At 40.4% G+C, this 72089-nt stretch overlaps 1 protein-coding gene across 4 annotated transcripts; it reads left to right on the forward strand.

Moving 5' to 3' along the window:
* The first annotated feature begins 1747 nt into the window (after window positions 1-1747).
* MAP3K7 (mitogen-activated protein kinase kinase kinase 7) lies at window positions 1748-49394 on the forward strand. 4 transcript variants are annotated; one of them, XM_075414357.1, is made up of 18 exons: window positions 1748-1985; window positions 12672-12782; window positions 14400-14465; window positions 15358-15403; window positions 16066-16204; window positions 17291-17415; window positions 20842-20970; window positions 23193-23323; window positions 23730-23811; window positions 24997-25148; window positions 25791-25950; window positions 28556-28636; window positions 34979-35043; window positions 40636-40744; window positions 42606-42692; window positions 43525-43586; window positions 44144-44259; window positions 46286-49394. In XM_075414357.1, the coding sequence occupies exons 1-18, from the start codon at window positions 1896-1898 to the stop codon at window positions 46464-46466; spliced, it is 1932 nt and encodes a 643-aa protein (XP_075270472.1). In that variant the 5' UTR covers window positions 1748-1895; the 3' UTR covers window positions 46467-49394. The 4 variants fall into 4 exon arrangements, with proteins under 4 accessions (XP_075270472.1, XP_075270470.1, XP_075270471.1 ...); XM_075414355.1 differs by lacking the exon at window positions 42606-42692 and having other exon boundaries at window positions 1750-1985; XM_075414356.1 differs by lacking the exons at window positions 28556-28636; window positions 42606-42692 and having other exon boundaries at window positions 1750-1985.
* The last annotated feature ends 22695 nt before the right edge of the window (window positions 49395-72089 follow it).

Raw genomic sequence — 72089 nt, forward strand, 5'->3', positions numbered from 1 at the left:
AGCAGCTATAGCCACTCATCCCCGCATCAGTCTCACACCATGGGCCACCCTGAAGACTCAGCCTGGGACATCTACCCCCAAAACACTGATGCCTTGCTCCCGCCAAAAGCCGACGCCAGCACCGGCTGTCGGAAGAGCGGGCTGAGATTCCCAGTAGCTGGGGACTGCAGAGGGAGCAGTTCAGGCACATGCTCACTCCCAGGCCCTACTCCTTTATTGCTGTGTTCCCATCATTCACAGAGAATCACACACAGAACCGTAGAGGTTGGAAGGGACCTCTGTGGGTCATCTAGTCCAGCACCACCACGACCACCACCCCCCCCCATCCGAAGCAGGGTCACCTACAGCAGGCTGCACAGGACTTTGTCCAGGTGGGTCTTGAATATCTCCAGAGAAGGAGACTCCACAACCTTCCTGGGCAGCCTGTTCCAGGGCTCCGTCACCCTCAGAGGGAAGAAGTTCTTCCTCATGTTCAGACGGAACCTCCTGTGCTTCAGTTTGTGCCCGTTGCCCCTTGTCCTGTCACGGGGCACCACTGAAAAAAGTCTGGCCCCACCCTCCTGACACCCACCCTTCAGATATTTATAAGCATTTATTAGGTCCCCTCGCAGCCTTCTCTTCTTCAGGCTGAACAAGCCCAGCTCCCTCAGCCTCTCCTCACAGGAGAGATGCTCCCATACCCTCCTCATCCTCCTAGCCCTCCGCTGGACTCTCTCCAGTAGCTCCTCATCTTAATCGAACTGAGGACCCCAGAACTGGACAGAGTACTCCAGATGGGGCCTCAGTAGGGCAGAGTAGAGGGGAAGAACTTAATTCTCTTAATTACTCGCAGCCACTCTCCGACACACACTCTCACCCCGCAGAAGCAGCCGCCGAAGGGCGCAGGCCGCCCAACGCCGCGCTCCTGCCTCCGGAGCAAACGCGTCCCCCGCCCGCCCGCCTCCTCCCCGGGGGAAATACAAACATATGCACGTATGGATTCGAAAAAGGCGCGCCCAGCGCTCCAGGCCCTCCGCCCGCGCCGGGGCCCTGCGCCCCCGCCGGCCTCCCGCCGAGCACAGGCACTGTGCGGCCCGGCAGCCGCCTGCACCCGGGCGTGGGGGCCCGCCGGCCTCTGCCCCTCCAGCCCCGACTGACACCCGCCGCCGACACGGCGACGACCCTCCCACCCCACGCACTGCTCCCGCTGCCATCCGCTCCCCCGCTCCCCCCGCCCGCCGCCGGCAGGAAGAGGAAGCGTGGCCGGCCCCGCGGCGGCGGCTCCCCCTGGCGGTGGGCGGGCGGTGGGCGGGGCGCGAAGGGGGCGGGGCCGCCGCCGCCTGGCCGTGGCCGCGCTCCCGGCGCGTTTCCCCTTCCCGCCCCCTCCCTGGCCGCTCCCGCCCCGTCTGCCTGGTCGGGGCAGCAGGAAGCGGCTCTGATGTCAGCGGCGGCGGCCGCGGCGCGGCTCTGAGCGGCTTCCCCACCCCCGCCGCAGCCCCCTCGCCCCGCCGGGGCTGGCGGAGCTTCGGCCCCGCGGGCGCCCCTTTCGCTCCGCCGGGGACGCGCGGCCGAGGCGGCTGCCGGGCTCCGCAGAGGCCGCGGCCTAAGGCAGCCGGCGCGGCGCTCCGCCGGGGTGCGGGAGGGCGCGGGATGCGGAGCGGCGCCGCCGCCGCCGCCGGGGCCTCCGCCCGCCGCCACTGAGGCCCGCGGCCGCCGCGGATGCGGCCTCGCCCCGCGCGGGGGCCCAGGCGGCGCCTCGGCCCGGCCGTCCCCAACCCGCGCCCGCCAGGAGGGCAGGACCCGCCGCCGCGGCCCGCCTAGCCCCGGCCCAGGCCCTCGGCTGCCCGGCGCCGAGCCCTCCGCCCGCGGCCTGCCCTGGCCTCTCCCCCCCACCCCCGCCAGGCGAAGGAGGAGGGATGTCCGCTGCCGCCTCCGCTGAAATGATTGAAACCCCCCCGGTCCTCAACTTCGAAGAAATCGACTACAAAGAGATCGAGGTGGAAGAGGTGAGCGAGGGCCCCGTCGCCGCCCGGCCTCCCCGCAGACACCGCTCCCCGCTCCCCTGGCGCGGCCGCCCGGCCCGGCCCGGCCCCCGCCGCGGCGCCGGCCCCCGCGGGCCCCCGGGGCTGCCCGCCCGCCCCGGCGCCGGCGGGAAGGGAAGGGAAGGGCCGCGGGGCTGCCGGGGCCCCCCGCACACCCCCCGGCGTGGTTCCCTCCTCCTCGGGATGCCGCGGGGCTTGGCACCCCGGAACAGGGGCGGTGCGGCGGGGAGCGGCGGTGCCGGGTTGCTGCTGCCAGCCCCGGTGCTGGGCGCTGCGCCGTCAGGTTTTGTCTTGAGGGGGACGCGTTTAACTCGGGACTTCAAAATTAAAGTTTCGCCGCCTGTTTTCCCACCCACTTCAGCATGGGTGGCAAAGAGAGTTGTCAAACGCCGTCACAGGAGGGAATGGTTGATTCTGATGTTTCTTTTGGATCTCTATTTTCTGTATGCCCTCCCCCCCCCCTTTCTCCTTCTGCCACCCAAGTGAGCCGTTGTATATGTAATCATCACACCAGTGTCAATTATTTGGTAAGTTTACAGCTCTGTTAGCTGTAAGGAGGTACGGATCTTTTTTTTTTTTTTTTTCTTAACATAGGCCAGTGATGTTGCACTCATGGATCTGTAACATTTCACTTGTGACCTGTGTGTGTTACCCAGGAAGTGACATTCAGTTATCCTATAACATATTTGGAAGCAAGTATTTCTTCTTCTGTAGAAAGTTTCATAGTAAAATTATTCACTTAAATTCTTTGAGGCTGGGATGGGATGGATGACATACAGAATTCCATACCTACCTTTCATCTGTCTGGATTTCCTGTGGAAGTAGGATGGGTGCGATCCAGGAGAGCTTACAAGCTTTGCTGAAGGGCTCAGTAGTATGTATGTACCACCATGTTGTTTAACTCTCAGAATCACACAAAATACTGCTGCTGTTGGATTTTTTTTCTTCATCCTCTGCTAACGTCTGTACGGGAGTGAAGTTGCTTCATGCAGATCCACAGATCTGTACTGAATTTGTTGAGGCCACCTTGGACCTAACAGACACCTAAGGCTGCTGAAACAATCTTTGTGCTTTTATTCATAGATTAGCATCTTTCTCTTTCAGTAATAATTACCCTCGTTTTCTTAAAAAGTTTATGTGGAAGTGAATTTAGTTTTCTGTAGTAGCTTTTGTAGATACGACAACCAGCGTCTCACATTTTTGAAGTGGTTTGCACGATACTGGTTTGCTCATAATTCTTATGCTGGGCTTGTGTGGCCTGGCAGAGTTCACAGAACATAAAATCTGCAGTATTCGTGGAACACCACGGCACTTCCTGCTGTATTTAGATAATGTTGTAGTAACTTTGGCTTTCGCCGTAGCAGACACTGGAATTCTCAGAAGATACTATCTTCCAAAAGATTGCCTTTTCCCTCTTCTGTGAATATGTCAATCGTGAAGATATTTGACTCTGTAAGTCTAATCGTTCCTCTTCCCTTTATGCATTTAACTTCCAAAGTGAGAAAATTTTATGGTGTTTGGGAATGGAAAGTATTTTTGCATTTGATAATACGCCGAGGTTTTTGCAACGCTTACTAATGGACAGGGATCAAATCACATGCTTTGGGAGAAATGGCTTTTCTCACCCAGAGAAGAAAATAAGGTTGACAGGCATTTATCCGTCATAAAAAGGTGTCCTGTGATGGCTCGTAGAAGCGAGTAGCACACTTAGTGTGTTACACATAGCACTTTGAATGAATAAAACACTATACAAATCTTTAATCCTCTTGACACCCTTGGGAAGACTGTTAGCAAGGATTATATTGCTATTTTACGTGTAGGAAATTTGGAGGTGCATAGTGTGTAATTGGTGTAACTAGAATTTTATCATTCTAAGGTTTAGTTTTCGGAGCTTGTCTGTGTCCTACATACCTGCCTAGCTCCCGCTGAGACAGGACTATATGGATGAAACTGTATGCAGAGACAATGCCTAAGCAGTAATTTGTGCTTTATTTAATGTGATTGTTGTATTATCTCAAAGTAGTATCCCTGTTGGAGATGACAAAACTCGTGATATAAGCAGGGGAGCACTGATAGTGTTCCCTCCATGAGAAAAATCTGATGACAGCTGGTGTAGCATTTTGAGTTCCGCTCAGTGTACCTGTCCTACCAGAAATTCTTGTAGGCAATGGGGATACCATAGTGCTGAACACAGTCTAAACGTCGTTGCGCAGAGGAAGAAAGAAGATCTACTTTTACAGTAAAACAGGTGAATTAGAGACCATACTTAGACCTTGCTTTTCTCATGATGCAATTTGAGCGCAAATAGTCAACTTTGCAGTCATAACAAAACATACATTGTTACTGAGGATCTTCTGTGCTCTCACTTCAGGCTCGGAAGTTTCCAAGGATTTTGAAATGGCTGTAAGGACTCAAAATGGTCAGATTTTAATATGCTTGGCAAACTTCAGATGTTTCAAAATGGAGTGTCAACAGATCTACACTGGGAACTCAGATGAATGCTTGTATAATCATAGCTTTGCTGTTGTATTATCAAGGCTGTCTTGTCAGCAGATAGCAGTCCCACTCTGCCACTGGTTTATTAATAGATATTGAAGTTCTGGAATACTTGCAGGCCCTGAGTCCTTGCTAATAAATGTGGGATCTGTAAGTGTGGTTTCGTTTAAGTTTGGCTGAACTCTACTGGATAATATCAAGAATATACCATATTTTGTTTCAGCTACCATGCACATGACTAACTGTACTGTAGTGTTACTTCCCACCAGTCAAACTTGTCTCCAACTTCAAGCTGCCTTCTCATTATTTCAAGTGCTTAGATTGTAGTAAAATATAGAGATAACTATTATGGATGAGCTGGAGTCAAATCAAAATTCACGTGACACAGCGGGAGCATCTTCAAAACTAGAAGGGGGAAAAACAACATAAAGCTTTGGTTCAAGAGAAATATTCCATACTTCACCATGCAAATTTTTGACTGTGAGAATATAGTCTCTGAAGTTTTCAGGTGTTAGATAGACAAATCATTAGAAACTGAATAAATAAAACTACAGAATTTATCTGAAAACTTAATACAGCTGAAATCAAGTTAACAATAAAAAGCCTAGTAGCCCTATTTTAAAATATGATCTTTAAATCTAGCCTAAATACTGCCGTCTCTTCTTCCCAGAGGAGCTTTCACATCTAAGCAATGAACAGACTTTGGTTTTGAATTGTTCTGGCAACCTGCTCCCTGCCACTCTTCCCTGAAAATCCCACAGCCCTTTCTCCGTCATGTAACTCGATAACAGTCCCATACATGACCAAAACGCAGACCTCTTCATCACATGATGCTGCGTATGCCTTGGATCACACAGCCATGGATCACACAGCCAAAAGATGCATGTCTGGTCCTGTATGCTGTGGCCCGGCCCAGTCGCTTTCTGATGTCGCCAGGTTGAAAACCATTGCCGTATTTGCATAGCTGCAGGTTACTTCTGAACAGTCTGAAAGTGTAAATTATGTGAAAACTGTTGTTGAAGACTGTGCTAGTATACTGTAATATACACTGAAGTTTATTTTCAACAATCTATTTGGGCAACAGTAGGTAGTTCTAAGGGGATTTAGGGTAATGTTTTCTTTAAGATGAACAGATAAGCTTTCGTTTTTTAAACAGTTGAATAATTTCATTAACTGTCTGAGAAGTGTGCTGAGAACTGCACATGTTCCTTGCAATTATGGAGCAGAGCAGCTCAGAGACAAGAGAATGAGGAATACAGCGAGACAGCTGGTTTTTGCTCCCCTGTGTAGTAGTTAACTTTTAAATAGTTAATGAGATGCGGTGACTGATTATGGAGTTGTCACTACCTCCATTGTTTTTACCTCTTTGGGGATTGTGTCCACTTGTAGAATACCAATCTGAAAAACTGGAAGAAGTTTGGACAAGAACCACAAGTGTGATTTGGGAGCTGAACAGTATTCTTGGATATCTGACATGAGTACCAAAGGCTTGGTTCTCAAGAGCCAAGGATGGTAGTTAGGAATCCGTTTGAAGTCAGTTGCATCTGCAATTTCTCAGCCTTTTCAGAAAGTAAGCATTCAAAGTGCAAAGATGGGCATCCAGAAGCAAAGGCAAAAAATTAGTACATGGTGAAAACATACACCAGAATTTTCTGCAGTTTTACTCTAAATAGGTTTCTGATTTAAATCACTATTGAAATTTTGTTTAGTTATACCAGTAGAAGATTCTCTTCATTCATCTATATAAGATAATAGCTGAAGTGTCAGCTGGAGTGTGAATTTATAGCAGAAGTTACACAAAACCAACTTTTAATGCAAGACTTTACACTTATTTCTACACGTGCAGATTTATTCAATGAATCGGTTTGCATCCTGTAAAATAAACTTATATTTTATTCTCATAAAGAATGTGAGGGAAAGAAACCTCACAGACTCTTCTATTCCAGTGGTGAAAGCAAGCTGTGTGTTTATGAGATAATAATAAAGTTCCATGTCTAATGCAGCAGCTATGGTTGTGACTGACAGTGTAACTGCTATCAGAAATGGGGGGGGGGGGGGCCGAGGAAGGCCCTTTCCTAAGGAAAAAAAACTGAAACAACAGAACCAGCTTCATGTGTCCCTTATTTATCCCACCCAATGGATTGTAGTGGTATTTTGCTGATTGCAGAATGAAAAGCAAATAATCAAAGACCAGCAATTTTAGGCTGTGCCAACCCAGCAAGCCCTGCTCGTGTTGGAGTCCTTTGCCCGGAGTGCCTCATTGCCCAGCATTTGGTGTCTAAAACTAGAATCTCATCTCTGGGCTGCTGTAACAGAATAACTTGATTCATACTAGAACATCAGACAAGTGTTTTGTTAATGTTTTTAAATTACTGGTAATTAAGTTCTTGAGACAGATGTGTAAAAGGCTATAAGTATGTAAAAAGCTGGGATGAAAGTGTGACCTGGTAAACTGTTACCTTTGCTTGAGATGGGTGCATTTCCTAGAACGACTGAGCTATCGAAACGCAAAGAGGATTTGTTGCGTGCTGAGAGCAAAGGCAGAATTTCTGGCAACACCCGTAATTTTAGGACTGTATGTGATGATACTTTGAGTCTCTGTAAACATGTTCTGAAGAAGTTGAAAAGAGAATGATTTCTTAAAACAGAACTGAATTCAGATAGCCGAGTCACTAAATAATAACTGTACAGTGTTGTGCAGCTCTAACACATGATGTCCTAAATATGGACCAAGTGTATTAGTTTGTGGCAAGCAGAAGTTATGTATATTTGTTAAGACTATAAATTGATTTTTAATAACGGATTTTTTCATTAAGAAATATGTTTTCCTATGGTGTTTTGCGTAACTTTAAAGTTGAAACTTGGAAACTAAATCTAAATTAAATTACTTAGCTTAAAATTAGTGGGATTACTTATGGGTGGGTTTTTTTTCAGGGGGAGGGAGCAGCTTTGGAGTTCGTTTTTTTTATTGCTGTATGAATCCCAGAAAGGGAAAGCAACATTTAGAATTGGGTTGAGCACTAGTACAAATAAACTTAACCAGTCAAAGGACATAGCTGTAAGAATTGGCAGATCTGAACTCCTTCCTAAAAGTGCTGCCAGGGTATTGGCCACAGTCATGTGTGGCATGGGGCCGATTTGCTTCAACCTGCTTAATAAAGCATAGCACACACAGAGGAACCAAAGTTGGAATTTGAGCCTGGTTGAATGAATGATAGAAAATGTAGGCATATATTTTTAGGGGCTGTAAACTGTTGTTCATGGCTTCTTTTGGCAGTTTTTTTTTTTTTTTTTTTTTTTTCATCTGTATGCTTTCTATGTGTCATGCTGGCAGATGCGTGAAAAACTGAAAATACTAGTGTGCTTTGTTGGTACTGCTGGAATTCTGGTAGGTAGAAAGAATGGAAGCAACTAAATTTAAAAATGTGTTTCTGTTTTTACAAAGCATTGTACAACATTTCCCTACCACCACCCTGTCTTGCATTGTGTCTGAAGCTTGAGAGATCCCAAAGTTCAGTTTGCATGAACCTTTCATTTGCAAATACAATGGTAACCAAAGGGACATAGATATTAAAGATAATTAGAGACTGCTGTCTGTTTGGAAGCACGGGTTTTGTTGGGTTTGTGTTGGGTTCTTTTGACTCCTTGTCTTGCTTCCCAAAATCGTAAACAAACGTGTCATGTAGGTACTGCAAATTATGAAGACAGTTCTCAAGAGAATACTACATCTGTTAACCAGGCAGCTATTTTATTTTATTGCAGTCTTGTATATCCAGCAAGGGTTTTTAACAAAGAAAAGCACTAGATATCCAGCATGTGGAGCTAACTAAAATGGAAACTTAGTGGATAGAGATGAAAACTTTGTATCTTTATACTTTTGAGTGAGTAGAAGACCTGTGCAGTTAATGCAAAGTTGAAATTCTGAATTCACAGAGATAAATTTTTGTTGTTTTATTGGGGGGGGAGGGGACCGGAATTATTGGTCACATCACTTTGGACAAAATACATCCCCGAGGGCTCAGCATATCTGCAATATCTGTTACCTGCATGATCTCTGGTCTACATACTTACAGTCAGTATAGTCTACATACTTAAAAGTCAGTATCATGTATCTTTGTTTATGTACAGCATTTGATACTATTTGTACACAGAGGCAGAGATAATGTTTGTTCCAGGGATCTCGTATGGTTCATATTCTTTAAATAAAACTCCAAATCCATTATCTGGAAAACATGCAAACAGCACTCTCTTTCCCCGTGTCACTTTGTCCCACAGTAAAACATTAACTTTTTACTTGTATGAATTTTATAGGGAGAGGAATAAATTTGCATATGCTTTCAATCTTTAAAGCTCTTCAAGCATTTCTGCTAGTTTATAAAATGTGTCTGTGCCATGTACTAATGGAGTGGTTCTTGACAAACTTAATTCTATTCTGTGGAAAAGCAGAAGCACTGATGTTCTGTTTCTAAATGTGTCATATGCCCTATATTTTCCTTTTTTCTCCTAGAAGATATTTAGAGGGATAAAATCTTTTACCAAAAGAATGTGTTTATTTTTAGATCGTTTTCCAGACATACGCAGTGCTACAGATCAACTTCTGTTTATTGATTTGTTGTGTCAATAATTCCATTAACTGTGCTTCATATAATTCAGAATATGCACTACTGCCCAAACACATGGTGTGGCACCAGTAGCAGGGGACAAGAAGGAATGAGCATGAAGAAACTAAAGTTCAGGCAGCACCTCCCTCCTGTGCTATTAAGTTACTTAGTTCCAGCACACGGTGGTGAGGGAAACTACGTGGTGTTTAAACTGTTCTGACAAGTTCTAAGACTTGCTCGTTTAAAGAATAAGGTCAGTGAAAACTTAAAAGGAAGAAAACAAAACGTAAGTCGAATCCACCACAAGCTCCATTGTGTTGTATAAAGGATGTTTCTATGATGAGTAAGATACTTTTTCCAGATTAAGTAGGAAAGACATACTGGGCTTTCACATACGGTAAACTTCAAATTTATATCAGATCCGTCATTGCTTCTGACGGTTGCTGCTTTCGTATGCTGTCCAAGAGGCTGAGCTGCTTTAATGGAGGATTGACTCTTCTCTGTTTTCCCTGTATCCTAGGTAAATATTCAGTGCATTCGTGTCCTCTTCTCAAGTTCAACCCTCTGCCTATGCAGGCACCAAGTCACTGATAAATTGTTATGAAACCTTGACTGCATAATCATTTATCAAACTCTTTTCACCAACCATAAAATTTATGTATCTGATGGTCTCTTACAGCTTTCTGTTGCATAAGTAAGATTTAGATTACCTGGTAAGCTCTGCCTGTTGGTGTCAGACACTGATTTTTTTTTTTTATTTTTTTTTTTTTCTTCCCCCTCCCTTCCCAGTCATCAGCAGGACTTCATAAAGTACATCTGATTTTTTGGACTTTATTCCACTTTTCAACTAGAACCCAAGTATTATGACATTCATGGCACAATGTAAAGCATCACATTGAGTGGTACACTAGTTTATCTTAGTTTCTTCATTGAATAGAAATGTTATTTAAAAATACAGCAAAAACTGGAAAATAATGGTTTCTGTAGTATGTGAACTGGAAATACATGTACCAGTTCTTGGTGTTAAACTTGCACATAGTCATGTATTTATCTTCAGGGGAACAGTATGCAATGGTATTGGCTTGTGGGCTGAATTTGACTGTATGAAGTCAAATGGAAGAGATGATTGGGCTTTCTTTTTTTGTTGTACATGTAATTTTATTTTTATACAAGTCTAAAAATACATTTAATATATAAAAATATATGTAGTATATATTAGTCATAATAATAAAATTGTATCTGTAATACATATAATATGTTTGTATGTGTGGACATACACAAGTATTTTCAGCAAGGAAAGATATGACTAGCCAAAAAAAGTAAGCCTGATGATCACAAATTGTTGTAAATGATTCAGGCTAAGTTAAAAAAAAAAAAAAGTCAAATTGCTTCATTAAATTTTTTTCAGGTGTATCTGAGACCAATCTTTTAACTGGTGTATATGCATTGTTTTTAAATAACAATTTTTTTTTCTGTGTGACTGGATTAAATGTAACAGAGCCATAGTCAAAAACCATGAAAGAGTGTGAGAAAAGGTACAGTGGGAAAAGGAGCCTTCTAAAAGGAGTCTCACTCAGCCTTCCTCCATAAAGCCAATTATATTCACCTAGGAGAAATTATTATATACACACCTCCTCTTCTGTAAGCGGGGGAAGAGTTCTTCCCAGTTACTTGACCAGTTAGGGTTCCTCCGCATCGTAGGGGAACAGCAGACCTTGAATTGCTGCTGCCAGTGCAGTTCATCCTGCCCGAGTGGCTCTGTGGCATCGTTCTCTTGTTGACTTTCTGTCCTTCGCAGTTCTGAGGCGTGAGCAGGCGGCTGCTATCTGAGTTGCATGTGCTTGCACAGTAGATGATTTCCATGTGCTCAGTAAATCAGCTCCCCTGTGAAATGCACACTTACGGGAGACACACAGACTGATGAGATTTTTCTTAAATTGTAGGTCCGGTCATGTGCTGTGCGCGGTGGGTACAGGGGTTGTAATGGACAACTCTTTTATGCCAGTAAAAGAAGGTGGGGGGCCTGCCAACCCCAAGAAATTGGGCAGTTGTATTCAAAGCATGATCTGAGAGAGAAGAGGAAATACCAAGAGAGTCTGTTTTGGACTTTTAGGTCTTCAGGTGACTCACCCTTTCCAATTACTTTATGTACTATTCTCCTAGGCTGCTTGACTATCATTCACATGGGCTGGTGTCTCCAATTTCCGTTGTGCACTGCAAGAAAATAGTTGGCGTGTGTGGTATCAAGACAAGAGTCAAGGCCCTATACTGTAGCTGGGGGAGGAGGTTGCAATCAAGAAGTCCCTTTTTGCATGGGGTGGAATGGGTCATGTTCTGTGCGTCTGTTGTGGATATCTTGTGGTAAACTCGGTTTATGAACCACTGCTGTGGATGGTGAGAAGCCAGGAGACCCTGGAAGACTAAGTGCATGCTGTAATGTGAAAGAGAAAAATACTTTTTTTGTGTGTGTTAAGGAAACCAGAAGAGGTAAATGCCATTGATGGCTGTTCCTGGGTAGCCATCTCTCATATCCATACGTAACCTTACAAAATATTGAGCATACTTCCCTTTTTCTCATCTTTCTTAATGCAAAAACTTGATCTTTTTTGATTTATATTTTTCAACTCTTCAAATTGGGCCCTTGATTGCAAACTTCCCTATATTCAGCATGAAAGTTTAGCAGTTCTTGAGCTGTGCACTTGAAGCCTTATCTACCCCGTTCTCAAGGCAAATCCTAATCTAAGCCAAGCATGGTTTACATACATGATAGTCAGTTTGTTTTGACGTGGAGCCGTGACAAGTAGTCTGGTGCTTGTACATTCCTGGCTACCAAGTTGCTTTCTCTGGATCAGTACTCTTAACTTATACTCCAGATTATTACTATATCGGGGGGCACCTCAAAAAAGGTTAAATTATTAAATGTTATTTCCTCAAAGGATGAACATTCAGGCAGCAGGCAGTTTGCATGGTTTCAGCATTGGGAATGTGTGATTATTCACTGATTTCCTACAAAGCATACTTTTCTTTTAAGAAACTGTCCTGTTAAGGAGTGAATTCACTAATGAACCTATATGAATCAGTGTACTGATAGAATATTATGTTTTAACATTTTGTGGGTCCTTTAATTATGTTGCATCTCTATATTTTAATTTTGAATATTCCTTCCTACCCCACCCGCCCCAAGAATCTGTTCCTTTTTTTATTGGATAAAGTCATAAATAACTATGACTTTCTAGTGAAGAGCTTTGTAGTTTTGGGAAGTGTGGTTTTCTCATTTGAGATAATTAAGATCATATTTTTATGAAATACTGTTACTGCATGTTAGTAATAAAATTATTTGTATGTATTTTCCAGTTCTTCTGTAAATGATCTCTGTAGGGAGCTTAGCTGAGCACTAGTTATGCCTTGACGGCATAATATTAAATTGCTGCTGCAAAACTCGATCATGTCTTCAGTTTTCGAAGTTAAATTTCTTTTCTGTTTGTGACGTCCTGCACAGCAAATGAAACCATTTCAAGTTTTAACTCAAGTGTTTCACGTTATCTTTTTCTAGGTTGTTGGAAGAGGAGCCTTTGGTGTGGTCTGCAAGGCAAAATGGCGAGCTAAAGATGTAGCCATTAAACAAATAGAAAGTGAATCTGAACGAAAAGCCTTCATTGTAGAGGTACAGTAAGTTTGCAGGAAAACTTGAGTTTGGTCAAGCTTGTTTTCTTAAATTCATGGGTGCATTTAGTGTACTAAAAGCTATGTCTGTATTACATGGTAAATGCAGCCTGTGGTACCCAGTACAGGCCTGGACCCCCTGTCATGCAGAACAGGACATCAGTCAGAGTACATTGCAGCTCCTTCAGTTCACTTCCATAAAACTGGAAGGCAAGGGGGGAGAGAGGAGGTCACACAGGTCACAGAAGCACCAGCTCCGAGGGTGGAGTCAGGGTGCAGCTGAAATACCCCGCAGAATCCCAGAGCTGATTAGCGTTTCCAGGGGCTACAGTGCAAGTGCTTCAAACAATCAGTTCCATACTTGTAACTGTTTCATATTTTTTTCAGCAGTTCTAATTATTTTGTTAGTTTTTTCTTAGGTATAAGTTTATTAATACATGCAACACATTTAAGGGCAATAGCTCTTTGCATTCAATGTCTACTTCTTCAGAAAAATCTTGAGTAGTTCAGATATACTGATAAACTTCCCAAGATACATAATGCTTTCTAGAATCAAAAGTTAACCATGTAATTTAAATTAGAGGTATTGTGACATGCTGCTTAGTATTTAGTCAGTAATCATCTAGGATGTTCAAGATATACAAAAATATGTTAAAAATAAATCTCTCAATTTTGGAACTAAACGTAACACATGGAAGGGGGTTAAAGGTAGCATATTTGTAATAGGCCTCTCTGTGTAAGTATTTATATGTTGTTTATTACCATGGAAAGTTTTTGATGTTATTAATCTGAGTCTAATTTAATACTGAGTAGATCTGATCAGTCTCTTAGCATTTTTGTGTTCAAAAGAGATCCGAGAAGATAATTCCAGAAATACTTCAGTAATTATTGGGATTCAGGAAACCCTACACAGTGCAAGCATCAATTGTAATACTCTGTTCTGTTTTTTTAAAACTTCTGAAGTGGACGGAAAAAGTAACATTAACTCTGTAGACAAACAGCATAAGCTTCCCCAGAAGTCTGTGTAAAGGGAAAAAAAAATGCCTTTTTCCTTCTCTTCTACTACCTACTGGTGAAGAAAAAGTTGGTGTAAAATAGTCTGATCATCAGTTAATACAAGCAGCAATAGGTTCTTGGAACTATGTCATATTAATATCAAACTGGCTGGCTTATTTTGTAGGGTTGTGGGTTGTTTGTTTGGTTGGGATTTTTTTAGAACCATGATTTTCTATATTGTGAACAAAGCCAATCTGATTCAGATTGTTTATGTAGTCAGACAACGGGTATTCCAAAATTGGAGGCTCCAGGAAGGGCACCGAACCTGTAGAGGTCCTAGTTGCACAGTGCTTATTGTGATTTTACTACACTGTGAAAAAAATACTTTCTTTAATTTCTTTAAAATTTCTTTTAAGTACAGTTCCAGTTAGACACAAATCTAATCACATAAATTAAAATGCAAACAGGAACATCAGTCTTGTAATTTCGAAAATCACCATCTATGGTTATGCAAGCATGTAAAACTGTAATTGCTGTTGTGGTGTATGAATTACAGATATGAAAACAAAGCATTAGCCTTTTTTTCCCCATGGTTTGAGTTAAGGTGTGGTTTGTTTTGCAGCTTCGACAACTGTCACGAGTAAACCATCCCAATATTGTCAAGTTATATGGAGCCTGTCTAAACCCAGTAAGTTATAGCTTTGTCAGTATGTCAGAAGGTGACTAGCTTAACATATGCAAGCATCAATTTACAAAATGTGTATTTTATATACATTTTGTATGTTTTAGCCATAATAAGGAAATATTCAGATATGTAGGTTGGTTGATATTTTCAAATTTTTATCTTTTTCTTTCCCCTGTTACGAGAAATAAATTCTTTCAAGAAAACCCCAAAGCTGTTTCTAAACACCGGTTATACTTCAGTTTGTGAGAATGGCATCTGGTGTATTAGATATGTAGTGCCATTCATATCTACAGTTCTGTTAATTGCAAGTCAGCAGTACGTAAAGAAAATACATTAGCAACACATGATTCATAGATTGTAAATCAGTTCCTATTATCATATATGCCGTTTTCAAGATTTGCTTTCTTTCTGCCACAGCTGCAAACAGTCCCACAAAGCAGAAAAGCAAGTATTGTGAGAGGACAGATGTATCCTTAGCTAATTCGAGTATGGGCTATTTAATTGGTTAAAAAAATGCTGCGTCCTATTTTTTCTAGTGAAATTCTTTTTACTAGTGAAATTCTTTTGACGTGGTATTTCATTTTTTTCGTAAGCCACTAAAAAAAAGTAAAGGCAAATGAATTGCATTTTGAAGACAGCATGTGCTTTTCAGGAGTCAGGGCAGGGGGTGGGGGGAAGTCGTTCTTTTCTAACTTACAATCAGAACTAAGTATAAAACTGATTTCTGTTTCACGTAAATATGTACCATTCAAACTGACCCTTTATTGTCCATTAGCTTAGGTATGGAGACTTTGCAGTTCCTCTCAAAGAACTTTGATTTCAGTTTACAGAAGATGTTTTCCCCACCCACGTTTAAAACATCCTTATTTTTTGTCCCCTCCCCACTCCCCCAAAGGTGTGTCTTGTTATGGAATATGCTGAAGGAGGTTCTCTGTACAATGGTGAGTATCACTTCAACATAATGTCTTCCTGGAGCTGAAGTGCTAGTGTTAGGGAAACATGATCTAAAATACAAAGTTTTTTCGTACATATGTCTCCATCCTTGGAGATACTCAGGAGCCACCTGGACAGAGTTCTGAGCTACCGTCTCTTGATGGCCTGTTTGACACTGCTTGGTGGACCTCCAGAGGTCCCTTCTAACCCCAACCATTCTGTGGTTCTTTTAAATTCTTAAAAGAATTTTAAGGAGAAAGGAGTGTGCTTTTAAAAAACACTTTCAATCCACTGGTTTGTTTCTTCATATTAGTTTGCTATGTTTTATAGAAGTCATTCAAGGTTTTCCAGTGGAACATCTAAAAAGATTCTTCCTAAACTTGTGAATTCCCTGAGTATTTAACAAAGGCTTTACCAGGGATAGCTGAGAACAAGCGACACCTTATTGAATTTTAACATTAAAAATTACGAAAAGCATACTAAAAAATGAAAAATATTTTGACATTTCCATTATTTTGACAGTCTGCAGAAGGATACTTTCAGTTGCAGTGATGAGGCATTAATAATTGCTTAGATTCCACAGAGTTTTCTGACTGGTATGTTGTTAACTCCGTTGTATCTGTTGTAATATGCAATAAAGTTCTTTTTAGTTTGTGCCTTTGTTTTGCAGTGCTGCATGGTGCTGAACCTCTGCCTCATTATACTGCTGCACATGCCATGAGTTGGTGTTTACAGTGTTCCCAAGGAGTGGCCTATCTCCACAGTATGAAACCAAAGGCTCTAATTCACAGAGACCTGAAACCACCAAAGTAGGTTTATGGCTCATGTTTCATATTTTCTTACAACTGGAATTTGAGATCATTTATAATAATCTCATTGCGTTTGGAAGAAATACTAACTTTATTGAAGGTACCGTGTTCTAAATGAAAGCTGCGCATTTGAAACTTCAGTCACAGAATGATGGTACATGGTACAGGAGATAAACTGTACTCACTTTCTGTTAAACTGGAAAAAAGTCCTGCTCCTGCTCTGCATCGTGGAAGAGGATTTTGGTAGGGACTGGGCTTCTAATCAGAGGCATTTAAATGCCCCAGTTTTACAATGGATTGTGGTGTTCAAGAAGAGAACGTTAGGTGGGGGGGGTTGTTGGTTGCATGGTTTTAATGTCATATTTAATCTGATATATTAGAGCTCTCTGCCCCCTCCTCTACCCTCTTCTGCCTGTTCCATTACCCCTGTCAGAATCTCCCATCACTTTCCACTGAAACAAAAGTGAATAGTTCTCCTTGGTCAGCTTGTTGATCTGACTCATTTTACAGCTTCAGATCTGGCTCCACAGATTAGGTGGAAACAGATTTGGGGATCAGCAGGATCACTCCCTCTTTTGGTGGTAGCCTGCAGTTATTACCAGATAAAATTGCAACCTGAAGCCATACTTTAAATCTTGAATTCTTTCTTATATCCCCAGTTTTGATTGAGAGCTGTTAACAAGTAACTTCAAGTGCTTTCATTTAAATAAATAGCTGCATTGACTGACATTAATGGGAGTCTTGATCTTTCTTCTTTTGGTAAAATTGCTACAGCACTTGTTGTTTTCCAGCCTCTGGCATCTCAAGTACAAATTTTGTCGATATATGCTTAGTGGTTTACTATGGCTAAAGATATTTATTGAAAATCTAGCATGTAGAAGTATTAATAAATCACAATATATATTTGATTATTTTAAAATACTTCACATGTTCAGATAAGGCACAAGTGACCTTACTTATTTCTCAAATTCTAAAGCTAAAGCACTGAGAAGCAAAGCCTTAGATATTCAACTATATTAGAATGATAGATGGTTTATTACCAGACTATTTCATCCTACTATTTTGTGTTTTTTTTTCCTTTCACAGTTTGCTCTTGGTAGCTGGGGGGACAGTTCTAAAAATCTGCGATTTTGGTACAGCCTGTGATATTCAAACACACATGACCAACAATAAGGGAAGTGCTGCTTGGATGGCACCTGAAGTTTTTGAAGGTAACAATAATTTACAGTGTCAATATTATATGTTCTTCCTAGGGTTGCAACTGTGATTTTGGTGTAGGAAAGAAGAGCATCATGTAATCTTACTTTGTTTCAATCAGTGCATTAAAGTTTGAGGTAACAGCTGAAAGAGGATTGGCAGAATTCTAACATTTATTTAAAAATCTGTATGATTGTATAATGCCAAATAGTTATGCAGAGTTTCAAAGAGCAGCACTGAACTGACTCTGTCATGTTAGTATTAGACAGTTAATTACATGACCATGTGGAACCTGTATTTGTGTCATTGCTGAGATTCACATGAGAAGTAGCTTTAGACAGCTCCTGTTTCTTATTTTATAAGTAAAAAACAGCCAGAGCACTGTTTCATCAGGACTGTGCTGTTTCCGAGATTCTCAAGTGATTTCAAACTCTTCTGACTTTTAAATACACTGTCATTACTCTCATTCCCTGTTCTGATCAGCTTTTATCTTTAGAATTTCCCTGTTAGTGTCTCTGAATTGAGCATAATTGCCCTCATTTTCGGTCCCCCACTTTGTTGTAACTCCATCTTTGTCTGCTTTTTGTGTAATCTAGAGATTTTATGTACGTCCTCTTTCCTACATACCAAGGAATTTGTTATTAACAGTTATTATAGTGAAGTAGGAAAACAAGCTATTTCTTGAAACGTAGCTGGGGAAGACTGATGACGCTTGATAATCAGATAGGTATAATTGCTGCATGATTATCAGAGAAATAATCCAGTCAATATTAGGACAAATTAAACACGTTTTAGCCAGTCAGTACCTTAAATTATCATTGCGATTAGCAGAGTGGTCTGGAGAAATCCTCTTCCTGTTTTAGCAAGTAGGTGTCATGGTTTTGATATATTTGGCAAGTGCAGTGGTTTCCAAGATTCTGGATCCAAGTGGCCTCTTCTTTTTTACTGTCCTTATTCCAGAGAGGAGCAGCAAATTATGTATATCCATATATGTTTTCAGGAGGTTTTTTCGTCTGAACACCACTTTTGGAGCTTTTGTTTTGAAGGTGCCTTTTTTTTCTGCGCATATAGCTTAGAGGACCCGCCCAACTTCATTCTGGTGCCTAAAAATTTTCCATTATGTCACTTTATATTGAGACACCTACTCTATTTCTTTAAGTCTAGCTAGGACTGCTTTTTTTCCTTAACATTTGTTTACTATTATATTAAACTGTATAAATTAGAGATAATTTTTTCTTTTGGAAATAATCAGTCAGACAATCAATGTTAAAGCTAGAGTTTTTTGAGTGAAAAATCTTAATCAAAACCAGATTTTGAAATAAGTATATTGTAGTAGGGATTTACAGTGCGTATCCTAATTCCTCTGGTGTATGAATTCAGCAAGGCAGAACAAAGAAATCTATTATGCCAAATTTATTGTTGGACAACAGCAAAAGTCTTCAGTTTACAGTTGGTTTTATGTACTTTTGTCTGAAAGCATTTACTGATAATGACACAAATCTTTATACAAAGTATCAAGGAAAGAGAGGAATCTAGTAACTTCTATGATGTAACATATCAAATTACTCTTGAAACAGTCATTAAACTACTAAAATTACCATGTCAAATGTCAAAATTGTTAAAACTTTGTTTGCTTATGTTACTGCATCAGAATTCAACAATGGAATAAATGCTAATACTGACTAACGTTTTTAGATTAGAACAATAAAGGCACAAGAAGTACCTGTTGTAGATTGCTGAGTGCTCGTTGTAGTAATTGCCTTAATATTAAGATTCGCCCCCCCCCATTTTAAACATGAGAGCACCTAAAGCCTTGTACAGAACAAACAATCTAAATGAATATCATTTAGGTCAAGATAAAGTGAAAGAGAGCAAGTGTTCCAATGTCGGAACTCCCTTTGGAAGAAACTTTTTAAATTACTTTGGGATAGTTGGATAAATCAGGGAATGATTGTGTCTGTTATCCTACTTTGGTCTGTCACATATGAAACAATACGGAATACTCTTTCACTTCTTTTGGTCTCTGAGTTTTCAGAATTAGTCCAAGACTTCTTAGTTACAAAATAGAATTTCCTTGCTCAAAGAGTAGAAATAACACTGCTGCCCTGTCATAGGCTGTGTGTCACAGAAGTACTGTGGCTGCGTGGATGAGACCATTTTGCTTCCCTTACCAATCTGTCGTTGTTAAGATACCTTTTTTCCCAGCACCTTTGAAAATAAGCTGACTGATAAAGTTGACTTTGTTATGCCCCTTCAGTAACTTTTGAACTCATTAGCCACATTCAGCTACTTTGATACAAGTGGAGAGAGTTTTGGAGATGCTAAGTTCTCAAAGAGTTTTGTAAAATCAGGAGCTGGGAGAAGTCCACATCAGTGCCTTCGCTTAGAGAGGACGTGTGGTTTGTGCTGCAGCCTGTCTGTCTGGTCTGCAAGAGCTGGCCTGTGAACATGCTGCTTTCATTGCACGGTTTGTCGGAGGTGTGGGGCAGAGGAAGATGGATCGTAGGTAGCGGAGCCGGTTGCAACTGGATGTTACACGATGGGTATCCACATGAAGCTAGGCTTCTTGAATTCCACTGCTTATGAAATGATTTGTCTCAATGATGCTTTGTGATTATGCATAATTAACAAAAACATCTCTTGGCCACCCGATGCCAATTTTGATCCTTGTTTGAGGACATATGAGCAAATCTCCATAATTTATATTCACGCATTTATTATCATGCCATTAGCCGTTCACATTTCTTTTTAGTGTTTGCATGAGTTATGGTTACAGAGCAAACATTCTTTCTTTGCAGTCTCTCAACATTTTTATTCATAATTCTATATCACCTACATGTCTTCTGCATCTTTAACATGAGTCTTAGAAATATTGAACTTATGGTCAAAGAACTTTAGGTAATGACATGATAAAAAGAACAAAAATAATAAACAGCGATGAAATAAGATTGTGAGGAGTTGAGGAATCTGCGGATTTGTTCAGGTGGTAACTTGGTAGTTCTGCTAAAGACCTGTAATTAATAAAGAGCAGTGGATATGACAGATGTTACTGGCTGGCATGTTGTGACTAATGGAAGAAGTGAGTTGAAGAAGAATATTTAGAGGAAACAAGCACAGTCAGTTAAATCCTGGATGCAAGAGATCTTTGAAACTTTAATAAATTGTGTTTCATATAAGAAAACTGACGCATTTTATCATTTCAGGATGACTCCAAGTGAAAAGGATTCATTTCCAGAGAGAGGCATTCTTAACGATCCTACTGTCAAATGATTTCAGACTTAAGTTAGCGTGAATCAGCCAGCTTTAGAAAACTGGTTTTTTCTCAGCAAAACAAATGTGAAGTGAAAGGAAGCATACAGAGCTATTTATCAGCTGAAAACTACTTCTTTTTGATGTGCTATATAGAAAAGAGACAAATTCTATTGATGGCTTTCTTCCAGGTAGCAATTACAGTGAAAAATGTGATGTTTTCAGTTGGGGTATTATTCTCTGGGAGGTAATCACCCGTAGGAAACCTTTTGATGAGATTGGTGGTCCAGCTTTCCGCATAATGTGGGCAGTTCATAATGGTGAGTTGAAAATACTTCCCTGCATTTGAACTTGTGTAGTTGACCTGTAAATTTGCTGAACACTCTTAACTGTGCAGCTTTAAATTACTAGGTTTTCTGTTTTATAATTCACTAAATATGCATTTTTGTCATAAAGACTTCATAGTTAAGACACTCTTACTTTTGTGTCAATGTGGTTTTTGTCTTATTTGGCTGCTATGGTGCTTGCATTTCCTACTACAGGTAACTTAACGTATGAGCAAACAAGGGAAAAGACACGCTCTTTTGGTACGACATTCTGTTTTAAGTCATCTGAATCATGTGCTACAAAAACCCCATAACCCCTCTGTATTCGTGAATGATGATTTTATTAACCAAATCACTTCTTTTTTCTTTTTTTTCTTTTTTATGTCTTGTCTTTTTTTCTTTTCCCGTCTTTTTTTCTTTTCCTGTCTTTTTTTCTTTTCCCGTCTTTTTTCTTTTCCCTTCTTTTGCCTTCCTTTTTTTTTATTTCTTCTTCTTTGTTAGTTGGGCATCTACAGTAGGTCTATAGTGTGAGTTTAAGTAACTTGATCTGTCTTCGGAAATGCTGGAAACTGTCAAACTCCTGTAGGACCATTAGGCATTGAAAATGTTACTTTGTTTTTCATCTGGGGTTGTTTTTTTGTTGTTGTTCAGCTTTTCGAGTTGGTTGACCTATCTGGGTACCTGCAGACATGGAGCAGGACTCTGCTGTGCTAGGTACCATACAGAACAGATTTTCAGGACCTTAGAATATAAACAGGAGGCAATGGTTGGATTCAAATGGACAAAAGAAAGCAGCGGTACAGCACTGGTCTGAATAGTAGACTGTAGTATTTTCATACTAGTGGTGCAACTTTTTTAACAGTGTGTTTTTAGATACCATGAAAAGCAGAGTTTTAAGAAGAAAAAAAGTAATGGTAGTGAGGTAGTTCAGTGAGTGTCTGCAAAGAGTTTCTGCCATTTGTGAAATACAACTTGAAAGAAAGCATGAACTTGCTTGGAAGGTGTAATTAACCAACAAGCAATGAGGGCCAGTACTCTGCCTGAGTGTCACTGCTTCAGTACCAAATGGTAGAAGGTTAAGGTGAGCACAGACATCCTATTCAATGAAGAAGGGAAAGGTGCAGACAGTGATAGGGTGGATGAGCATTAGAGTCACAGTAATGCACAAAGATAGGTGTTTGCAAAGGGCTTTTTTAAATGAAGAAAGAGATTCTTCATTTCAGTTTTTCAAGGACACGAGTCATTGAGATTAGGAGTGATGAGTGCCTTGCATAGAAGCATTAATTGTAAAAGTAAGCATAAATGTAATAGTCATAAATCAGAAAGCCTCGGTAAGGTGCAGAAGTATCCTTTACGGGAAAACAAATTTCCTTTGTGTTCCCTACTTTTCCTTTAAAAACTGCGCTCTCTTTTTTTCTTTTTCTCTTTTTTTGCTCCTCTTTTTTTTTTTCTCTTTTTTTTTGGGGAAGCAAGTGTTGGTGTGCTTCATCTCACTTCAGACCATCATGGCACTCACTTCATGTTTTATTTGTTATGGGTAATGCATTTTTAAATACTTGCTGCTTTCTATGCAAAATGTCAGTACATCTCATGTATAAAACACAGCTGGATGTCCATTAATTGTACTCATTGTTGAAACAGTAAACAGAATAGAAACTTGAACCAAAAACCAGATGAATAGTTACACAACAGTAGAAGTAAAATACATAATTAAAAAATGTGTATAGGCCATGAAAAAGTCACCTGAAATTGGTACTTCCAGGGCTTAATAATTTTTCAGGAAGCTTTTAAGAGCAAAATCAACCCTCAAAAATACTTTTTTCCTTTTTTTCCTTGTGAGTACAGCATTAGGAACCAAAGACTGTTAGTACTTCATAGTTTGGTCTAGAGCTGTATTCTTCAGAAAGTGGTAGCATATTCATTAGTCATTGTAGTATGTTGTATTTGGTCAATCAGTGAATTTATTCAAACCAGTACTGAGGGAAATGTTTCATTTTCTTTCCACTTGTTTCTATGTAATTGTAACTTGTATGTAGACCAAAGGAACTTTTTTTTGGTCAGTTTTTTGTTTGTAAGAGAGTAGAGGCCAGTTCTTTCAGACTACAATTAACTATACATTTCCCTGTATGTACTTAGCAAAATACTGGAGAGAGATCATAGTCTGAGTCTCATAGTCTGTTTAACAAATTAAGGGGTTTTTCTGATTTCAATTACAGGTACTCGGCCACCACTGATCAAAAACTTACCTAAACCAATTGAAAGTTTAATGACCCGTTGTTGGTCCAAGGATCCCTCGCAACGACCATCCATGGAGGAAATTGTTAAAATAATGACACACTTGATGCGGGTATAAAAACTTATTTTAGTACCTTAATCACTTCTTAATCTATTAAGTTGGAAAATTGAATTAGTAAAGGTATGCCTTTTATCACACTCTGAAGTCGGTCTTGCATGTTTTCTCTTGCCTTCTCTCTCTTTTTGACAAAAATTATCGAATTATTACAGTAGAGAAGGGAAATCATTCCTCTCCTTATGAGAGAGGTATACTAACTTATAACAGATTTGGGGAAATCAATAAAAGTATTCCTAGATGTATTTTAATGTATTACTAAGAACGCATTTATCTTCTAAATAAATTATTATAAACATAATATCTATTTTATATTTATGAATTATTTTATTAGGTGCTATTTAAATAATTTTAAAACAATTGTTAATTACTTTTTTATCAAATCATTGCTGTTTTTTCACAGTACTTTCCAGGAGCCGACGAACCTCTGCAGTATCCTTGCCAGTATTCAGATGAAGGCCAAAGCAACTCTGCCACTAGTACAGGTATACGAGTATAAGTAAGACAAAAGAACAGCAACATGAAATGATGCAGATGGTTTATAAAGCATACTCTCATATTGCTTTTTTACTCAAATTGGGAAAGGTAACCTTTCCAAAATCTTAAGGATTGGCAGGAATCTATTTTTTTGTGAAGACCTTGTACCACATCGCATTTAGCGTTCTCAGCCAATTGGTTTTGCTGAAGTGTACCTTTAATGGAGAACAAACTTATAATAAAAGCTGTCTGCAAATGTCCAGGTTTAAGATCTCTTGCTTTTTTCCCCGTGAAGGTTGCTAGCAATTGACGCTCTTTCACTCATATGTAATGTTTAGGAGTTGGCATTTTTAAATTTTTGACTTCTTGAAAGTTGCACCTGCTTCTAGTTAAGATCTACACAATTTAAACCTGCAGTTGTTTTTTGTTAAGGTGTAGTAAATAACAGTAATTTAAATTGAGTGCAAGGAAATCACTAGAAAGGTGAGTGGAACAAAATGTGGGCGAGGCTTTGAGATAGTCTTACCCTCAGAGAAATACTTTGAACAATAGAAAATAAAGATCATTCAATCTTCTCATTTTTTAGAGTACAGTTTTCCCACTTCAGTTGTTTTTACTCGTGGGTGTCTTCAGCTTCCACTGCTTGGTTGGTTTGTTTTCTGTCCACAAACAAATTGCTGTTATTTTGGATAAAGTTTCCTTCGCTACTTTGCATCTTAGTGACCTGTATATTACAAAATCTTTTCGGATGTAGCATTGTACTGACATTACTAGCTGTTCTCCACCCCTCAGCACATGATTTTAAGATACGATTTATCACTTTAAACTGTGAATAGATATTGTCTGTTATTTTTCAGGTGTTTGCTCTCCTCTGTGGTTAATGATGGACTTTGTCATTAATTGTGAATGAGTTTGCTGGTTGTATTGTTAATATAACACCTACCCCAACAGTTTCAGACCAAGCTAAAGATTCACTTCAGAATATCATTAGTACTTAGTAATGTATTCTATTTTTTTCACTCCTTTTACTTTCTACATTAATAGATCTGTCTTGCAGCTTGCTTTTCATTAAAAGTTTTCAAAAGTGTTGCTTTAAAGCAAAGTTAGGGTTCTGAGAATGCTCAAGTGAAGCGATGCACTTTAGTATTTTTAACGGAAATCCTCGAATGTTTTTACTTGTTATTGGTTTCTAGGTTCATTCATGGACATCACTTCTACAAACACAAGTAACAAGAGTGATGCTAACATGGAACCAAGTGACTTCCAAGGAGCTTCTACCAATGACACTATTAAACGTTTAGAGTCAAAATTGGCGCAGCAAATGAAAAATACAGCCAAGCAGCCGGTAAGACAACACGTGTGATTTTGAACCATAATAATGAAGTGAGCAAAGATGGACATAAGTGTTGTAACTGCTACGGAACATTAGTGTCTTCTTTCAAAAGCAGTACAAAATTGGAGCCAGTTAGAGGTAAAGAACATGAAACGGGATGGAAAAATACTGAATGATTCCAAAAAGGTAAACTGGAAGGCTCTAATAAGATCTCCAATGAAATAAAAAAAATAGTTCATTTTATTTAAAGGGATTCATTAGGTTAAAAAAAAATTATTTTAAAATCGCTGCCTTAATTTAGAACCAAAATATTGGTAGGACATGAAAGGATTAAACGTTCATGTGAATTTTGAAAACACTATGTTTTACTTCAAGTAGGATGAAAAAATACAAAGACTCTCTTGTGACAATATTGGCCTAATTCTACTCTGTTTTTGTCTGCATAAAGTTCAGTTCTTTTGAAAGTTGCAGATATTTGGTTCTTATATGCCAATAATAGCTAAATTATTACCATGTATTAAATTATAAATTTTAAATCTTGTCACTTTTAAAATGCACATTATAGAAATATATTTTTAACCTACATACTGTGCATATCATGGAAGGGCTTCTGCAGAATTTTTTTTCTTTTTAAAAATGTCATTGTTGAAACAGGGTGATCCTGGCCGTTTGAGTTTACCCCCATCTCGTGGGAGCAGTGTGGAGAGCTTATCAGATGTTCGCGCGCGACCACAATCAGCCCTTGTTTCAGGAGAAGCCAAAAGGATGAGTGCTGACATGTCTGAAATAGAAGCAAGAATAGCTTCCATCACAGGTAAAATTTAAGGATGTTTTGGGGCTAGACTGAGAAATTGAATGGAAGGAAAGGAGGAAGGAAGATGTAGAACATGCATAGTCTTAATGAAGGTTAATACCATTAGCTGCATGAAAACACTTTGACTTTTTCATGCGGTCTTTATTGCCCTTTATTAATTGTGGGGGGAAATGCCTTCATTCGGGACTGTACACTCAACAAAGTTGAGTACTTTAATTAGGTACTTTTACAATTGTGGAAAAGATTACTTTTGTTGAATTAGACTTTGACCTTTGTAAAAAATCATTGAGACTTCTAAATATCAGTCCTATTCCAAATGCACAACTTTCTCCTTTGCATCTGAAATAATGTTATTCCATATCTGCTAGCATAATTATTTCTAAAATAAGATTTCCTTCAAGGTTATTCCTATAATATTTTGAAATTAAGAGGTGGGTTTAAAGTTCAGCATGTTCCCAAGTAAGTTTTGAAATCCACTTTGACAGATTTCAGAAAGAGAAACATAGATTTTATTCATCAGATTAACAATTAATCAGGTATCTTTCATTTAAAAGGAAAAAAAAAGCTACAGGTGTTTTGCCAGGTTTGCTTCAGGTAGCTATAAACTGTTGTGTCTAAACATTGAATCCTTGACTGAATTGGAGTTTATGTGTAAGTATAAAATACATAATTTTATGGTGAAAGCAATCTTGATTTTTTCCAGAAGAGAGAATTAATATAAGTGTGTATACTTGGTGAACACTTTCTTGTCTCTTTTCTTGATCAAAGATACTGTTTGTTAGTCTGTGCAAACTTCAGGTTTTAAGTTTCATATGCGAAACTTTTTTTTGTTATTGTATATAACCACAGATTTAAATAATCAAACAAAATTACTTTGGTTAGTCCAGGGTTATTTAGCTGTTCTAGTACTTTTGTACCAATTGGAAAATTAAGGTAATCGAGTAGCTGTAATTAATATGGAAATATGTGTCATATTCTGCCTTTGTTGTCCACCATGACTATTTAATTTTTATTCTTCATTGTATTATGATTATTCCAGGATCTTGTTTTACTAAATACTGAAGTTACTCATGAAATAATATTCATCTTGCCCTGAACACTTTTTACTTTTATGTGCTTATTTTAAAGCCTTCTTCCAAGATTTGTCTTTTGTATTGTCAGTCTTTGACTGGATGATTGTGCAGCACATCTCACCCCAAATATCTCTAAAGGTTTCCTAACACAGAAGGCAGCTGTGTACTTACTTGATAATAATAACATGCTGGTTTTATTTTAAAGTATGTCAGGACTCACTTTGGTCACTGACACTCTAAAGTAAAGACAATGTAAGTTTTTGACATTAGTGGAGATAACCTTCGGCCCTCCTTTGTGTGAGTTTTTAATTTTCCTGGTTTGTCTTCCTTAAGCACATTGTTCTGAATAGTAATTATTTTTTCAGGATACTCTTAAGATTTTGTTGATGTTATGACTGTAGGGTTTCTTTTTCTTAAAACAACATATATATTGAACATACTAGTCTTTGGTTTGGGTTTGTTTTTTTTTTTTTTTTTTTTTTTAAGAAACCACTTCAGGCAGTAGTGGACTACTAGAAATGAGGTCAAACCCATCTGACCATAACTTTCAAAAAGAGCTGAAACAGCACTGTATTGTTTGGTTTTTTTTTTTAATCTTGTTAACTGTGTGACAGAAATAATATGCTGTGAACCTGAAAAAAATTGTGTGCTGGGTGAGAACGGAGCTGTTGTTAAGAGTAAATCAGGTCAAGAATTATTTAATCTTGTTCCATCTATTACTAGATCAAATGTAAGAGTAAATCACATAATGAACAACACCTTTACGTATTGAGATGGATATACTGTAATGTTCTGCCTTTGGGATATATATTCAGACTTTTCTCTAAGTGGGAACTATTTATCTTCAACTACACAAGTAGTAAAATAAAAATTGAAAATGTATGATTAGATTTTATTCCAAAGTATATGTTTCTTGAACATCATTCAAAAATGAAAATGTTGGTAGTGATAGCCAGTTTGCAAAACAAAAAATCTTCACTAATAGGACAAAAGAATGGAAGGCAGGAATGATTGTCAAATGTAGTAAGCATAAGCATTTTTTCAGACAGATGAGATTTCCTTTAAAAGGAGGTGTTTTAAAGAAACAGAAGTACCCAACTGTTAATCTTGTTTATAAAATAGCTTGTACCCATCACTAAAGAGAAAATGTAATATACATTCAGGCAATCAAGAATTTGTTCTGAATATACAGGTGATCTGAAATAATTTAATTTGTTCTCTCTTTGGATAATTACATTTGGTTTTCCCTTCCTTGTTGCCATGCTGCTTTCTGTGTTTGACTTTTGTGTTGCTAACTATAACTAATTACACGGTGTTGTAATGACAGCTAATTCCGCATTTTTTGCTTTTTAACAGTTGCTTTACTATGTGTAAGCATGAGTGGAAGGCAATGCAGTTTATTCTGCATGACACATTTTTGCATGAATTATAGTTTAACCAAGTTTATGAAAAATGCAATATTAGGAATTTAATAATTTTGCTATTGCCATTTTAGTGTTTTGCATGTGTATTGTATATGTGTATTTTTTCAGCCTATTCCAAGCCTAAACGAGGCCATCGTAAAACTGCTTCATTTGGCAACATTCTGGATGTCCCTGAGATCATCATACCAGGTATCGCAGACCAGGTGATCGGGTCAATTGATTAAGATGCCAGAATAATGATCAGACTGCTAAAAATACTTCTTGCTCCAGTTGCTCTAGAACAGAACTAGAAATTATCCCAATATTTTTTTCATCATGTCTCTATAAAGAGGAGTATGGTATTTTAGTACAAACTTACTTCTCTCAGAAAAGGATCCAATCTTTTAGTTCGAATTTACTTTTACTGATAAAAGATTCTTTCTTTTATGATCTTGATGTTAAGAGTCTCCTTATAGAGGAAAACTGTATATGCAGTCTTCTATTACAATTTTGGTGAAATTTGGTGAAAATGGACTTACTTTGAAAAATTCCTGTCTAGGTGATTATCGTGCCCTGATCTTTGTTGTGTTTGAGCACCCATTTTTAATCAAATATTAGTAGAACAAAAAAGCTTAGATACATTACATATAGAATTTCAAATCCACCTGATACTTGTGATCAAAAAAAATTTAAGCTTAATCTGTGTAATTCTTACATTTGCCTGTACTTTTCTAGACGTAAAATGTGTGTGCATGAGGTATTTCTGTTGTGTTTCAGTTAACGCAAACTAAAATTTTTAGGAGAGGCTTCTGACAGGAAGAAAATCAGTATAATCAGGCACCATAGCTGGTAATTTCGGTTGGGACATTAGTGAATAATTCTCATCTATCCCAAGTCTGTATTTAGTTAGCACCACATCATTTTCCTTTCCCATTCCTTTTTTTGCAATCAAAGTGGATTTCTTTCTTTCATACTTCTCAAAGCCTAAAAATAAGTATAATCATTCGCAGACCATGATGGGCATACCATTAGCGATGTGCAAGTTGCTTCAAAATGATTTGTCAGAGGCAGGGGATCCACGTAGTAGTATCCGTTGCTGATGTAGAGATCCATTAAAAACTGTTCACCCCCTACTCTGAATTTGTGTCATCTGAGGAAACTTCCTTATAAATCTTGACATTGTTTGGTATTTTAAAGTTGAATGCCAAAGGTAATTTTGTACAAAAGTTTCTTTCAAATAAGTTTATTAAAGTTTACATATAATAATACAGAATGTCAAAAAGTAGATTCCAAAGAACAACAGCACTACCCATGAAAAGAAAACCTATTTGGCATTGAAGCGAACAAATCAGCAAGCAAGTTTACTAGTGTAGCTTTCCACTCTAATTTTCAAATGGTCGTGGCCTCGCATGACACAAATGAAATGCTGAGAGAGCAAGGAAAGAGAAAGTGATCTGTCAAATTCTGCAGTGCCAACATGTGTGAGAGCCTGGTAAATAAACTGTAGAAGGTATCCGAGTGCCTCTTGTCTGTGCACACTGTCTGCATGTAACAACACTGAGGCTTCCAGGAAACCTTGAAACTTCTAGAGAATAATTAAAAAGTCAATGAAATGAAATGCCACGTCATTGTCACAAAACAGATTGTACTAGTCTATTGGTTTTACTTATTGAGGCAGGGGAAGTCAGGTAGATGTTCTTCTCATGGACTAATTAATTGAACTTGACAGGATGGGAATTCCAAGGTGAATTTCAGATAGATGTGAGAGAAACAGCGACCTGTAGAAATGAAAGAAGGTATAGGATTGGAGCAAGCACATTAATGAATTTTCTCAAAATGTACTTTTAAGGTATTTGTCTTAAGTGATAACAAAATTCACTGTTAATGCTTTATCAGAAGCAACAGTGCATAAAGAGGAGGATTACAGTATTACATAAGGTGAATTTTGTTGTGACTAGGGAAAAAAAAAATAGAAATAGGGTAAAATCCAGGGTCATGCACTGTGGGTCGTACGCTAGCAACAGTTTCTTTTAATAAGATGACATGGGACCATAGCAGATTCATGCAGAGTAATCCCAGCCACTAACACAATGCAGTTGTGAAAAACTGTGAAATCTTAGGGTTCATTTCCAGGAAAGATAAGGAAGCACTAACACTATTTACAGGCCCTTGGTGATGTTTAATCAGGAATTCAACATACTGTTCTGGGCTGCCATATAAAAGAAACACATGTGCACTCTGAAATAACAGCAAGAAGAGCTACTAGGATGGTATGGAGAGTATAAAGAAGAATCTGAAAGCATGGCTTTTTTTAGTCCACAAAATGAAAGCTGAGAAATGAGTACTGTTTTCTGTAGATGAATCTGCAGCTAAAGACTAAGGAGAGAGAACTGCTTAAGCTCAAAGACTGTATTAGCACTATGGAAAATAAGATTTAAATTGTCTGCAAAGAAGTCTTGGCTGTATATTAAAAGTTTTCTGGTTGTTAGAACAGCTTTCCCGTAAGAATCCCAAGGCCAGAAGAAAAGTTAATTGACAGGAATGTGATCATCTGCCCAGAAAATAGAAATAATTTATCTGTATACTTAAAGCAGTTATTGAAAAGTACCTTCTCAGTTATTCTTTTAAAGACAATATAATGTGGCCTATTTCTCACCTGTTTCCTAGGAAGAAAGGAATACTCTCTCAGCACAAGGCTTTCAGTCCTGGCCTCTTAACGCACTTTTCCCCTTCCAGTTATATTTCGAAGACCCCCAAACTGACACCTCTGTCTTGATCCCACCCCATTAGCACTTCTGCCACATACCCCGCTCCTCCGAACTTCTGTGGGCACACCGGTCGGTCAGTGGGGCGAGCAGCCCGTCTCCATCACAGGAGCAACGTGAATGCCGACCCACTCCGTGCTGCTGCCCAAAGTTCTGCTGAGCACATGGTGAAGCAGCTGCTTCCCAGAGAGGGGAGGCACCGTGCGGCATGTTACCATGAGTCAGCTGCTTTGGGGCAGGGCTATTTTAGAAGTATGAGTACTACGTCTGCTGTCATTGGGGTTTTTCGTGATGTGTTGCTTCAGCTGCTTTTCATCCATTAACTGATTGTGCTACAGAGGTCATAAAATACAAATTTTTGTCAGCTGAAGGCCAAATGTTGGCGGAAGCAGAAGTTTTTTGTATATATTTGCTCTTCTTTCTAAATAAGTTTAAATAAGGGCAAATAGAACTTTCTTTCATTTAGGATGGTGTTTTGTGTTACTAGCTTACACATCTTAAAAGCTGAAAAATGGATCAACTAATTCCTTTTTTGTGTAACAATTTAGAAAGTGAGTTTTCATTGGTGGTATCCTCCAACCAGATAGCCACTAGAGGTATCAGTATTTTTCTCAATGTATAATACATATGGTATACATAATAAATACATAATAAATACATATGAAAAATAAAAACCCTATTAAGTACAAAAGGATTAAGAGCTGTGTGTTTATGCTTAGATTTTTTGTTTCTTTAGTTTGTAGTATGATCAAGAAAAATAATCAGAACACCTTTTCAGTACAAACCAGCGAAGCAGCATCTAGCAAATATACCTTGAAGTACAGCCTTTTCTTCCGTGGCGGCGTTCGACATCTCGTGCATATAGCATGCATGCATTTGGCTTTGTAATTTTGTCATCTCAAACTGCCGCAGTGTTGATTTTTAGCATTGATACAGTGTAAGTGATTACTCAGGATAGATGCATTTTGTTGAGTGTCTTTAGAAAGTGGATAGGAATTATAGATGCTTTAGGTCTGTAATTTTTCCATCTACTTTTAAAACGAATATATGCCAGAAATCCCACCCTGTCTCCCCAGATCACTTCATTCTTCTGCAATTCAGATCAATGTTTTAACTTCATCAGAATGTCTGGTACTGTTACGTTCACTGATCATCCTGCACTGTGAGAGAGGTTTGGGTCTTGCAGGTGTGTAAGGAACAGAGAGTACTGGGTGCAAAGAAGAAAACGTAAAGGAGACACAAGTATCTGCTAAAGGGCAGGGAGAAGCGTTCATAGCTGGTCTCGATGATTGGGGGGGGGCGATCAAAAGCATTAATAAGTTGTAGAATTATTTTTGTTGTTGTTGGACTGTGTGGGATAGCACACAATAGAAGTTTCCTCTTCCTTTTGAATTTCATTTTAAAAAATAAACAACAGTATGTGAAATGGGGGTTTTTTTGAGGCCAGAAAGTATTTTGGTGATGTTTGATTTTTAACCTTACAATCCTGTAAACCACTGAAATCCTGACATAGTGCATCAAGCTACTGTATATTAACTTCTGTGCATTTACAAATCTCATAGTTTTTATAATGAGGAAAAAATAGATTTAAGTGAACATAGAGGTAAGAACAAGATCAAAACTGTGAGGGGAAAACATAGAGAAGTAGCAGTAATCATTTTAAATAAAGATTATATGTTGTATATATTATTTTTCGATTGAAATTTGTCTTGAATCTGGAGCAATAAGTATTTGTTGATTTGTAGTCTGTTTCTGCTTTGTCTAAGCTATTTGCCAGATGTCTGCAGTAGTTACACTAATTAAAATGGCATTGCCTAATAGAGCTTGCTCTTCCCTCATGCTACTAACTTTAAGATATTTCATTTAAAGGTGTTCATTTATTGCAACACGGTAGTTTTGGCCCCTCTCTCTCCCCCCAAGGCATTTTCTTTTTTCTTGCACCCCACCCTGATTATTTTAATGTTTTGGCAGCCATGTTCTAATATTTCAGCAACACATGTGCCGGGTTCTTTAAATTCACAAATGTTGCTAATCTGAAATGAGAATTTCAGGTATTTCTGCAAGCCTATTTCAGCTGAGCTAATTTTGTAACAGTGTTGTTCAATGAAACGTGCACATAGTTTTGTATCAGTTGTGGGTGGATCACCCATATCTTGAATATTGAAATGAGCTGTGGTAGCCAGATGAAGTATCCACAGCACAGAATTCTATTAAATGTATAATCTTGTTTGTTATTGATTAGGTAGTGACAAAGTTAACTCTAAATTAATAAGTTCAAAAATTTTGACATAGATTTGTCATTCACACTATTTCTGATATTGAAATATGAAACATAATGTAGCCATTGTTGCTTAGGTGAGTATATACTTTGCCTGAATTTCAGAGGCAAAATATGCAAGACCACAGAAAAGCTGCAATTCAAATTAATTTGTAGTCAGAGCAAAAAATATTTTCCCAATGCAGATTCCTTCTTGATTTTCTTATATGCTTGTTTATTGTAGTACTTTCTGTAAGTTTTAGACTGTAAAATATTGTGACAAACAGGTGAAGTGACGCTGAGAATTTTGTATTGCTGTTTTGTGTTAATGTGTTCCTGCATGTAAGAGTAACTCTATTTCGGAATTTAAAGTACGATGCTGTTATATGTGTTGATTAATATTAAATATTCTTACCTTTTTGTGGTAACTGTTGCAAATCAAAACACCTGTCAAGATAGGCTGTAGAGTCATATGGAAATGATGCTGAATAAGAAGGTCCAAAAGGTTAAAAACACGGGCTTGGAGCGAGCCGGGTTGGCTGTTGCGCGTGCAGGGCAGCTGGGTGAGGGGCTGCCAGGGCTGGGGGACCGGCTTCGGGTGCTCCCCTTGGGATGGGCTTCGGCTGCTCCCCTCCAGTGGGAGGGTTACGTAATGCAGAGTGAGGAGCAAGAATTTTGAGCATTGTCAGCTGTTACTCGGGCCGTTTTGGTGTTTCCTTTTGGACAGCTGACCTGCTCTCAAGAGACAATATAAACAACCACCATAATAAAAATCAAAGTAGCCGGGGAGATTCCGTTGCATAATCTCCTTTTATTTTTAAGGAGACTTCGTTTCCTGGAAATGCCTTTGGTTGCATGTCAGTGTTAAAATCTGAACTGTTTTATGTAGCTGTCACTAGTGGATAATTGCTAACAGGTGGAAGGAGAAGAGGAAAAGATTACAGCATTGTGCTCAGTAGGTTGATGGTGAGATGTGATTTAGCTGAACAGTCCCCTTTTCACACTTCTCAGAGCATGAGAATAGGGCATAGTTTCCTTAATCTGAAGGAGACAAAGACCAGAAGGAAGCGCTTTTGCGTCGTAATTTTTGCGAGGGGAGCGGCACGCGGGCAGAAGTCCTTGCTGTGTTCCTTGAGCATGCCAAAGAGCAACAGGTTAAAGCTGGCAGCCTGTTATCTTCGTGGTCTAGCTTTTAGAAATCCCCATAACGTAACGCACTTGAAATAGATGTCGTCATCAGCTCCTGCCCCGGGTACTAAGCCTGACCAAACACATGTGACAGAAGATGGTGGAGTAGGGCGCAGCAGCTATTCGCGTGGTAGGAGTGGTTATTGTATTAGGGTATACTTTTTGTTGACAGGGCAGCACGTTTTGAGTTAAAATTCTGCAGCTGTCTCTCTCTCCCCCTCTCTCGCTTTCTCTCTGTGGATTTGTACAAATTCCAAGCTCCTCTGCAACAGTCGCACCCTTCTTATTTTGCTCTGAACAGATTTCACTGGTTTGTTTTTGTTTTGTTTTTTTCCCTGGCAGGAAACGGACAGCAGAGGCGCAGATCCATTCAAGATCTTAGTGTTGCTGGAACAGAGTCCACTCAGGTAACGTCTTTCTGATCCCTGCTTTATCTTTCAGTAAAGTCAACACCAAATCTGTACAGGGAAACTGCTCTGGAAATTTTCGCCTTTGATGGTTTCGTAGAAATGATGTGGAAGCTTTACAGACTGTAGTGTCATTTGTATTGCATTTAAATGAGATTCCATGAGGGTAGTCTATGAATGAGCTCTAGATGAGAAGTGTTTTCTGTATAGCTCATGCAGAATTTATCATTTTTATGTACACGTAGGTTTTGTGCACCACTTAATTTGGCTGAGGGCAGATGTTATACAGGGAAAGCCTTTTTTCACCTGTCTATACATAGAACACAATTGTAATTACTATTTATGATTGTCTGAAGCAATTATACATACATTAGACTCACTTTTTGCATAAAAATAAAAAGCATGTGCACCAGTATTATAAATGTATTTATTACTAGTCTCCGAACCCTAAATAATAACTTACAGTTGTATCTCTCCATTTCTTGTGAAAGGTTTACAGGAGGGTGCTGTCACAAAGTTTTGTTTAAAAAGAAAAAGGCTATCTCAAAAAGATATTTTGTTATAACATAGCTTGTTTTCTGGTATCGTAAGTGCCATGGCAAGAGACACAGTGGTATGCTACATAAAATTGAAATTAACCTACGAAAAAATTAAAGTAAGAACATGTTGAATGAGAAAAGTGCAGCTCATGCTTCATTCAGATGTGTTAATTTTGTGGTTTTAGTTGCTTCATTGTCTGTTTCACTAATTCACAGAGGCTATTTGGTTGTTAGTGTGAACTGGCAATTTTGATACCACTGCTGTTATTTGGATGTGGGAAACTGGAGCTTAGCATATTCATCAGGTTAATCAGGTTTCCATATTAAACAGTAATCTAAAATAGGTGGTAATTTTTGGGGTGTGTAGTTATAAGGGAGATCAACATTTGATCCTTCTTTAATTCCATGGAGTGTGACAGCCACAGAAACCTCATCAGTCCCCCAGGTATTATTAGTAAAAGAATTTACTTTGTACATCTATCAGAAAATAACAAATGAATCTTAAATACATTTTAATATCTTCAAAGAAGACAGGTTTTTTAGATAGAAATGAGTCTGCAAAATTTAGTAAAGAAACAGATTAACCTATTCAGTTAATTGTAGAACTGAAATTATGCAAGAATTGGGGGGGGGAAATTAAGTGACAATACATCAGTTATAACAAATTGCACTGATTGGTGTACAAATAGATTTGCTTATTGCTTTTTTATTTAAATTCTTATGTTCATTTTAATGAATTGTTAGTATTTTAAAATGCAGAATTTCAGCATTTACTTCATATCTTAATAGCTATTATAATAATCTTTCTTTGAAAGCTGTTCTGCTGCTTGTATGGCTGTTCTTGCTAAATTGGCCTTGTGACCAGGAGGATACTGAAAAGTATTTATGAGGGTGTATAGAAGTACCAGATTCACATTTTACTTTCTTGCTTCTGATAGTGTACATATTGGAAATCTAAGTGGAAGGATTACAATTATCTGCTATCTTGCAGTTTTTGGAAATAGTATGATAAAATCTAGAAAACGTAATATTTTATCAGGTGTGAAAAATTTACTTTAGAATAAATTTTTGCACTGTCCATTTAAACAAATGAATGAATCTTCATCCCCTTTTTGGTGTGAGAAGAGGTAGAGAAGTCTGCTGAAACTAATGCTAACTTTTGGCATACAGATGTTTGTATATTTTTCAAAGCAATAAATTGGAAAACAATGAAGAAAACAAGCACAATGTAATTATGGCAAAAGATTCAAAATTACTCATCATGGGTTTCTATAGCTTTGGACCTCACTGCCTTGAATTTTTATTAAAAATGTTGAACTGCTGTCCATGTAAGCAATCTAGTACCCAAAGCAGAAAAAACAGCTGTGACTAGCATAGCTCTGGTCAGTTTATCGTATCTCCCCATATGCATTGTACCGTATATAGGTTATCCTTTCTAGTGTGAAAATCCCCTTCTCCCTCCCTTTGTTGCAAACATCCTTCTTCCCCGCATTCCATCCTCCTTTACACCCACCCTGCGGCGCAGCCTGCTTCACCAAACTACCACGGCACTGCGTGACTCCACTCCCGCACCCAGCCCTTGTAAGCCCCTATCTCACTCAAAATTGAAGGATGGCCACAGTACCGCTTTGCTTTTTTTTTAACTATTTGACTGACACAGTAAAGCTGATAGGAAATCATTTTATTAAACGTGTTTTTCCTGAAAATTGTGGCTGTGTCAATAGAAAATGACTCTGTTATAACTATTTTTTTAATCGGTAAGGTTTTTCCAAGTCAGAATAGAATTTTTGTTAAGGTGGAGGAAAACGCTGGACTTCATAAATATACCAAAGTTTGGGGTGCTTACCTGAAATGGTAGACCAAGACTCTTGTCTGCTTGCTTTACTGCTGGTCTGTTTTAATCTGACCTTCTTGTGTGTTTTATGATTGTATGTATATTTTATTTCTGTGTACTGTTAGAAGATTTTTTTTGTGTGGTTTGTATGGGTGATGATTCTTATTTTGATGTTGTTGAGACACTGAAGGCATTTTCCAGTACTGCATTTACTGATGTTATGACAGCAGACAGTAATAGTGTTTTGCAGATGATTTTGGTACTCAACTGACCCTTTTACATCAACAGTTTAGATAGATAGGAAAATATGCCAAGCCAAAGGTTTCCTCTCATTGGATCAGCTGTTGGAGTGGTTCATTGTTGATAACACGTTAAAGTCTAATTTTTCACAGATTCCTCTAGTGCTTGGTGACCTTAGGCTGGACCTTACTCCAAGTGACATGAGCAGCACTGGTGCCCCCCTCTTCTGTACAGTCAAATGCTAAATTTCCTTTGTTTCCATCCATATACTATGGTGCTCTATTCATTTTTCCACATAGATTTTTTTTTGCACTGAATTGTTTCTTCTGCCTTTCCGTTTGCCCGTACATGCATTTGAAAACATTGTATTGTGCCATCTGTCCAGCACTACTGCTCCTGCCCAAACACCTTTGTAGCACAGAAACAGATGTGCAGACTCTGAACTGCAGCCATAGTTTTGGGGGGCATGAAGGAACACAGCAAACCTGCTATTTACACTGGGTGGAGTGTTTACAGAATTTGGTATTTTATACAGATACTGAGAAACATATTTGGCATAATCACTCAAGAACTGCAGGTTGTGATCAGATGCCTGGTAAGGTATCCATGTCCTTGCCTGCGCTTCTTTTATTGGGTTGGTTGGTTTGGTACATCGTCTTTCACAGTGCTATCGTAATATCAAAACTACCTCTTTTAAGCCTTTTTTTTTTTTTTAATAAAGAACTGTTGCTGGGACTTCATAACTCTTACTTTGAAGTGGAAAAAAAATTAATATGCTAAAGAAACCACGTACTGTATTGAACAGTTGAGATGCAAGGTCAGAATGTATATGCCCACATGCATGCAACCTAAGTGTGATAATTTGGGGGGATCTGATAGTATACAGATGAATCATTCTGTCCGTGAGATTGTGAAATTCGTCACAGATACGCTTTTTTTTTGCGCCTCCCCTTTCACAGCGAGATAAAATCCACAGATGAGGAGATGAGGAGACAGGGCTAGTAACAATGATTTCTTTAAATTGGGTTGCCTATTTAAATAAAACTTGAGGGGGTTATTCTTCAGAGCACGCCAGCTTTTAAAGACTCCAAGTCCTGGAGAAATGGAAGCTAAGAAGCAAACAATGCCATGTGGGTTTGGTCACCTGGCAAAGACGATGTGAGAGTGACCTGATAACAAGTCGGTTGAGCATACTGAGATACCTGGAGGAAGCAAGGATGATAAGATACCTGTGAAAGGGTAGCAGAAACTGATAGCTAAAGAACAGTCACCAGCTTACCTGTAAGAGGGGCTGGTGTCCAGGAGGCCTATAGGATCTCACTCAACACACGCTCAAATGCTGTAACCTAATGGGTGTTCAGTTTTGGGAACCTCCCGTGGACTTTCCAATGCTTTTTAGATATGCTTCATTTCTATCTCTAGTAATTTTGTCTAAATAGTGTTATCAAAGAAATGTTTTTTTTTCTGTTGATGGATCAAAACAATCTGGTACAGCAAGCGATCTAGTACAGCATTGAGAAGTTACTGTAACTAGAGTACTTCTCAGGTGCCCTTTGCTCTCAGTCGTAGATCCTCAACAAATCCCTTTGCTTAAAGGACTTACTGTTAAAAGTGCTTGCTCTGTCTTCTGACCTTTCACATCAGCAGAGTGTGTTTATCATTGATATCTGAGGACACTGACAGTAAGCAGTAAGCTCAGCAACTGAAACCTTGCTTGATGTCAACAAGGACTCCAACACAAAGGCTTTTTCAAAATGTGTGATGCCGTCATCCTGATAATATCCATCAGCTTATTTCTACAGTAGTTTATTGCCCTTTTTCTGGCTACTAACATAAACCACTAAATGGTTAATGAGAATTACAGGAGAAATGTAATGCAGTGGAAATAATAAATATTTAGGTGTGTAGAAACTTGTTACTCTTTGGATTGTTACTTGAATGAAATTCTGGCTTTTAAAAATTAAATTAATGTAGTATATTTGGAAATTAGAGTCATAAAGAAATACAGTTTTCAGATAATATATTTGAGTGCCCCTTTTGAGAAAGGGTCATTTAATTAATCATTTAATGATAAATACACCGTATTGAAAATAGTTATATGTTAATAGTGTCTTTTCTTTTTACTTCATTTTTTCCTGCAAAACCCAATGGGCTTTATAGTCTTAAGTCCTTTACTGTGTTAATTTTATGTCAGTGAGGGGGTATATGAAATACAATAATATATATTGTAAATAATAATTCTGAAAAAGAACCTCAGTAAAATAATGAAGTGTATATTACATTTTGGCACTTCGGTAAACAAAAGGATTGGAGGACTCAAGCTGTGTATAAAGGAACTTACTACAGAATTTTGTTTTAGTTCTTAATTTGCTTTGTCAGAGAGGATATACTCATTTACTAATTGCTTTCCTTTAATTGGTTGATCCTTTTTGATTAAACACTTTTTTCATGTTTTCTGGAGATGAATCACATAACCTCTGAGTTAACATAAGAACCCGAAGAAAACTGTAAATTAATACACTATATATTCAGTAATAGTTGAATGTAGTTCCATTTATTGATTAGACATCAGAAAAAAACTTTATATCTTCCTTACATTATGGAACTGCTAGATTTCAGTGAATGGTAATGTGAAAATTACTAGACGTGGTGTCACGCTTTTATGTAAAGATCTTGAACACATTGTTTAGCACTGCTTTTTATTATGCTGAACAGCCAAATTGTATCAATTTCTTTTTATATTGTGAAGATGGAGTAAAAATGGGGATAAATTCATCCCTGCAATGCATGTGAAGTTTATGAAACTATCTGGAGGGCTTTCAGGGTAAAAGCTTGGAGAGGAGGGTATTTGGGAGATTTAGAACTTCAAGTTTCTTCACATTTATTTTGCTTTATAATAATTTTTTTTAAATGAACCCTTCAAAAAATCTCCTGTTTACTTTTCTCATCATTTTATTTAGTTTTCTGTTATTATTTCAGGAGAGTAGAAACAGCAGTAGATCATCTAGTCCTAGTGTGAGAATGATCACTACCTCGGGACCAACCTCTGAAAAGCCAGCTCGTAATCCATGGACGCCTGATGATGCAGGTAATCTATTGCTCATTACTTAACTTTTTGCCTGTAAAGAATAGAAGATACTTACTTGATTATGGTGTGGGGTATGTGCCTAGACGTTAACAAAATTAAGCAGTGAAATTCACAGTCCACCTTAGTTCTGCTTAAATTAAATCATTGCATTACTGCTTTGTTTTGCCCACCAGCTTCAAGAACTTTTTTTGTGTAGATTATATTGTTACATAAACTTGTAAGTATTTTGCTTGTAATAAAGTACTGTACATATGCAGTGATAGTACTATTTAATACAGATCTTTTAGCACCAGTTTTTGACTGTAGTATGGTTTTGGGGAATGAGGGGAATAGACATCTTAAAACAAATGCAATGTCTTGTGCATTTGTATTATGAATGCACAGTTAAAGCTTTCATTACTCTGACTTCTGGAATGAAATGCTCTGTAGGTGAATATCAGCTGGAATACATTAATTCTATTTGTGTTGTAATTTTGCTTGTGTAGAATGTACATGTGCACACAATATTACTGTTTTTAAATGAACTAATATAAGCGTGTCTGCAGATGTGATGTAAATACTTCTGCTGTAGCATCGCTGTTCTTTTGTTGTAAAATACGATTAAGAGTGAACATAATTTAGTAGTTGAAATTTTATTTTAAAAGTCACAATGCACTCCGTTATGAAAAGAACCAGTACTGGACTGCATGAAAACAATTAATCTCCACAAATACATTTTTAGAACATAAAGAAGAATTACATTTTTGTTGCCAAAATGTATGTGTTGAATCTTAAACTTAGTCTCAAGCTGGTACCTCATAGTGCCTCAAATTCTGAAATCTTTTTCTTGTGATCCATTTCGTCTTCAGCTGGTCAGACTCTTGGGTTATTTTCCTGTAACCAACTGCAGAATGGAAACTTGCACGTGGACTGACTCTTGCACAGCATATGTATAGATATGTGCAAACTTGTATTTTACCAAATGTAAGGTGATTCTGTGTGTAAGATGCGTACTTTTCTTTTTTTTCTCCCCTCTTCTGTTGGGAGGAGGGCAACATACTCTTGTATTTTGCTTCTGTGCTTTCTTCTTTCTGTCCATCGTCACTTTCCCTAATCGCACTCTACATCCTGTAACTCATAATTTCCCAAAGCCTCTTCTGTGTAGCATGGGTCCAGAGTTGCTTTAGGCAGTGAGTACTTGTGGGAATTGCTGCCTCACACGGAAGCAAGCTCTTACCCAGTCAATAGTTCATTGGGAACTGAAAGTTGCTGATCGTATGCCTGTGCAAAGGCAGTTTGTCCCAAGTCTTGGCCTTAAATGCAGCACAGCACTCGAGCTAAAAGTCAGGTCCATTTTCTGGCCCACAGAAATCTCTCACCTTATACTCAGGTAAATACAGAATGTACCACATGTCGATTTTTTCTTGTTATATTTATCCAGTCCACGAACAAAGAATTGTTTGAATTTCTAAAGAGAGAGATAATTTCAGTTTTCTGTAAAAGAGGGTACATTTTTAAGTTAATGAGGCAAAATGATAAAATGAGGATGCAGCCGAATCTGGTCAATCACAGGAAAAGTTACAGTTCTGTGACACAGTGCTGAAGTGCTCAGGAATGTAATCTGAAGTATTTTGCATGTATTGGTGTAATTGAAACATTGCAGTAATTCCTTTGCTGTAGCAGTAATCCATATATGGCAATAGTCTAATATAGCGAAGGAATTTTTATATTGTTCTCATTTAAGATACTGTGGTGATTAAGTCTGTGGTTTTAGGGGTTTTTTCTTTTTTTTTTTTTTTTACCACCTTCCAGTTTCCTTACAAGCATACAGTTAACCACTTTTTCTCCATTCCCACCCTCTTATTTCTGTTTCCTTTTGAAGCTGCTCTTGGAGATAGCATAGTCTTTGAGGGCAACACCTTAGTTTCTCTACCACGACTACTCTGTGGCAGGTGCTTTTGGGGTATGGGTAAGCAGCCCCTTTTTTTTCCCCACCTACCCTCCTCCATATAATCCTCTAGTAGCAATAATGCAGCTACAAAATCCGTAGTTTCTCCATGTGTCTTTACTCCTATGTCTCTTAAAGCTTAACCATGCTTAACCATAACCTTGTGATCCCCAGATCGTGGGCTACCAAAAGGTAGGACCTGTAAGAATTCAGAAACATGTTAAATGTGGAATGAAAGCACTAGAGAAGTCCAGAGTAACTGCAGTGTAAGAAGAGAGAAGCCAGGCCCAAGAAATAGATTGGTTATTGGGTTTCTTGCTACCCTCGAAGTATCTCTACAGAGCAAAGAGGTGGTCCTAGAGCATGTTGTGAGGAAGATACTTACAGGCCTCACTGGGAGTAGGTTTCAAAACTGAGCAGGAGGTTGTGCTTATTTTATTTTGGCAGAGCTGGTTTGCACAGCTTCTAATTTTAAAATCATTAGATGCATGGGCTGGCTGGCTGATCCTTCATAAACAAGAATGAAATGGCAATTTTTTTTATAAATAGAGAATGTGATTGCAAACTGTACAAAAATAGTATTTTTAAAATACGTATGCTGTTACATGGCTTCTACAAGTGTAAGATGATAACCTTTATTTCTTCGTGGTGTGATATACCATACTTTGGAAGTTCTTAACTTTATCAGAAAACCAAAATGATTCATCTGCCTTGGGATTGGAAAGCTGCTATTTCCATTTGCCTTTCCACATTCAGACTGTGTATTGTGAAATGATCTAGTATTCTTGGTTTTGTCCTGTAAGAATAGCATGAACTCTGAATGTACATTAAAATTTTCTTGATGTTGTTACAGAGACCAATGGGTCGGATAACTCCATCCCAATGGCATATCTTACATTAGATCATCAGTTACAGGTAATAAATCTATGCTTTATTAGATACTTTATCTTGCATTTCATTCTTCTGCATGAATTTTGGGCTGCAAAATACAATGCCGCATATTTACCTGTGTTTATATTCTGTCTAACTTTTGAGCAAGGCTAAAAAAATATATTACGTAATCTGAGATTGGTTGACTGAGACTTGATCAAGCTAATAAAAACAAGCCCTGGGAAACATGATCCTTAAAACCAAACGTAAGCTGAGTTCGACTGTCAAAATAAGACATTATTTGCTTGAGTGTTACTGAATTAAATTGTTGTATTCACTTTATTTGTTGTGTGTGGGTTAAAACACTATTTTGATTTTTGTTCCTTGTGACAAAGAGAGTATCAGATTAGTAACTACGGATTTGAGGTTTGAGTTAACTTTGACATCAGTGCAGTAACACTTTCCAGGGCAAGGTTTAACACTTATTTTTAAAACCTCACTGGTTTTTAAAAGATGTTATAAATACATTGCAGAGACATTCTAACACGCTATATACTGAGATACCAGATCATTAGTTTTTAACATGTCTGATTTGTTTTCAGCCTCTAGCACCGTGCCCAAACTCCAAAGAATCTATGGCTGTGTTTGAACAGCACTGCAAAATGGCACAAGAATATATGAAAGTTCAGACAGAAATTGCATTGCTGTTGCAGAGGAAGTAAGTGAAATGTGTTGAACCTTTTCTGTTCTTCCGTACATTGCTTTTACTGAAGTCTGTTACCTGTGACTATTATTTCTGCCTTTATGAAGCAAGATTTCATAGGGCATAATTATTTTCCAGCCTTAATCTCAGAAATACTGAGCTGTTCACCATAGGTGAGAGATTCAGAGCAGGTAATTGAAAGTTTTAATCAATATGAAGACTCTTCTTCTGGACAGGTCCTACTATAAAGTGTGTAGCACATCCCTGTATGTAACATTCCAGTAATGTTTGTTTGTACCATCTCAAATGGAAGACCTGGACTTTTGAGGAACCTTGGAATTTTATTTCACACGCTGTCCAGTAAAAGATTTTAAGTCATATGATGTGGATAATCATTTGGGTAATGCATTGTAGAATTTATCAAGTACTCATTTGGCATTTAGTTTTTATCATATGTATCTGACTTTATCAAGCATTGCATTGTCTTATCGGTCCTATCAACACACATCTTGTATTTTTCTACCGGGGTTTAGGACCTAATACTTAAAAGCCATTAGGTACCTTCTTATCCTTGTGCACTAGAAATAATCTCTTTCCTCTTACATTGTGTACACATACAAGGGAAGCAACTGCATGTATTGTTGGATTAGGGCTGAAGTTATTGCTGATTCAGAACCTAAGTTTGCAGTATGTTTTGTTGTGCTCTGCTTCTCATCATTTCCATTTCCTGACACTGAGGAGCAGTTCTGAGAGGTCATTATATACTCCCATGCTAGTCCAAATAACTGGCTTGTTACCCACCAGTGTCTGAACCACTCCAGGCAAGCAGTTGTTAATGAGGAGCTTGCCTTGGTGTTTGTGGAATAGCTACTGATAAAAATGTACATATAAACCATTAGAAATAGCACACAGAAAAGAGAAAGAAGCTACTGTGAGATCGACCTCATATCATCTCTTCTCTTGTGGCTTAGCATCCCGAGAACATTTTTTTTTTCAAGTGAAACTAGGATTTTTAGACTTTGTGAGGAGATACGGAAGCTAGCTTGAAGATCTTAATTTTTATTTTGTTTCTGTTGTCCCTAAGAGTCAATAAATTAGATAAAAAACGTGTTTCTGTTTCAAAACTGTTGATTTTGTACCTTTAGATTCCTACTTTATCTTTTTTTTTCCTAGAAAGTTTGCATATGTATTTTTCCCAAACTTTTTTTTCTTAGTCAGAACATAATTGCCCATAGGTGTTAAATAATAGTATTATGATTGATTAATTTAATGCTGGTTAAGCTAGTTATTAGTTCAATCTTTATAGAATAATTAAGTTTAACTGTAGTTACAAACCATATGGCAACAATTAATTAACACAAACTGTCTCCTCTACTATTTTATTGCTAAAATATTGCTGGCAGCTTGCCTCCTTGTCACCTCATAAACAAATAGTAAAACAAACTGCTACATCAATTTTGCAGGACAGTTTCTAGCAAGTTTATCAGTGTGTTTGTTCCTCTGAAATTGTTGCTAAAAAACCATATTGAACACTTATGGCATAAATGAAGTGAAATGACAGTTATAAAAGTATTTTGCTTGATTCTGCTTTTCCACTACTTTAAGAACTTCCAGTCCAAATAGAAAACAGCACTTCACTAAAGTTACCAAAATTATGGCAATTTTGCCTTTTAAGTTACTTTTGAATTTTTAAATGTATCTATAGTTAAGCAAATTTAGAGCTGAATATATTTGTGAAATTCTGTGTGGATCCTTAGATGTTCTACTGTGACCTGTAGAACTACATCTGAAAGCCATTATATAAAGTACAATGTTAAAGATTGAGGCTATGGCTTGGAGCTATTTTAAAGTTTAAATGTGGATTTGATTTGGAAGAGAATTTTCCTCCAGATTATATTAAAGAATAAGATATTTTTGTCAACTTTTTTTTTCCTCACAAAATATTCAGACAGATAATCAAATACTAATTTGAAACATACGAAGTCATATACACACAAATAGAAGTGGATTATAAATGACAACTACTTTTATTTTATTTTAGACAAGAACTAATAGCAGAACTGGACCAGGATGAAAAAGACCAGCAAAACACATCACGTCTGGTACAGGAACATAAAAAGCTGTTAGATGAAAACAAAAGTCTCTCAACTTACTATCAGCAATGCAAAAAACAATTAGAGGTCATCAGAAATCAGCAACAGAAACGGCCAGGCACATCATGATTTCCTGGGACCTTTCAAATGAAAAATATGCACAGAAAAGACTGATATTTTTTTTATTGTTATTATTATTCCTTATTATGAAAACTCATGAGTGTTAGCTCCTTGGTGTGATCTGTATTTGTCTGCTACACTTAACATCGTTTAATTTTCTTTTTCCTATGGTGGACATCCAGTTCAACAGGTTAATCGAGTAAGGTGAGAAAACAGTGACTTGAATTAACCAACAGCCCTCAGTTTAAAGGAAGAACAGTGGCTGTGTGCATGCTCCTTTGTGTGAAGGCTAGCCTAACAAGTGTTAAAGTGGCTGCTAAACTGTAAGATCCTGTTTTTAGTTTTTGGTGTTACCTCGATAAGAGCAAAACAAAAACTTTCCCATTTAAGAATGGTTTTGTTCCAGTGTCTCATCTCAGACTACTAATATGATGATTATTTTCAGGACTTAAAACATGTACCAAGCTGCAGAGGTGATGCTGGCTGACCAGAGTAATTCATGGTGCGTTAGTGATGCCTTTTACCCATAGAAGTAGTGTATTTTTTCCACATGCAAAAAGGTAGGCAAACTGATGCCAGCATCCTTGGTTCAGTGCTTGATAGCCCTGCATTTTGACTAATATATTTCTTGTAATCTTGCATTCATAAAATATTTGAAGTAAAAGGCTGTATTTTCTTTACTTTCTTGGGGGGAATGACGTGGTTTCATTTAGTTACTGGGCATAAGTTGTGAAGGTGATTCAATGGGCAAAATTGATGCCTTGTATAAAAGAGAGAAAGAATCAAAAGTGTGTGAAAGTGTGTTTCAAACCTGTAAAGATTTTGTCCTTGTAGCATATTTGGAAGGAAATTCAGGAAGCAAATTAATACAAAACTTTAAATACTTACTCCCTTATATCAGTTCTTGGATTTTTGTTTTCTTACAACTTGCTGAAAAGCATTTACCGTAAGTGTAAAGAAGTTTGGTTTAGATAGGGAGAGAAGGGTTTGGGGAAACGAATTTATTTTGAATAGCAAATTATGAAATGGAGTTGAGTATGCAAATAGCGGAAGCTATTAAGAAAATGAGAGAAATGGCTTAGATCTCCATCAGGAATCTCAGTTATTCCATTCATTTGAACATAGTTCAAAGGAAGTCCATCACAGAATGCCTGCTGCCTTTGTGGCTGAAGAATTGCATTTAATGGACTCAAGCAGAATATGTAATGATCAGTGTCATTATTTACCATTATTACGTGGGAGAAAATAACTACTTGTTTACATTGCAGATTGATTATTTGGATTATGAATTAGCTTTTAACTGGTACAAAAATGAGGCATTTCTAAATATAATGAGAAATTATTCCTTACATAAGCTCTTGGTGTACTCAGTTGTGGGCAGGGTTTTAATAACACTCTTTCACAAAAGAAAATATAAAATTGAAGTTTAGCTGCTGAGCACTCAAAATAGAAGTAATCTGAAATTTGATTTACGCTTATTTCAAATGAATAATTGTAAGAGCCCGTGAACAGAACTTGGAAAACCATTAAGGTTGAAAACCTCAGAGTATTTTCTCTTCCCCTTCCTGCCTACTGATAAAAAACATTAATACTATTGTGTTTTTCTGTGAACAACAAAGATGACAAACAGTTTACTGAACAGCTTCATCCTGTCTTGAAAATAAATCTATTGTTGGCAAACCTTTGGGAGTTGGAAACCCTTCTCTCATTTTATTTAAATAAAGGAAGGGTTATCATTCCCAAAACCTTAGCAGATAATTTGATTAGTTAGCTGAAACTGATATTGGGATCAACTTAAGGGCACACATATTTATAGCAAAATGTAATTGGCAGAGAAAATAACTGTAGTATTAGGAATAGCACGAGTTATCCAAAGCATTGCTGTTCTCATACATCTGTCCATCTACCAAAATGGACACTCCTGGTGATCAGCAGCTTACTTAACATATGCAGAAGCATGAAGTAGAGCAGCATAAATACTAATACTCAACTTCAGATGCATGGTTGATAATTACATACACAAAATCATTTCCCAGGACAGTTTTTACAGTTTGCCTTGTCGTAAAACAGATACGCTTATCGTAAATCTGTATTGTATTTGAGAAGTCAATTTATGGCAAAGTTTGAGTAATGAAAGTGGATGCAATGCCAACTTGATGGTACATGATACAAAAATCTAACAGTTGCTTACGACTTTTCAGGGTTTACATTAAAAAGGGTCTCAGACTGTAAAATAAGTACTGTGCTGCCATGCACTGTTGAACTCGGCTCCACTGAGTAGTTAGGTGTAATTTTCAAAGGGAATTTGGAATTTGACCTTTTGCCTTCAAATTGCCCCTTTCTCAATTCCTCAAAAAATTTGAAAAGTATTTCTCAGTGAAGTGTTCTGTGTGGCAAAACCTGTGTGAGACTGAAAAAAACCCATAAGGGTAGAGTATAGTGGTTTGGGCTAAGAAGAGTTTGACAGTTTAACTTTCACTGACCTTTATTAATTTCATAAAGCTTTTGTTTTAAGGTTGTTTACAAATGTACTTTTATTTTTCTGTTAAACTATCTGGAGTGTTCAGGAATTTTTTCATGTACTCATTCGTCCAGTTAAAGCTGTTCCTCTGATAACGGAGGCGAAACATCCAGTTTTGTCTGGGCACTGCCTGCTCAGAAAAGGTAGCGGGGCTCTCTTTTTTGTTACAGTACGTGTTCTGTAAGATACTGTGTAATTGAAAGTATGCTTCTGTACACTGTGCAGTTCTGCCAAAAATGCTTTTTTTAGGCTTTTTGGGTTTTTTTTCTGATGAGTTGAAGATTGTAACTCAAAACTTGTACATAAAATGATGAATGATTTCATATGATTCAGGAATGAGCAGTGTGGCTTTCTGCTGCAGGGTTTTATTGCGTTGTCAGGAATCTGATTAATAAAAGCTGAGAGACTTCCACAAACATGTAGTAATGCCCCAGCGCTTGCCAGGGCATCCTTGATCTCCGCTGGAATCCCACCACAGTGGGGGATAATCATCATGCAGTTGTTCCCACTGCCGCAAGAAAATTCTTCGGCTATTAGCTCTTCCCTTCCTCTGTGCAGAAGCAGGGTGTAGGATGAATAGTCCTACTCATAATTGAGTATCAAGATATTTTAAGAATGCCATGTCTTTCCATACGAATACAAAAAAGATAAACGCTCATCTTTCGTTGTTAGGTTCGGACAAATTCCATTCCCTGGAAGTTCTTTGTTTTGTTCGTAATGGATTTTACTGCTTGAGAGTTTCCGTTTCCGTACCACAGACAGAGACAACTGCTTAACTGCCTTCTTGCCGGGGAAGAGCACAAAATGGTGCTTCAGGTCTGTTCTGAGCTGCTTCGGACAACTCGGCTGTTTCAGGTGCCCAGCTCAAACCTGCAGGAAAGTTTGAAAGGATAAGGGCAAAAAAGGGTGCAGCACACTCAGCCCCTCAAAATACAGATTTCCCTGTGCTGAACTGCTTGAAGAGGAGGATCTAAAGAAAGTAAGCCTGTGTGCATTGTGTACACACAGATGTACACACGGTTATGTACTTAGTAGGTGTAGAGAGCTACATATATCAAATCAGAATTGATAGATGTCTGTTTCCAAAATCTGAACTTTATGTAGTTAGCTTTTATTTGCTTTAATAATGTCACTGGATGAGTGGCGCTCTAAGCCTGTGAGGGTCAAGTTCTATAGAGACAGGTGTGTGTATGTGAGAGTGCACCAGTTAGTTTCTGTGCCCATATAACCCTGTTCTGCTTCTTGCAGGGATAATTCAATCTCCCACCGCGCTTGGAGAGATTTGCTACAAATGTTTTGACTTTGAAGCTAAATCCTGACTCTGGTCATGGACGGGTACTTAATGAAAGAGCAAAACTGAGTTTAGAGTAAATACTTTAAATTTTTAATTATTAATAAAATACCGTTTTAAAATACTTAAAGAGCACTGCTAATCCTAGGGCTTTAACTTAAACAAGCATTCAGGAGAAAAAGGTTTTGATTCACAGCTGTATGCTTTACAGTAAGTAGCTAAAAATTTTAGATACTCCAAAGGATAAAGTAGGCTTGTGTTCACGTAATTACACATGCTTTGTTTCCCGTGCCCCCCCGCCTTTCTGACTTGGGTAAAGGCAGCTCAGCTACTCTTGGGAGCTGTTGCCTTTTCTGGATGGAAAGAGAGGAGCTGGTCGTTGCGTTGTAAGAGGTGAAAAGCATACTCAGCCCTGCAAAGCAAAAGGCACGGGGCGAGGCAGACGTGGGAGCGGGGGGAGCGGAGCCCCTGCCTCCTTGGCGTGAGGCCACGGCTCTGCCGGTGCCAGGGGAGGTGGGGGTGACACATGACGCAGTGCACCCCGACTGCCGCTCCCTCGCAGTGCGCGGGCTGCAGCTGCGAGCTTTGGCTTCCCTCGGACCTCTCCCTGCCCGTAAGCGGTGAGTGCTCCCTGCGTAAACACGAATCCACTCACGCTGGCGTGCAGGCTGGTGGAAATGCAGTGGTATTCCCGGCCACGCTTCTCCCACCCATTGGTGTTGGATGGGAAAGGCTGTGGAGCAGCCACATGTAGGCTGCTCTCCTGTGGTATTTAGGCAGAGGACCAATGGATGACTTGCATTCATATAACCTATGTGCTCAGCACCTGGGATGGGACATGATTTTAGCTTATAGCAGAAAACTGAAAAGAAATCCATAGCTGTAGAAGCCTTGAAGGCCATATAATGAGGTGGATATGCCCAAGAGCTTTATCAGGGTCTGTTCCTCTCCTTTCTCATAAGGAGCAGCAAGGTGGATTTCACCTGTTGGGCTGCCTTTGGGCAATATGCAAAGCCACCATGACTGTCCTGGTAGCTCTTGAGGTGTGAAAAAAGCGGTGGCCAAAAAGCTGCTTAAGAATCGGAGGAGAGCTGTTTGCACTGAGCCTTTTATGCAGCGTTGCTGGTGTCAACTCAATAAACATTTAAGACTACTCGGACTCCCTTCCAAAAACAGGCAAAGTTCCAAAGATCAGGCTAAGAGAGAGAATAAATTGCCCTGTCATCTGAGGATGTCCGTATCTGCCAAAGCAGCACTGCGGAAGTGATCCTGTGAATGTCTTTGTTCTCCAAGGCGCCAGAAGAGCGTGCCCATTGCCGGAGGACTCCTCGAACAACTGTCTCCAAAAAGTTAAACCTGGCACGTGCAAATCAGGCTCTTATTAAAGCTTCTTACATCATCATTAGCAGCGTGGCTAGAGCATAGTAGGAGGTGAAGCTAATTTAGCTCACTCTCTGAGGGCTGCCTGGGGTCTGCGGGGCAGCCGGGCAGAGGCTGCTTCCGTCAGTAAAATGCTCAGACCGGACTGAAGAGGCAGAGGCGGTGCAGGGCGCCATTTTGGTCCGTGCAGCTGTGCTTCACATCAGAGTGCCGTGGCTGAATGTCAGCAGGCCTGCTGGCGAGGGCCGTGCGGCTGGCTTTCATCACAGGCCTTTAGCCACCCCTCCAGGTGTCCCGGAGTGCTGGCAGACACTGAAGGTGTAGCAAAGTCTGATGTTTAGGGTGGTCTTTGTATGCTCATCAAAAACACTAGGTACAAAGAGATGGCTGAGGAGGGATTTGTTATATTGGGGGAGGGGGGGGGGGAACAAAAAATGAGAGTGAGGGTCTTTGAGCACCGCTGTATCCCACATCTCTGGATCAGGGAAACACCCATAGCCTTGGCACAAGCCCTCCTCTGAGCCACGTGGTGAAATAAGTGATGTGGTGGAGGCTTTCATGGTTGCTTTTCTGAGCACTCTGACTTCTCAGACCTGAAAGAACAGAGAAGAAAAAGCCTTACCAGCACAGCTGGGGATCTGAATGTGGCTGGCTTTTTGCTTATTTTGCATACTATGGCATCCCCCCCCCCCCCAAAAAAAAAAAAAAGTGCTACAGGTCAAACTGAGTTTTCAATCTCAGCTGCTTTAATTCTGTGGGTTTAGGACCATGTAACCTGCACCACATGGATGAACCTCAGCCTTCACTGGCTTTGAGCAGCTACAGCTGAGAGCATTATTCCTCTCCAGAGTGGAAGGAGCCAGTATACTCATGTGAGAGCTAGCAGCAGCAGCAACTTCTTTTCCGCAAGCCAGTGACCTTAGCAAGGTGGAGGGGCAGATGAATTTGCTGTTTCATAAACCATAAATTTTTATCGAGCTATTTCAGGAGTGGGACCTTGGATGAAGAACCCAATCTCTTTTTAATATAATCCTATTGTGACAAATCATGAAAGGTACAGAAAATGAACAACATTAAGGATCTAACTTGGTTTTAATTGTCTGAAAGCTCAGATTTGGGGCATTTTTTTCCTTCCCTGGTGTTCAGTCTCAGAGGTAGACGAGCTAGCTGATGAAATCTAAAAGCACTCAACTTCTCTGTATTCTGTTCAGCTCCTACTAATTTAGTCTCTGCCAATGAGGCTCATGTACAGAGATTAGACAGTTGCTAAAGAAAGTCATAAAATTGAAGTACAAAGAAGATGGCTCTAGAAAACTTTGGCCTTTACTTGATTTATTTGGGAGCAAATTTTTTAACAGTGCAAGGAGTAATTTTCGGAATACCATCAGCAGGGAGAACATCAGAGTCTAACGGCAGGTGTTTATGTCACAAGTTTTTAAGCAGCACTGTGTCTGCGTCTGCCTGAGATGTTACTTCTTGTCTGGTTATTGAAGTTGCTGGGGGAAGGCAGAGCTTTGGGTTCCCAGAAAGAGAACCTGTGAAGTCCCTTTCTGAAATCAAACAAAATGCTGAAATTTCAAAAATTTGCAAGAAAACTAAGGGAGAATGCCAGGGAGGAAAATGAATTTGCAGTCAACTTGGCATCTAATCCTGATGTCTCAAACTGTCTGGTCAGTGAAGGGCGGGCGGTGTTCCCAAAAATTTGGATTTTCCAACTCTGTCAGTCTGAGGACTGAGACTCTTTTGCTATCACAACTACAGACAGTATCATGCGACTGCCTGCTCTTTGCAAGGCTCTTTAACGAATACTGGACTCCCAAGGCAGTACAGTCCTTGATCAGTAACAGTATGTGCAGGGGTAGGAAAGGCTCACTAATGTAACAGCAGCAGCTTCAATGGCTAAGTTTTTTACAAATGGCTTATAGTGATAAGCAACATGCTGCCTAAGATTTCTTAGTTTGAATTGGATTCTTGCACTAAAAGACAGCATTTCAGAACTACTTATTTCTGCCCCCCAAATATAATATACTAGAATCAATTAAAAGGTAATCAATAAATTAATATTTAAGAAATCTGAGGTTTAGATCACTTGTTCAAATGAAAGAGCTGTCCATGCTGTCAGTGTAATATAAAATAATCTGTAGTAACCCTCTGTCAGCCAGTACTGCCAGGTCCCAAGAGCCCTTTCTCCTTGCGGGATGAATGAGCTGAATGTTTTGAAAAGTGCTTAAAAGAAGTTTAAAAGTGCTGACTGATTATGTTCTGGTTCAGTGTCCCTCCTGCTGTTTTATGGACGCGCGCACAGTAGCTCTAAAATACGTCTTAAATACAGAAGCATTCAGGTGAGGCATTTATTAATCTGTATTCAAGCCACCACAGCAGCACTCTACATTATGAAGATTTTTGCAAGATCGTCACAACAGATTTCTCAAATCTCAGTGCTATCAACTCGATTGTCTGCCCTGCAGTCCAGCCTGAGCGTGTGAAGAGGAGAAAAGTGGCCGCCTCTACAAGCCAGTCAAAAAATGAATGCACCGTCAGTGTTATTGCAGTCAGTTGCATAAAAATATTGCTGTACGGTGTGGCAATGAATCACAGGCTATGCTGTTCACTTATTAACTTGGCATAAATACAAATCCCTTAAGAATCAGATGATGAACACTAAGCACTTTGAGCTCTCCTGAACCTTTATGATCCAGTGTCTGGTATTTACTTGGACTAATGCTCCCCAGGGTATCTGCTCAGACCTAATCGTTGCTGTGTGAGTGATGATAATGCACTAATGCTGGCTCCCCTTTCTTTCAGGCACAGCAGAGTTCAAAAATTTTTAACATGATTATAAGTAAGCCATGACTCTGGGGATCTTTTTTCTTTTGTGCTGAACAGACGAGGAAAAGAAAACTACAATGTTTTCTTTATTTTCAAGAGCTGAGTGTGCTTGTCAGCACTGGAAAGCCTACTCCAGTGTAGCTAGGACAGCTGTGAATGGAAGAAGTTCCTGTTGCTGTGAGCCTGAAGATACGCAGCCTTCTCTGTGACAAGGATCAGGGTTGTAGAGGGATGACGCTGTCTCTACTCAGTATATGGCTATTCATCCCATACTCACCATTTCGTCAGAGCTCAGGCTCGGAGCAGGTAACTGGAGGGGTGGTAGAAGTATTCACGAAGGTACTTTCTCCCACTTGCTCCACCGGCAAGGGAGAGATGTGTTCCTCCACAGCGATCCAAGCTGTGAGCTTGAACTTAGGCTCCTGAAGTGGATGATCCAGAACAAGCATCTCGGCCTTGCGAGTCAGCATCCCCATAGACTACATAGGTGGATCTGGGAGAGATTACTCTCAGATGCCTGAAGTTTAGCATTTGCAAATACCCCAAGAATTCCCCATTTGTCAGCATCTGCCAGAGGAAAACCAGAGATGATACCTACACCCATTTTGACTCATCCGTTGTGTTTGTGCTGCTGAACACGTTCTGGGCCTTAAAATCATTCAATAGCCAAATGTATAATTGACCTGCAGTTTTCAAAGTAAGAGTGCGTAGCATAACTTGCCCTGTTATTTGGACCAAGGCTAATGTTTGACACAAAATAGCCAGGTTTATCTAATTATCCCTAGAATTAGTAGTGTCAAGAGCAGCACAGGCCATGTGTGCCCTTGATGTGTCTGCAGACAGGCTACAGGAAGACACAATGAGAAGGCTTGTAGCCACCACAATTCTTCACCTCGAAGAGCAGCAGGGGTGCTCTGTTGTGGCAGTGGTTTTGCAAAGTGAATGCATGTAATCTAGGCTAACATCACCAGTTCCGTCGCCAATTCATTCTGTGTTTGCTACCCAGACGACAAATTAATGGCGTGAGTCATTGTCAACTCCTACTAAATAAACCAGTGACCTAGAGATTAAAGGCTCTGTATCCAAATTGTTTTCATTAATTGCACTGTGGGGCAAGGATAGATTCCATTTCAAGGACAGGAATATTAACCTCAATTCCTTTCCTTAATTGAGTGTGAAGAAACAAGAGGCGTAAGCAAGGGAAGCAGAGAACAAGGACATGGGTCATTAGCACTGTCATCTGGTCTCACAGGCAGCAGCGTCTTGTGAAAAATGTCCTTGCAGCAACCAGGAGGCAAAAGCTTATTTGGCAACATACAGAGTATAAGTAATAAGAAAATTTACAGCAGTGATTGGATTTTCACCAGTATTTGGATGCACAAATCTCAGCACAGGCTTATGATGATAAACCAGTAACTGGAGCCCATCTTCCAACAATTCCTAGGGCAAAAACACCAGCAAAATACTGCAGAACAGTCTCCATGGGTGGTGCTGGCCTGATGGGAAACCTTTAAGGGAAAAAGATGTAGTCATTAGGCCTACTTTTATGACTGATATACAGAATCATACAATGGTTTGGGTTGGAAGGGACCTTCAGAGGTCATCTAGCCCAAGCCCCCCGCAGTGAGCAGGGGCGTCTGCAACCAGACCAGGTTGCTCACAGCTCCATCCAACCTGGCCTTGGATGTTTCCAGGGATGGGGCCTCCACTACCCCTCTGGGCAACCTGCGCCAGGGTTTCACCACCCTCATGGTAAAAAAATTTCTTCCTTATAGCCAGTCTAAATCTACCTTCCCTTAGTTTAAAGCCATTGCTCCTTGTCCTGTCACAACAGGCCTGGCTAAAAAGATTTTCCTCATCTTTCCTATAGGCCCCCTTTAAGTACTGAAGGGCCGCAGTAAGGTCTCCCCACAGCTTTCTCTTTTCCAGGCCGAACAAGCCCAACTCTCTCAGCCTGTCCTTGTAGGAGAGGTGCTCCAGCCCTTGGATCATTTTTGTGGCCCTCCTCTGGACCCAATCCAACAGGTCCATGTGCTGAGGGCTCCAGAGCTGGACGCAGGACTCCAGGTGAGGTCTCACCAGAGCAGAGCAGAGCAGAGGGGCAGAATCACCTCCCTCGCCCTGCTGACCACGCTACTTTTGATGCAGCCCAGGACACGGTTGGCCTTCTGGGCTGCGAGTGCACACTGTCGGCTCATGTTGAGCTTTTCATCCACCAGCACCCCCAAGTCCTTCTCCTCAGGGCTGCTCTCAATCCCCTCATCCCCCAGCTTTCATCGATAGTGAGGGTTGCACCGACCCAGATGCAGGACTTTGCACTTGGCTTTGTTGGACGTCGTGAGGTTCACACAGGCTCACTTCTCAAGCTTGTCCAGGTCCCTCTGGATGGCATCCCATCCTTCTGGTGTGTCAACTGCACCACTCAGCTTGGTGTCATCTGCAGACTTGCTGAGGGTGCACTCGATCTCACTGCCTCAGTCATTGATGAAAATATTAAACAGCACCAGTCCCAGTATGGACCCCTGAAGGACACCACTTGTCACCAGCATCCATTCCAACATTGAGCCATTGACCACTACCCTTTGGCTGCAACCTTCCAACCAATTCCTCATCCACTGAACAGTCCACCCATCAAATCTGTATCTCTCCAATTTAGAGAGAAGTATGTTGTGGGGGTCTATCTCGAAGGCTTTACAGAAGTCCAGATAGATGATACCTGTAGCTCTTCCCTTGTCCACTGATCTAGTCACGCCATCATAGAAAGCCACTAGGTCGGACAGGCAGGACTTGCCCTTGGTGAAGCCATGCTGGCTGTCTCAGATCACCTCCCTGTCCTCTATGTGCCTTGGCATAGCTTCTAGGAGGATCTGTTCCATGATCTTACCAGGCACAGAGGAGAGGCTGAGAGGTTGGTAGTTCCCAGGGTCCTTGTTTCCACCCTGTTCAAAAATGTGCACAATGTTTCCTTTCTTCCAGTCACTAAGGGCTTCACCTGACTGCCATGACCTTTCAAATATTATTATATATAACACCCGCAGAGTATTTCTCACCTGAAGGCTTCAAATCACTTTCCAAAAAGCACTGTTACAGGGAAATAGAGGCCCAAGGGAGTGTAGCTGACCTTCCAGGTGGTCCACACCTAATTTGGGAATAAGATTCAAGTTTCCTTCCTGTTCATCCAGTAATTTGTGTAGTGGTCTCCAGTGATTCTGTCCCTGATTAAATATCAGCTAAGCAGCACAATTCAGGATCGGTTTCCTGGATCTGGCTTCCTTTTATGTCCTGTACATCCTTTTAGTCAGCAAGGATTGGCCACTTTTTTTAAATTTTTGTTTTTAACTGCTGTTTGCAACGAAGTTGATTAGACTGATACAAATGGAAGTAAACCAATTACAAACCAGGTCAGCTGTTGTTGCGAAAGTGGGATAGCAATGAATGAATGGGTACATCTTTCGGATATGCATAACAGGGTGATGAAATTACATCTTAATATGAGATAATACGTCTCCTACATATAAAAGGCTTTAATAAATGACCGTGGGTCTTGGACTTGCTACAAACTAGCTGACTCTGCTTAATCTCGCTCAGGGTCATAACCATTAATGAAAGAAAACAATCCAGGGGACAACTTTCTGGTAATGCTCTAAAGAACTTTACAATTCAGAGACACAGTAAAATTTTCAAAACCAAACACATTGTTACGTGTTAATAATTCTGTAAAAGCATTTTAAAACTATGGTGTGATTTTTTTGTTGAAATAAGAGTTTGACAGAGATCTCTTTATGTTACATGCTTTAAGATCTTCCTTACAAGCCGACTGTGCTTAATTACATAAAAATGCTGTGCACTTGAGAAGGAATGTGCCCAGAGCTATATCTCCACATGCAATGCTCATAAGAAGAAAGAATTTCTCACCAAGCTCAAATTCTTTCTTTTCTTAGAACACAGGAAATGCAAGATCATCTTCCTTTTACAAATCCAGCAGTGGCTGCAAAGCTGTAAATAAAAATGCATTACCTCCTTGTGACACCAATGAAAGAGCAAGCAAGAACTAAATGAATGCATGTTTCACTTGTATCTGGAGGCAACCTTTGAGGCTCTACAAAATAATAGATTTTGCTAGTCTCCTGACTTAGCTCAGTTACTCTTGGCTCCCTGGAGCCCCATCACTTTGAGACTGTGGCCTACTTGGCATGAGAAACAGGACCAAACTCTCTTTAACAAAATTAAAAATTAATGCCAGTTTCTTGCAATGATCCAGAAAATACAGCTGGATCTGGGAGGGTACAGCCAAAACCCAGCACGCTACCGAATGGCGTTTTGTTCTGGGTTTGCTCTCAGTGTACCAGTGCTGTGGTAGCGAAGATCTGATCTGTCATCTCTTGCCAGGAGAGTCGCCTTTTTGAGTTTCGTACAAATTTCTGTACATGCTTAGCTTGGGGTACTGTAACCCCCCTCGGGACTCTCACTGGGCCAGGGAGCCAGCCAAGGCCAACACCTGTCCGGTGGAGCATGCCCAAGATCTACGCCACTAATACACTAAATTATGATTGAAATGATCCGTCAATTTTTTGATCAATGTCTTCTTCATGCCCACCTCAGGTTTCTTTTTCCACATATTCTTCACCACTGAAGTTTAGGCAAGTACAGTGGTCTTACGCAGTCATCCTCTGCTTGTAATCTCTGTTGTTATACTGGACATGTGCATAGGTGGGTTTTAAACTACCTAATTATTGATCTTATTTGCCAATATATAGAAATAAATATATAGAAATAAATACACAATAAGATACAAATTAGCCTCGACATTCAAGCAAAGTGAAAAAGAAAAATGTGTCATTCCTCGCTTTATTGTGCATACCAGTAGACAAAAGCAATATATTTTCACTATGTAAGCGGCAATAAATACATGTAGTCTTTCTGCAAAATTTCTCCGTGTCAGCTTTGCAGTAGCCAAGACACAGCGTTTAAGCTGGATCTGCAAGAAACCACAATAAATTTGAGTAAGTTAATTAAGCAATACTGAGACTGCCAGCAAGGGCTAAATTACGTCATGCTATGACCTGGGTTTCCTGGAGGTGAGAGAAACTTCTGCTGAAGGAGGGCTGAGCAGCAGGAGAAAGCTTTTTTTTGAACTATATTGCTCACAGAACCCTTCAAACCATGATGCTCCGCTCTGCAACTGCAATAAGACCCTTAATAAAGACCTGGCAACAGAAAAATGGTGCCAAATGCCCCTCATAATCTCCTTTGTGCAAGGCAATTTTTCCCCTGTATTAACATGTCAGAGCACTGAGCACGTCATAAGACTTTTTGTTTTGCAGTTCCCCACAGAGAAGTGAATTTTGTACTACTGAAAGCTGTGATTATGCAAAAATATGGTGCCTTTTTTTTTTTTTCCCCTTGCCCCTTGAGGAGTATTGCTGCTTTTGAAGAAGTGGCTCTGCTCTGCAGAGAGAACTCGGCAGGCCTGGTGACTTAAAAATTTGATTGCCAAGGAGCAAGTCTTCTGTTGTGCGCACATTTCATTTCCACGCAGTGGCCTGGGAACATTCCTGAGCTATTTAAAATGCACGAAGTAGTCAGCTGGTGGTGTTGAAAGCGCCTTTACAGCTTGGAAATGGGAATTGCGGTGGTTTCCTCCTTCTGGTCCGGAATTGTTGGGAAGTAATGTCACGTGGAGCCTGTTCAATGCACAAAGCCTCTCTAATGGGTGCAAAATGGTTTCATGTCTGAAATTAGACGTTGTTAATAATTTAAGAGCAAAGAGAATGTGCGCTTGGGTAGAGGCTGGGGTTTGCAGCTACTACCAAGAGCCTACTTAAAATCCAGGCTTACCTTCGTGACAGCTGGGCAGGCTTGGGCACAAAAAAGAAGTTGGATTATAGCAGTTAACAAGAAGTAATCTCAGAAGTATCTGAAATTAGCCTGTATTTATTTTTAATAAGCACCTTGGATGTTAGTTTTGCTTTAGGATTTTCCACATTTGTAAAAAAACCCCCCAAAGCCCAACACAGTACCGAAGTCACACAAATTAATTACTAGAGTAGCCTTTGCGATGACTCAAGCGGCCAAAGGATGCTTGTGGTATTTGCAGCTGCTGCCAAGGAGCAGAAGGACAAGCGCAGGGCTCTCCTGCTGCGGGTGGGGACTGCCATGCATCAGCCCTGGCGTAAGCCTCATACCCACAGCGGCTTCTTATCTTTAACCCTGGAAGGATTCAAAAAGTGCTTGTTGGAGTCCAGCTTTGGCAGCGGGCAGGGCTCTTTTGAAGGCAGAAGCGTGGCATTTGCACCACTCTCATCCTCCTACCTGGCATAAAAGATGCAGACAATTCACCACAAGAGGAGGCATCTCTGCGTTCAGCTACGTGCTCCCTCTGACTTTTTTTTTTTCCAGCAGCGCAACCTTTCTAATCTTACTGGTGATTTACCTGAGCGTGGCAGAAAGGAAAAGGAGGTGTGCTTTTGCATTTCCTTCTGCCAAATGAGCATGTAGTCTTGCAGTCACCTTCGGAAACTGGAGGGGTGGGAAAGTGAATTTTTCCTCTTCTCATTGCAATTTAAAGAAAGTATATGGAAACTATTTGGGGGCATCTGCAGTCTGTATCTTACTTAAAATTAAAATTGTCCATTGAGTAGATTTCCACTTACTCTAGCAGAGCTCTGGTGATTTACATCAGTTAAGAATCAGCTCATCATTTCCTTTAAAGCTACTTATATCATTCTGTGGTTATGAGCACTCTACAGAGCATTTAAACTGCATTTTTAGAGACGAAACCCTCAACAAACTTTCTGTTGCAAATACGAGTTTGAAGTGATATTTCACGGTGAAAACATGGTTAATTTTCCTCTTTCAGAGATTTTGGTGAGGTTCAGCGCTATTTTAGATATAATAATGTGTTTAATAAAATGGAAATGTTTCATCCCGTTGGTCTCTGTGTCAATATTTGTACTTTAGATTATGTTTTACAAAAAATCATTATCACAAGCCATTTTATTTAAACTCAGCATGTTAAACATGGCTTTCCTGAAGCTCTGATGTACTATCAATTATTTAAGAAGTATTTAGTTTACAACTTAGCTAAAGGTTATCATCTATAATAGATACATCTGCTTGTGTTTTCCCGAAAGCCATGCATTTTGACCTTTTGCTATACAAAAGAGTAAACTATTCCTGTGTCTGTACAAACTATGATGAGACTGTGGTTTTCCTCTTGATTTTGCACTGCTCCCTTTTTACATGAGTGATCTTGAACAAAAAAAAAAATTAAGTTTCAGCAGATTTGTGCCAGAAAATAAATACAAACACTGCTGTACTCTCTTGAACACTGTCATTATGACGTAAAACTTTATATTAAACCCAGTTTTGGGCACCTTCAGACTGCAACACAGAATACATTCCTGAGGACATCGCTCCTTTTGGGAACAATTCAACTTTTCTTGCAAACGAGGCCATTTCTGGTGAGATAACACTTTCTCAGAAGAGCCAGATGACTTGGGTATCTCAGCTGCATGCTCAGCAGGGTGTTTGGCACCTTGAAACCTAGGTTTCCACTGAAGTCAATGGGACTGAGTTTCCTAAAAGATCGAGTTGCTTTTGAAGATGAGCGGTAGCTGACCAAACCATTTTGATATGGCACCACAGTCCTGTAGCAAAACATCAGCTCTTTTGGCATATATCAGCAAGACCAAGGCCACTGTATTTTTTGTGCCTTCTGTAGTCACTGGCACCCCTGAAATTGAAGCCCCTGGACTTGGGGTGACACAGACCACAGAAATTTGGCACCTAACCTTCTAGGTACAAAAGTGGGCATTGCTGAAGAGTGGCCCAGCAATCCCACAGCCAGGCACTGGGGAATGGGCCCCAGTCACCATCAGTGGCTGAAAGGATCAGTCTTCAAGGACATAGATTTATTCTTTCTAAACAGGACAAAGGCTCTTAAATCATTTGGTGTATGTAAACATTTTAGCCTAGTTCTACTAGAATTACAATTTCAAAGACACACAGAGGAGTTCTGTGTTTGTGGTGAAACCCCAGAGCTGCTGCATTTTAGTATTTGGGGGTATTTTTGCCCCTGTTCCCCCCTCCCCCTTCCATTGCACATGACATGAGGAGGAACCCTCACAATATTCTGGACTGATGCTCAGTGCTGTGGTACCTTGCGGTTAGGTTTTGGATGTGGTCAACTGAGATGTTGTTTGTCTGGTTTACTCCTAAAGCAAGACGTGGCTCAGGCTTTGTGGGAGAACTCTCTTTGTTCCTTACATGAACGTGTACTGAAGCAGGTAGGAAACATTAAGCAAGCCATTATTTTAAGAGAATAATTGTTTAAACCAGAATGCCTGGAAGCACCTTAACTCTAGACAACTGGAAATCATTTTCTAAAACCTCTTATTCAGTAAGAATCATTTAATTCTTTGAAATGTAGACCATTTTCAAGTCATTTTCTACAACAAATGGGACCAGCTTAATCTGTTCTTCACATTTTAGTAATTTAAAAGGACATAACTGAATTTTATTTTAATGGTAATTGCAAACTCATGCAGAAAATGTAAATGCACACTTCCCAATTAGCTTGCAGCATAAACCATGGCTCTATTAATGTATTCCAATTTGTAATTCTTTGCACAGTATGAGATTTGAAAGCTGTGATTAAAATTAATTAGGTTAAGTAAAGTTTATCCCCCCTGAGCACTACTATTTGAAGAAAGAAATAGTAAAACACTAGCTACATCTGGCACCGCAGGAGGCTAAAGCATCACAAGGAGTAGCAGCATTGCTTTTTCAGAAGAGTTTCATGCCACTTTTTTGGCGTTCCTTAAGCGCCATGAATGCTTTTCTACAAGCTAATTGGGAGCTGTTAAGTTACTCTTTGCCTCTTGTAAATGCTCTGGAGCTACAACATCTGTATGAGCATCTAACGAACCAATCTTTGTAATACAGTGGATGACACCAATTTGCAAGTGGCATGACTGCTACCTAGCAAGACATTAGAGTGCTGTCCCACCACCGTGGGAAATGACTCTCCCAAGTTCAAGAGGCAACAGAAATGTTGTCCTGAGGAAGCTCCTAAAGGTTTTGCTGACTAGTTTATTTTGTTGGTGGTTGGGTTTTGGCCAAATCCTTTTTAAAGGATTTTTTTCCAGAGAGGGAGTATTTGGATAAAAAGGACTGTAAGTGTTGGGAACATTGAGCTTGCTGGGACGGAAAGGCCTTTTTGAAAGAAAAGACAGTCACACTCTGACCTCCCCTCCCAGGTCCAGAGACACTGGCTGGAAACATTGCATAGCCTGTGTGCTGCATTTTACGCTCTCTGATTTCTGTCACTCCCGAGGTGGCAGCCAATAGCCCAAAATCTGGTCTGTCTCCCTTCTCTGTTCCTTCAGAGCAACTAACTGACTAATTGTGCAGTTCTTTGTCAGGTGAAGCCTTTTGCAATCAGCATCTGTGACAGCCAAGCTTTTGTATTAGTTACTGGGTATTGAATATGGTTGTCCCAATAACGAGGTTTGTGCTAGAAGCAGGAAGGTATTTTTGGAGACTGATGCCATTTGGTGACCCAAGACGAAGCCTTCATGCCTCTCTGATGAAGACAGGCTGTTCCCGTCAGGGGAAGGTCAGGGCACTGTGCCAGATCACAGCTCTTCAAAATGTTTTGCCCTGCTCGTGAGTGCTCCCTTTGCCTTCTCTTCCAGCTGGATCTCACCGTGAGCTGTGCCCAGCAGAGCCCTCCCTGCTCCGGTGAGCTGTGCTCCCATGCCTGGAGCCCCTCTGTGCTTGTGTGGTTGCCAGGATGCACCTCAGAAGTTCAGTCAGATGGGAGAGTGAGGAATGATAGGAGATGTCATCCAGGCAGGGAGAACGAAGCATCCTTGTAGAGAGTGAAGCACGATGGGCTTAGCCCACAGCACTCCCCAGACACCCCAGCAGATAGCAGAGGGGCACACTGACATAGGGGTGGCCCCCGGGTTAAGCCAGTTCAAAACTGGATGAAACTTTTCAAGGAATTGAAAAATTAAAATCTAAAGCACACTCCAGGTCAGCAGTGAAGTCCGAGAGAAAGTTTTCACGCAACTCTGATACTGCCATGGCATCTGATTAGGAAAGAAACAAAAATGAATTTTGCTGTTGTTACCCTTGCTCTAGTCCAATGTTAACAAGCACAGCCATACAGGAGTTACGGGGTGCCTTTCTCACGCAAATAGCTGCGTTCTCTCAGCTGTCTTCCATTGCCTGAAGGCGGGTGCTATGCAGAAAGCTCAGTCCTGGTGGAGGGGTGAGGCCGAGCTGCCACGTGTGGCAGAGGAACCACCACAGGCTGGCAACCAAGGCAAAACTGCTTGTTTCTATTTCTTTGGCGTAGGAGTTGAAAAAGAAGAAATGGGAAATCCCATTAAAATGAGAATGCTTTACACTGCCTCCCCGACAGTAGTCGCCGAACAATAATTTCTTACTGCCTATGGTATTTCTGGGTTAGAAGGAAAGTCCAGAGAATACGCAGTCATGTGATCGTTCAGCTATTCAGCTGCCTGATCCAGTAAAAGCGCTGCCATTGGGGTAGTAAACAAAGGGGACTGAAAAAAAAGAAAGAAGATTTTGCATTACTGTGCAAAGTCGCAGGCTTCCCAAGGCGATTCATGGTTTCTCAGGCTCAGGAGGAAGCTCTGCAATCCCTGGGTCTATCATCCTTTTAACTCAGGCCAGGGAGCTACACCCAGTAATTTCTGTTGCAGGCCTGTAATTTACTTGAGCTAGGGCCGTGTGCTTTAGCAAAATGGCAAGGAGAACGGAGGGAGTATCGTTGGACTCAACATGACAGTAAATCCTTGCTGAGAGATCGGCACGAGGCGACGGAGCCCCATGGACACGGTGCCTGGGGCCAGGTGCGGCAAGAGGGCTGGCGAGGCAGCGGCAGGAGGGCTGCAGCCGGCTGGGGTCTGACGTGTCCAGTTTGAAGGACACCCATCCCACCAGGCACTGAGGGTCCCGCTGCACCCTCCTGTCCTTGGGGCTTTCATCACGGGTCCAGAGCAGTTCTGAGCCTTGCATTCAGTCTACAGCAAGGAAGAGACCCTACATAAATAAACCAGAAGCTACTTACCTTGCAAGGTACAAAGATCTCCTCATATTTTTAAACATCACCATCAATCCCACTCTTTCCAGCTGTCCCTTTTCCTCCCTCGCCTCTCTCCTCGGCACAGCACGGGACACCGCGACTGCTCTCCGCGTCCTGCCCTTCTGTGCTCCTCACCCACACTGCAGCAAACGTAAGCTGAGCAGCATGGGTTTGCTTGTTTATCGAAGGAGTCTGAGAGCAGTGGGAGAAAAAGACATGATAATTACAGAAAAAGCAGACAGATAGGACACATTGGCTGGCAGCACTGGCAGCGCGTGGGTAACTGAGAGTGGGAGCGGCATGTGACGAAGGATAATGATGGGAAAAGGAGAAGCAACACATTTACATGGGGCTTTGGCAGGTGCAAAACTTTCATAGGAGAGCAAAAAGTGAAGACCAGCATGGGACTTTGGTAAGAGAGGTGTCCAATCCCCAGCATTCATTCACCAATTCATACCCCATTTTAGGGAGCATAAGAACGACCAATCTGAGCCATTACGAAGGTCTCCCAGCCTGTCTTTGATGGATGCTTAGAGAAACAGGGCATAGATGCTGAGATCTTCCTGCTGGCAAACAGTCCTGGGCTTCGGTGAGCAGCCTGGGTTTCCCTTGAACTGGAAGTTGCAGTAGAAATTGTCATGTTTCATGAACCTTCGTAGCTGCTGAAGTACAACATGAAGCCAACTGCAAAGCGCCTTGAAAATTGAGATCTTCCTATACAGCACTTACCCTAGAGGGCTCCCTTTTGCCACGTACCTAAGGAACATGGCATGTCATCAAGAATTCAGTAGAAACAGCTTGTGACATTAATTTTCCTATTTCTCCATGCAATATTGTTTCAACAATCATATCTCTTCAGAGTTTTGCCCAACCGACTTCAAATAAGCTTCCTCTCCTTGCCCATAGAGGTAGCAACAATCTAGTGGACCACTCCGCAATCCATATTTATCAAGTTAAGAGTCGTCAGGACAAGTCTGGCCACTTGCTCTCTGAGTTTGGGACATCTAGCCTGTTTTCCCTGTAGCTTATGCAAGGGAGCTTGGCATGAATGGATCGGGCTCCTGGAAAGTCATGTTGCTGAGTACTGAAGTGGAAAACAGGTAGTGGTGGAACTGACATGGAATTACCAGCCAAAGTACACAGAAAAGGTGAGAGGAGCTCAGTCTCACAGATTCTGGCAGGAGATTGTTGTAGGAGATGGGTTTCCAACTAGGAGGGCCCGTTCATGGGCTGCCAGTGCAGAGCCGGGGTCCCAGATCTAGTTCACGATTTGCTGACTGCTAACCCACTGCCTCGTCCCATGCTCTTACCTGGGCTTTTGCTGCAAGCACTTCAAAATTAGTTTCCTTTTTTCTTTTTTTTTTTTTTCCTTTATGCCTGGATGCCCTATTTTGGAGAAAAGACGATCCTGCAGGTAGTAGATGTGAAAAGACGTGATCGACTGCCATAGGGTAGCAGTATAAACTCTCACTGACCCGCACGGTGGCATGGTCCCAGAGCCCTGGATTAGTGAGGTTGCTCTGCACGTGGGACTTTGCATAAGGACAGGCTAATATGTTTCTGCTGGCCTGGCATAAATTCATAACAAATCTGCAGTGCTGCTTCAAAGATCCCCATAAACAATTCAGTGCTCTCGTTAGTGTCTACACCCTGCAAAAGTTTAAACCACAAGAAACCACAAACCACAAGAAACCTGCGAACTGAATAAACAGCTGCTGCTCCAAATTCAAGATCAAATTTACAAGATTCTGCTAACAGACAGGCATTTGCATTGCAAAAGCAGATTTCATATTACCAATATCTATGTCACAATTAGACTATAGCTAAGCTTTTAAGTGTTTGAATGAATTCACGATAATATACTCAAGAAAATTATTGCTTCCATAAAAAAAAAAAAGAGAAATTCTAAGATGTCAAAAGACAAAGTGGTACAGGATGTGGATGTATTAACAGCTCAGGTAAATGGGACTCATTAGCTACAATATTTCATACATTACAATATAAGGTGTGCACATAAGAAAAAACTCCCTTGGGCTTTTGACGCACGTGAGCTCTATAGGTCTTCCCCTCTGTTGTTGCCTGAGTTGTTTTAACACAGCAATTCAGGATGTAAATCTAGCTGTCCTCACGCTGAAGGAAACACCACCCTTAGAGCTCTGGCCCTTGAACTTCCTTGTGTTACTGCATACAGGGCAAGCAGAGAGGAATAACCTCCGAAGGCACCGCCAGCCCATCCCTTGGAGTGGCCGGTGGGGGATTCTTAGGGAGCCATGTCAGAAGCAGAGCAGGTACGAGGTGATCCTCCTCCCCAGTTGCTCCTCTCACCAACCTTAAAACCCAGGGCTTGGGGATCTCTGAAGAAAGCACGAAGGATCTGAAGCTTCTTGGTGGGTCTTTCTGCCACGAGTTTATCCCGGGGCTTGGGAATCTCTGAAGAAAGCATGAATGATCTGAAGCTGCTTGGTGGGACTTTCTGCCACAAGTTTATCTCAGCGCTTCCCCAGATCTGTGACACTTTTCTGGCAGGCACAGGAGGTGCACAGCCATGCTGGTACAGCCCTCGCTTGCTGAGAGGGAAGGATGGGAGTGCTATTCAGTGAGGACTGGTGTTGTCTTCTGGCTGATGAATCATTCGTCCTAACAGTTTCGACCATGCTGATTACAGCTACCTTAATAAATAAAATGAGGCTGAGACTTATTTTTAGGTCTGACAGCCACCCGCTCACAGCGTACAGGTAACCCTGTCCGGCTGCTGCAGCCTGTCAGGAGCAGTCCCAAGCTGTGTCTCTGCACTGATGAGAGAGTGCCAGGACCTTGCTAATTAACTGCACGGACAACAACATGCCCTTTTCCTTGGCCTGATTTGTAGCAGAAGCATGGCTGTTGTGTCTCCACTTCACAGAAGGGGAGGTCGGAGTCCCCAGAATACCGTTGTTAGTCACAGCTGTGCTTGTGACTAAAGGAAAGAGTGGGTCAAACGGAAGAGGTGATAGGTCACGGCAGAGCTCACTGTTTGTCTTAGCAAAATTTGCTGGGCTCTGCAGAAAAGGGAAGCAGGGAATGTGGTAGAGGAAGATCCAGGCAAAGGCCAAAATGGGTGAAAAAGAGCTGAAATTCCTGGTGTAGGACTCAACGAAGGCAGAGAGACCAGCTAGTGCAATGGCAGATAAAAGGAGAGGAGGAGTCTGCATTAGAAAAACTCAGCATCATGCTAAGATTTCCATCGGTGATGTCCACAGCACTGGAAGGAGAGATGTGGCTGGGCAGCAGGTCAAGCGGGGAGCAAAGCGATGCTAGGAGCTGTGAGCAGCGAGGGACTGGGCTTGAGGGTCTCACAGGGAGCCGGCAGTGTGCGAGCATTGATGGGCTGGAGGTCTAAGGACAGTTGGGATGATGTGAGCAGGGGGAGCTGGGGTCACTGGTCAAGCCATGAGAAGAGGATGGCGAAGGCTCAGCCGGATACATATGCTATAATTCTGAAATAAAAGACACCTGAGTCCAGAACTTCACCTATTTATAAGGCACTTTAACCCAGCATTCACCCTGAAGTCTGCGTCTCCCCGATCTTCAATGTTGATCTTTGCATTGATCCATGAGACAACAATCTAAGAAGAAAAAAAAGTATATAGAAGAAAAATACTACTGGAAAGTCAATCTTGGACAAAAAGGCGAACAACTGGTGTTGCACATCCCTGCTGATCCTACGCTCGCAGCCGCGTTGGGGAGGAGAGCTCCATAAACACAACAGCCACTAGATGCCACTGTAAGCATGGCCTTGTGTTTAGAAATGAGTCCTTTAAAAACAAAGTGAATGGTCACGGTTTGCTAGTTTTGAAATAGTCCTTTCAGTTATGGCCCGTTTTCTTTCTACAGGCCAGTCTTGCTTTAGAACTGCATTTTTCCTGGGCAAACAGAATTTCTGTTACCTGTTTCCATTCATGATCACCATCCTCACATATGACGTATAAAAATGTACTTGTGTATGAATCTGAGTATCCCTTTGTGTTTTGCCTTTCCTGGGCCACCCTTGTCAGGAACAGATAGAGTAGAAATTATCTTTGGAGTGCTCTCATCTGTCTTTCAAAAGCACTTCTCTCACCTCCATCAGGGAGACATTTACATGTCACCTCGGGCAAAGAAGTGTATTGCAGCATCAGCAATGTACCCTGCTGCGTAGCATGGTCAGCCACGTGCTCCTGTGCATGCTGACCCCATTTCCTACATGGCAGGGAAGGACCATGGCTTAATCTGCTTTCACCCTATGGCCCAAAGCAGCTCTGCCCATTGCAAGATTGGAATGGCCCAGGATCATTTCAGGTGAAGGAGCCTTGACGCCATGAAGAGCAGCTCAGCTGCAGAGAGAGCGAGAGGAGAGGTGGGACTGGGCAGCACACAGGCACTGCGCCAAGCCCCCATCAAGTCCCAGCCGTTCCTCAGAGTCCCCAGCACTCTGCAGTGCTGCAGGAGAGGAGCAGCACCATCCCAGGGCTCAGCTGCGCCTCTCCCCACAAGAAGGGGGGCATTCTGCATCCCAGGGGCCTCACGCTACCAAGGCACCATCCACATGCCCTCTCCAGGCTTCAGCAGCCTCTTGTCCATGGCGGAGGCCAGACACCCGCCCTCAACCCCGGCATGCTGAGCAGTTGCGTCCGATGCTGCCGCAAGCAGGACACACAGCCGCTGTTTGCTTACCCTCCTTCCTCCCCGATCTCACCCAGGCAGTCAGTGAAAATAACACTGGTTGTGGAGGAGAAAGCCTCACCCCCACCCACGCATGACTCAACCCAAAACCCTCTAAGCCTGCAGCAGCGGTCAGTGTGCTAATCTTCAGCATGGCTCAGCCGGCTTGGTGCAGATATGGGTCATGACTGTTGCAGGCCAAGCTACTGCTAAAAGTGACCCTGAGGAAAGTAGGTGTTCTCTTGCTAGCCACTTGTGTTGCAAACTGGGGTCTGAAAATTAAACAATAGCTTCTTAGCCTTAATTAGCCATCTGACAGATGTCTGAGAGACATCTATTTTAAGACGAGATGAATCTCGTCACACATGTGGAGGTCTCCACTGTAATTACCCACACATGGATAAATGTATGTAGGTTTTGGGCAAAATGCTTTTTTTTTTTTTCTAAATAACTGCATAGTTTCAGATTTTGACTATACAACTATTTACAACAGAAAAGCCTAATGGAAACTGCTGCAACTCACTGACAACCCACATCATTTTTTAGAGCTGGTTTGAAAAGTGAAGAGGGTATCTACACTACTTGGTCAAGAACTGGCTGTAAATACTGAAGATTTTGGTGGTTTTCACATTCAATAACAATTTGAGTTGAACACAATGGGATCTGGGTGGCAATTTGAGTTAGATTAATGAAATAGGCCATTGTTACTGGTGGTGTACCTCCAGTTTGTTACCACGTCAGACTCAACATGAAAAGCACGGTTTTCTCCTCATTACCTTCCACTTATTTTTAAAATAGAAAACAGAGTCTTGAAAATGAGACACTTGAAAAGTTTTCTCTTCTATTTTTACCTGCACAACTGAATACTCTAACTCCAGAGCTCTTTCCCAAAGGACACTAATAAAAATTGATAAATTCACAAATGGATGGGGAGAACATTGGAGCTGAGCACTTATTGGGCAGACATACAAAAAAAGAGAAAAAGTATCAATTCTCCTGTGAGCTCTCTCCCTTGGGGTGGTGCAGACGCAGGCAATCGTCATCTCATTTGCAGAAGGGTTGGTTGCCTGCTTTACCCTCTAGAGATGTGCTAGCAAGAAGTCCCAAACCTTCCCAAACCATTTGCAAATGCTTCTAAGTGGAGCAGCTATCTCCATTAAAGCAATGAAAACTAAGTCTATTTCCTATGCGCTCCTTGGATACTCTCTATTTTGGCCCATATTCAGGAAGGCAATTAAATATGTGCTAACGTTATGCTCATGAATAGTCACATTGAAATTTAAGGAATTGCACATGCCTAAGTGCTTTCTTGAATGAAGCCCAAAGTTTGTATCCCAAAGAGAGCTAGAAACACTGTGGCTGAAAGCCACACATCGCTCTGAGGGCCGTGTCAAGGGAGCTACAATTCAGCAGAAGCTCCCAGGAGGGTGTGGGGAGTAAGGGAAGGGAGTCCAGATTTAAGCACGTTGCAAAAGAAAACCCATTATTTTCCATTCGTAGGCACTGCCCTTACCCCTCTGGGGAAAAGGATATAGCGTTTACTTTTGTTCCCTGTTCCCCTTTCCCAGACCAGGTAGCGTTTAAATAGCGCCTGATGCTGACTGTTTTGCAAAGTTCACCTGTAGAATCCATCCTGTCCCCAGCCTTCACGCTGTGGACTCTGTGAGAGGAAGATACAAAGAGACTTGGGGAATCTCTGCAAACAAGGCACAGCAACTGGGTTGGAGTGCCACCTACGTCCGTGGTCTTAGGAAAGGCAGGGAACTCTCTGCCTTGTATTCCCCACCTAATGATAGTAACTGCCCAGGAGTC

Source organism: Opisthocomus hoazin, chromosome 2 (genome assembly GCF_030867145.1).
Source record: "Opisthocomus hoazin isolate bOpiHoa1 chromosome 2, bOpiHoa1.hap1, whole genome shotgun sequence".
Classification (NCBI taxonomy): Eukaryota; Metazoa; Chordata; class Aves; order Opisthocomiformes; family Opisthocomidae; genus Opisthocomus; species Opisthocomus hoazin.

Coding starts and splice junctions, on each gene's coding strand:
- MAP3K7 (XM_075414357.1), top strand. CDS start 1,896: ATGTCCGCTGCCGCCTCCGCTGAAATGATTGAAACCCCCCCGGTCCTC. Junction 20,971..23,192: donor AATGTGGGCAGTTCATAATG/GTGAGTTGAAAA, acceptor TTTCAATTACAG/GTACTCGGCCACCACTGATC. Junction 25,951..28,555: donor AAGAATAGCTTCCATCACAG/GTAAAATTTAAG, acceptor GTATTTTTTCAG/CCTATTCCAAGCCTAAACGA.